Genomic DNA, 72,089 nt, shown 5'->3' on the forward strand with positions numbered 1-72,089 from the left:
TGGTAGTGGATTGAACTGTGTACCCCAGTGTGGACATGGTCTTGGCCTTGGTCCCCATTCTGGTGGATGTGGACTCTTACCGTAAATAGAATCTCTTGAAGATGCTTCTTCAGCTAAGAGGCGGCCCAAGGGAATCAGGTTGGGTTTTAATCCAGATTACTGGGGTCCTTTATAAGCGGAATGAAATTCAGACAGAAAGAGAGAAGACTTGAAAGGAGCTGGAAGTCATAGGAAACCAGAAGAGGAAGGAGAAGACACTGCCTTGTGCATTGCTATATGACAGAGAAGCCAACAACCAAGTTTCTCCGGCAGCCAGTTCCAGAATGCCACGGCATCGCTGCCTTGCTGATGGTTCAGTGTTGGACTTCTCCTAGCTTCAAAATCACGAGCCAATAAATTCCCACGCTTAAGCCAACCCCCTTGCATGGTATTTGTTTTATCAGTCAGGAAACTAGGACACTGATGCAAAACAACTTATTCTGGCCATCTCACACCTGTGGATATATTAACAAAGAGTGGAAATCAGGGAGCAGGATGGGATGGAGCACCAGGTTCTCCTTGAACTTGGAAGCCAGCACAGATACTTACCAGGTCCTTGGTGGTACTAGTCAGAAGGTTCTGGGTTAAAGAGTGGGTTTGGAAGGCTAGAAGCCAGTGTACACTCCATGGACGGAGGGGAAGCAAGTGTCAAGTCGGGGCTGGCATCCAACAAGCTCAGCTGCACTGGGCAAACCAGCACATCTGTCCAAGGAGGCTGCCATTGTCTTCTTCACACGAAGATGCCCCTTAAGCTTGCAGAGATTCAGGAGACTTTTGAAGAAATGGAGGACAACATTTACCAAAAACAAAGAGTCTTCAAGTAGCCTAAGGGAAAGGGGGGCATTTCTTGTGAGGATACCAGACTCATGGAACCCCAGGTTTGTAGGAAGCCTGAAGACTGGACTGGGAAAGTCATCTACTTGCTCTTTCTTCCTCCTCCCCTGGATCCCAGGAGCTGAGGGGGGTTTACCCCACAGCTCTTGAGCATCCTTGTCTGGAATGACTTCAGAGGAGAGCTAATCCCTGCCTCATTCCCACTTCTCTCACTCATGTGTCAGTCTCCACCCAATTCTCCCCTAGAGTGGAGTGTCAAAAGAATATGGAACCAGCAATACAACTATGTGTGTTTGGAAGCAGGGATTTCCAGGGAATGAGGTGCGGCGGCTTGCTCGGTCGGCAGAGGTGGGGTCTGGCTGCGGACGAGGGGTCGGTCCAGCTCTGGACGAGGGGTCGGTCCAGCTCTGGACGAGGGGTCGGTCCCGCTTGGGACGAGGGGTCGGTCCGGCAGCAGACGAGGGATCGGTCTCACAAGGGGTTGCGTGGTTCGGCTGACGGGGTCGCCCGGCGAAGCCGGCGACGAAGGGGTCGCCCGGCGAAGCCGGCGACGAAGGGGTCGCCTGGAGAAGCAGGCGACGAACTGGGGACAAGGGAGGCCAGGCCCTTGTCGGGGGCTCTCAGGACTGGAGGGCGCACGGCAGAAGAACTACCGCGGAGACAAGGTAAACACGCAAGTCCACTTTACTGAGGGAGAGGCAACAGTTTTATAGGGGCTGGGGAAGGCTGATTGGTCGAAGCCACGCCCTGTTCTGATTGGTTGCCGGTGAAAGGTCAGTGGGCGGTACTGGACGGGGGAGGGGTGGTGGTTAGGGATTGGCTGTCGCTGTTGCTGGGGGAAGGGGCAGGGTTTAGGGATTGGTGGCTGCTGTTGCTGGGGTGGAGGGCAGACTGGATTTTTCCGCCCACGCCTGGCTGTTGCTGCTGTCGGGGGAGGGGAAAAGGGCAGGCTGGATTTTTCCGCCCACACCTGGCTGTTGCTGCTGTCGGGGGAGGGGAAAAGGGCGGGCTGGAATTTTCCGCCCTGCGCCTGCGCAGGGAGAAGGAAGAAGAAGGGTGCCGCCCCACAAGGCATCGGGTGGCGCCATCTGGGAGGAGGGGCGGCCGTGGAAGCATGGCTGCCGAGAAGGGGAGACCCGAGGGCACTCTGCGCCCATGCCGAGCTTCCTTCAGGGGTGGCGGTGAGTCCGACCAGCCACCCTATTATGGGGGCAGTGGAATTAGGCCTACCGCGGCCGCTCCCCTGCCAGGCCAGCAAACCACATTTCAGCCCGAGGGGTGACCGCAATGAGGCTAATTAACCAGCCCTCTAGCTCCCTCTACAACCCCCCAAAACACTGGGGGAAATGCAAGTGAGCCATACAAAGTCCTCAGAGCAAAAGACAGAAAACAAAGAAAAGAGTAAAAATGAAACAAAAATGACATCTGAAAAAAGGAAAAAAAAAGGGTCAGAAGGGAAGCTAAGACTTCACAAAAAACGCTTGCAAATGGTTTAAATGCTCTAATTAAAAGTTAGATCATCTGGATGTGTTAAAACCCAGTTATATTTTAAGAGACATGCGGAAAACACATACAATGAAAGAATAAAAATAAATCTACAGGGAGGAGCCAATGTTTCCCACTAAAATTCAAACTAATGGAAAGCAGGAGAGTCTGAGGGAGGATTTAAAATAATGAAAACATTAAATGTTGGATGATTTTATGTTACTTAGAAAGTACAGTACAAATGAGTAGTTATAAAGCTTTGGTTTTTGAACAAATTGCTTGAGAATATAAAAAAATAAAAGAAAATGTTATCAGTGAAGGAAGAAATGGTCAGATATTTACTTGGTCTGTGAGACTTTACGGTTCTCAGTTTTTAACATATCAATCAGTAAAAAATAAATAAGGAGGGAAGCAGATGTGGCTCAACTGATAGAGCATCCACCTACCATTTGGGAGGTCCAGGGTTCAAACCCAGGGCTTCCTGATCTGTGTGGTGAGCCGGCCCATGTGCGGTGCTGATGTGCTCAAGGAGTGCCATGACACGCAGGGGCGTCCTCTATGTAAGGGAGCCCCACATGCAAGGAGTGCGCCCTGCAAGGAGAGCCACCCCCCACACATAAAAGAACAGACTGCCCAGGAGTGGTGCCACACACATGGAGAGCTGATGTAGCAAGATGATGCAACAAAAAAGAGACACAGATTCCTGGTGCTGCTGACAAGAATGCAAGTGGACGCAGAAGAACACACAGTGAATGGACACAGAGAGCAGAAAACTGGGCGGGGCAGGGTGGAAGGAGAGAGAAATAAATTTTAAAAATCTTAAAAAATAGATGAATAAATAAATAAGTAAATAAGGACAGGCTCAATTTAAATAATAGAACCAAGTAGGTTGATGTATATTTCAACCTTGGTTCTAATATATATTTGTGTGTGTATCTACCTACATACAATTTGTATCCAGCAAACATGTTGTATTCAACAAACAGTGTGTTGGATAGACCATAAGACATAGACAAAAATGATGAAAACACATACTCAAAAAATGCAGTAAGTTTTAAAATGTAGGAAATGTGTTTATCATGGTATTGCTCTACCATCTTTTGAGTCTTTGCTACACAAAGTGCTGGTCCATGGACCAGTAGCATCAAAATCCTGTTAGATATTCAGGACCTCAGGTCCCACTCACTCCAGAGCTGCAGAATGGAGCATGATCTCTAGATAGATTCCAGGTGACCTCCAGGCAGCAGGCAAAGTAAATTTTGAGAAGCATGGGTTGAATGCATTGTCTTCCATCATATAGCCAAAGTTGGGTTTTGCAGCATCTGGGGAGATGTGGGGAGATTGCAGAGAGCCAGATGGAGGCAGACCTGCCCCAGAATCTGCACAGTTAGGGCTTATAGTTCATTGGAAGGACAGAGTCCCATGGCTACACACAAAAGGAGGCTGTGAGATAGTCTAGACTTACGCCCAAGAAACAGAGCATCTCCAGAAATCTCCACCATGCCCTGTTCCTCTGGCCATCAGGTATCTGTGGATAGTCTTCCTCCACACATACAACACCCCGCCCACTCTAAGTGGCAAACTCCCCAAATCCATCCTGGGATCAATAGCCTAAGGTCCAAGGATCTTACTACCCAATATCCAGTGGAGAAGTGGAAACTGGCTGACTGCAGCAGAATCTCCCACAGAAGAGGTGAGAGTGGGAAACCCATAGCAGACAGTTTCCAGAACTAGAATTACTGAGTTTGGTGGTAGAGAAAATCCCTTGAGAAAACTCAGGTTCTGCTTCCTGGGAGGATTTCCTTTGTCCACAATTCTTCACTAAGACTGATTTTAAGGGGATATGAGATGGTCCAGTGCCATCCCGTGTACCTTCTAGGGCCTCAGAACCCATCCAGATTGTCCCAGTTTGAAAGAGGTTGAGAAGGTGCCACATTTATTTCAACTGAAGCAGGTAAGGGTTCTGGAGCAGCCTGTGCCCTCAAGGTAAAAGACTCAGGTGTGCACACCAGCTTTCCCTTCTAGAAGGTGCACATCCTGGAGGGAGAGTGGGTAAAGGGAACTGATGAGAGCCATCAGCACAGACATGATGGTCCCCAAGGGATTTGGCCATCCTTCATTTTAAAAGGGAGCTGTAGGTCTCAGAGAACAGCCAAGCAGGACTTGGCTATGGTGCCCCAGTTTACATCAGAAATGGGCTAACCCAACATAAGAAAGGAGAGGAGCAGTGTGGGCTGTGATTTGGGGGAGGGCACAACATGTGTCTTCTCTCTTTGCAAAGCATTCTGATGCTCTGATTGTCAATGCTGGCTGCTCACTCGAATCATCTATGTAATTTTTTTAAATTAATTTATTTATTTTATTGACTTTGTAATAATATTACATTAAAAATATATATGTGAGGTCCCATTCAACCCCACCCCTCCACCCCACCTCTCCCCCCCCCCCAACAACACTCGTTCCCATCATCATGACACATCCATTGGATTTGGCAAGTACATCTTTGGGCACCTCTGCACCTCATGGTCAATGGTCCACATCATGGCCCATACTCTCCTCCATTCCATCCAGTGGGCCCTGTGAGGATTTACAATGTCCGGTGATTGCCTCTATGTAATTTTAATTCCTGTTACATAGACTAACTTCTTGGCCTTTGCTATCTTGAATGGATTGGACAGTGGAGAGGAAAACTGAGGACAAATGGGTCCACAGGAGGAGATAAAGTCAGAAGGAAGGATTTCGAAGTGAAGAGGGAACTGAAAAGCTGGAAGTAAAGGGAAGGAAAAGATTAGGAACAGAGTGGAGCTGGGCTTCAGGATTAAACAAAAGGGAAGAGAAGAACCCAAGATCTGGGCATAAGAAGGAGGGTCTTGGGGAGAGAATGGGGTCCACTTGAGGGGCTGAGGAAGCTTTGTACTCTTAGGGGTGGCGCAGCCTCTCCCTCTGTGTCCTACGCACTCCTTCCATGCAGATGTCCTTCTTGGATGCTTTTGAGACTTGATAGGCTTTCTTTTGATTAGGACCACATACTGACATAAAGTTTAAAGCAGGTTAAGGGTTGACTTGTGTCCCACTGGTGAAGTCTTAACCCTCAGTAACTCAGAATGTGGCCTTATGTGGAAATAGGGTCATTGCAAATGGAATTAGTTACTAAGAGGTCATAATGAATTAGGGTGGGTCTTTAATCCAACATGACTGGTGCCCTTATATGAAAATGAGAGGAGACAGAAACACACAGGGAGAGGCCATGTGAAGATGGAGGCAGAGATTGGAGTGAAGCAGCTGAAAGCCAAGGAATGGCAAGTATTGTCAGCAAATGACCAAGAACTGGACGAGACAAGGAAAGATTCTCTCCTAGAGATCTCAGAGTGACCACAGCCCTGCTGACACCTTGATTTTAAACTTCTAGGCTCTAGATCTGTAAGACAATGATTTTCTGTTGCTTTAGTCCACTCAGTTTGGAGTACTCTATGATAGAAGCCCTAGGAAAATTAGTGACAAGGACACAAAGCTCACTAGAAATTACCCATGCCTTCAGATACTTGTTTCCACCAGAGAGTCATGATGACAAACTATTTACACTAGGACAAAATGAGCTCCATGCACAAATCATGCACAATGGAATGGTAGGGCTAAAGCCAGTCAGACAATTCTCCTCTGCAGGGCATCTCCACCTCTGATGTCCACATGGACTTCCTGTTGTGGAGGTTTGAAACTGTAGGTACCCCCAGAAAGACATGTTCTTAATCTTAATCCTTTCCTGTGGGGGTGGATCCATTGTAAGAAGGTCCTTTTGATGAGGTTACTTCTGTTAAGGAGAGAAACACTGCATTCAGGTTGGGCCTTAATCCTCTTACTGGAGTCCTTCATATATAGGGTGAATACAAAGAGAGAAAATAGAGAAGGAGAAAGAGAAAGAGATAAAGAGGAAGAGAACAGGAAAGTGAAAGAGGAAGAGAGTAGGAGTTGCAACTCTCCTGAGGCTCATGGCCCAGCTGGCACATTGACAGTCCAGAGATTCAAGTCTCCTGGGTATACACCAACCCCAGTACCAACCACAGGTTCAGTAGAGGTGACAGAATAGGCATGTGTAGAAAGGTCACATCTGAACCCAACTCCATCTTACTCAGGAACACAAATTCCAAAGTAGGGCCCACTGACAAGGCACTGAACTCCAGAGCCAACCGCCATGACCATAGAACATGTGTGTCTCCATAGCCCTCATGAATACCAGTACCTGATGTTGTATCTACTTTGGCTGTCTCTGGGATCTTGCTGAGGCATGCATAAGCACAACCCCTCTGATGACCTCCTGACTCTTTTTTGAAGACTTTTAGCCATATAAACTCATTTGTCCTTACCATTTCCCCCTTTTATTAAAGGTCTTTTTCTAGTTGCATCACCAGCTGGTGATTGGTAGTAATCCCTTGGCACCAGGAAGGCTCATCCCTGGGTGTCATGTCCCATACTGCGGGGAAGGTAATGTATTTACTTGCTGAGTTTGGCTTAGAGAGTGGCCACACTTGAGCAACACAGAGGCTCTCAGGAGGTAACTCTTAGGCACCCTGCAGCTGTAGGTCTAGTTCAGATTTCAAACACACAGGCTCATAAGCATAGTCACCACTATCAAGGGCTCATCCAGGGAGGTGAAGATGGTCAACCACCATACCAAAGAACCGAGAGTGTCTATAACTCCAAGCAGGAGAACTGCATCCATCAACCATGTGGGTCTAATCCCCTCTCAATATAGAGGTGGAGTGGACATCATCATCCCAGAATCCACAGGATGGAGGAATAAAATATGGATTAGAGTGGACTTACTTTTATTCTACTATAGAACTATTGTGACTAGTAATGGAAGAAGCTATATCATTGATCTGGTGAAAGTGGCACAGTAGTTGCTGAGGGGAGGGAGAGGGAAGAAGAGATGTGATGTGGGGGCATTTTGGGGACTTGGAGTTGTCCTAAGTGATATTGCAGGGACAGATGCTGGACATTCTATATCCTGCCATAACCCACTGAATGGACTGGGGAAGAGTGTAAAGTACAATGTAAACTATAATCCATGTGGTGCAGCAGTGCTCCAAAATGTATTCACCAAAGGCAATGAATGTGACACAATGATGAAAGAGGTTGTTGATGTAGGAGGAGAGGGGAGATGGGTTTGGGGTATATGGGAACCTCTTATATTACAATTGTATATATATTACTATTGTATCAATATACAATTATATTACAATTGCATATTACACCTCTATATATACAAGTGTATAATTGTATACTTGTCCTAATTTAGGAATTAATATTTGTACATTTGTATTTACTGAATTTGTATTTACTGAGATATTATTGCAATCGAATCATTTTCCACTAATATCATTTATAACTTTCTTATTAAAACAGTTGTAGTTTTGCCAAAATAATAAATAAATAAATAAAGTACAGAGGCTGGGGGGGGGGGAAAGAAAAAGAAAGAGGAAGAGAAAGAGGGAGAGAAAGAGAAAGAGAAATAGACAAAAAGAAGGAGAAAGAGAAAGAAAGATGAGAGAAAGAGCCACAGAAACAAAAAGCTTAAATCGACAAAACCCAGAAGAAAAGGGAGAGCACAGCAGACGCCACCATGTGCCTCACCATGGGGCAAAGAAGTCCAGGTTCTACAGCAGCTGGTCTTTAGGAAGAAAACATTGCCTGATGATGCCTCGATTTTTACAGCCTCACAACTGTCAACTTGGAGGCTAATAAATTCCCATTGTTAAAAACCAAACCACTTCATGGTATCTGCTTTAAGCAGATTAAAGTACTTGGGAGGGGTCCTAAGAATCTGCATCTCTAGCCACCCATCGGGGATGCCAATGATGATGCTAACCACACTTTGTTACCAGGACTCCTGAGAGCAAAACTGGACCTTCAGCCCTCAGTCCTGCCCACATGTAAGGCATCATCAGCCCACAAGTGGTATCTCCATGCCATCATCTCCCTTGGGGGTTAAACATTTTGTTCTTTGTACCATGAGGCCAAGTGCACTGGAAGCTGCAGTGCCTAAAGGGAGGGTTTGGGGAATGTTTGAACAGGAGGTTCTTCTTTGAAGCCCACCTTTTGGAGAAAGGGTGAAGCCTAAGGTAGAAACTCTCCAATCTCTTCTGACTTAAAAGATCCCAGATCCCAGTATTTTTACAGCTCTGCTTAGAATTCCTAGTGATGACTATGCATCACTTAAAATCTTCATACACCTCAACATTGAGCGTGAAGCGTCCTTTTATTGTCTTCCCACTATCTTGTGTCAGTGTCCTCATTGATACATGGTCTTAGCCTGTACAGTTCAGTAGGCTTTTTTCAGCACAAGCCCAGTCTAAAATCACATGGTTGCCCATGAGTGGGTGGTCAGAAGTGCCAAAAATTAGGTCCTTTTACCATAGATATGTCTCTGTGACCATTATTTGGTTTTTCATCTTTCTCTTTTATTTGCTTTTAAGATCCTGACCATTCATTTACCTTGCCAAACTTATTTGGCATCCTATGAAACAAATTTTGTCATCTCCTACCTCCCCAAATCTAATATCTGCTGTATCTCTCACCACAGCCAATGGTCTTAAATCTTTCACAAAGGGGTGGAGTAACATCAGTGCCCACTAAATTCAGCAACTTTGATAAAAATGATGGGTTAGGAATCATATCAAACTTGACTGAAGAGAGAATGGGAGTAATGCACAGAGGAGGAGTAGAAGAGATTCTCTCAGAAAGCATGTTTTTCTGAGGAAAGATGGATAAAAACTGTAATAACAAATGCATTCACGGGCTTGCCATGTGGTAAGCAGAGTTAAAAATCTGCATGCATTAAGCCCTATAATTTTCCCAAGGCACCACTAGGCAGGAAGTGGGATTCACCCTGCATTGCAAGTGCAGGTTCTTGTGCAAGGTATGGTGGCTGCTGATTCAGACCAAGCTTGAACCCACATGTCTGCCCAATCTTTAAAAAGGACACTAAGCCAGGTCTGGCCTTTTGACCTCCAAGCTGCCCTGTGCTTCTGAAGCCATGCACCTGAGTGGACACATCACCAACTCCATGGTCTAAGGTGGCCCCTCATCTGCCAGGACCTGCTTCCTTCACCTGTCTAGGTCTAGGCTGTGTTACCTGCTGGCATCCTTACCTATGTAGATACTATTCCACCTGAGACTTGGGCAGGTGTCAAGGATGCTTCAGGGTGAAAATGGATGCATCTGGGGTTGTGGGAAGTGAGAACATGAAGGGTAACCTGGAGGGGCATCTCCTAAGGACAGGAGGTGGGGAAGAGGGAAGTGGTTAGGGTGGGCAATTTACAGAAATCAGTGAGGGTTTGAAGATTTTTTGGTGCACAGAGTGGACCCCCCCATCTGTAAGCACGAGGAAGAGGTTCCAGAGAGCACCAGAATTCAGGGAAAGTTGAGACCTTTGGTCTTTTCCAAGGTTGATTGGATTTCCCCAAGAGTGATGCTCAGCTGGGCAGAGCTGGAGAGGTAGTTAAGAACAGGTGAGGGATGGGTTTTCCAACACTAAAGTTTCTAGGAAAGTATGAATATACCTGGGCATTAAAGCCGTGTCCATGCAGGCAACACTACAGTGTAGGCAAACCGGACGGAATAGAGAATCATCTATTTAATTTAAGAAAGGGCACTCTCTTTTTCATTGCACGTTTTCATCAATATACAGGTATGTCCCTAACTGTTTACTCTGAAGTTATAATGCACCAGTGTATTTGAGTGTTGATCAAATAAATGAACATGAAAATACCTACACTTCTTCCTCAGAGTGGAAAAGCATGCCTTACTTGAAAAAGTAAGGCATGTGGAAGCCTTGAGGTACAAACATTGAGCATTTTAGACAAAAGCAAAAATCACCAAGGGATCACTAGTGTTAGATAAGAGTGATGTTAAATATCAGCATAAAGAAAGCAGACTCAGCTTAACTGACTTTAATTTAAGAATCAACAGAAGCATAAGAAAAAGAGGGTCAATATTTTGGAAACACAAGAGAATTATTAACAGTATTTATTTAAAAGAGAAAAGATGGGAAAAAGAATCATGACTCAAAGGAGCTTAGCCGAACCCACTGCTTTCATAAAAATTGCAAAACCTGTACTTCTATATACAACTTGTGCTGACCAGCGCTGCAGTTCCAATGCCTGTTTTATGGGGCATGGAGAAAGGTCAAATTGTGGGTGATGTAAATTTTTAAAAAGTTAGTCTAGCACAGTTCAGGAATAGTAGCTGTTAGATAACAGCAATGGCGTTTTCATAGGAGTTGCTGTGTGTATTGAATAAAGTATATATATGCACACTTAAAAATCAAAATAGGATTGGCTTTCAACCCTAGGGAGCTGACAGGCTTGGAGGAGCAAAGGACTGGGCTAGTGTATCACAGATGTAAGATCAAAGATCAATACAACAGCTCCGCAGGAACTCGAGAAGACCCCAAGTTCCCCTGGAAAGCTTGTCTTTATTGCATTAATTATTAAGATACGTGCACTTCTGCTGATGGATGAGTGCAAGAAGCTCAGAGTTCATAAATTAAATGAGATCGCGCAGAGAGCGATTTGTGCATGTTGACACCACATGTCTTGCAACCTCTGCTCGCTGGTGCAGGTGGGTGATTGTGTGTACGTTGAGCTAGCAGCGAGGCTCATTATGAGTGTGCTTTCTCAACAACACGATCGGTGTATCCCCTGCTCTCCAAGGGAGGTGGGGAAGCCCCCTCTCCTGCAAGGTGTCGCCAAATTGTACATCTTCACAGAGGCAATCTTTGTAGTGCATTCCACTCTGAATTTTTAAAGAGCTTCGTATCTCAGAGGTCTTAGGTGAACCTCTAGCTGATGGAGGCAGTTGGCTTGATCAAACACCTGAATGAAGATGTGACGGGGGCAGTTTGAGGGGCAAATGAGGAAGGGTGAGCCTACATACTGGGGTTGCAAGAGTCTTACCTTACCTGGTGAGCCTGACATGCAGCCCAGCCTCTGCCATAGAAGATGCATTTCATGCTCAAGAGAATTGAATTAATCCAAACCAGGGTGATGGAAGCTGATGAACTGGGTGATGGCATCTGGTCTGCATTAAGGAAGCAGGTAAACCAGAGAAAGAGAAGAGATCAGCAGACCAGGCTGGACAGTGGTCAATGGCAATAAATAAACTCCTAAGGACCAGTGCGTGGCATTGAAGAGCAGTTTTGGACACTCAAGAAGCCCTGAAGGAGACTAATCTTCTGAGGCATAGCTACAAAACCCATAGAGGGAAATTTGCCATGATGGTGAGTGGAAGGGTCTGATGTGTTGAAAAATCACAACCCAGACAAAGGGGATGCCAGAATTCAGATGGGTTGAGGGAAGACAGCTAGTGCTTTTAGTACAAGAAGAAGTGGTTCATTAACTAAAAGTGTTTACTGAGCACTTAATGCCAGAAGCTGGACTGACAAAGACAAAAACAACTCTTGCTCTTACAGACCTCATAGTTTATTTCGGCAGTGGGAGATGGTTTGGTAAACAGACCATGTAATGTGTAATGAGCAGATTATGTTGTTGCATCCATCACTGATCAACTGTTCTGTCTGCATGGGTGGACCTCGACCCCAATTTGGTGGTAGGAAGCTCCATCAAAGCCTCACGATGCGTAAGGAGGTTCATCAACAGGACTTTCAATGAAGGAGTTATAAATAAAAGAACAAAGCCCTTACCCCCAATCCAAGAGGAATTCACACCAATGTCTGTAGGAATAAGAAGCCCGAGAAGTTGCCTGATTCTTTTAGTCCATCCCACCACAGTTTCCTAGCAGTTGCTGATTTCTGTGGCATCTTTAGAACTTCAAACCTGAACCCAAGAAACAAACGATTATGTTCTCCACACCTATCCACTCTCTTCAAACCTAGTTATTTTATTTTTTTCTCTTTTCATTTTTTTAAATGTTACATTAAAAAAATATGAGGTCCCCATAAACCCCCCACCCCCCTCACCCCACTCCTCCCACATCAATAACCTCTTTCATCATTGTGGCACATTCATTGCATTTGGTGAATACATGTTGGAGCACTGCTGCACCACATGGATAATGGTTTACATTATAGTTTACACTCTCACCCCAGTCCACCCAGTGGGCCATGGCAGGACATACGATGTCCAGCATCTGTCCCTACAGTACCACCCAGGACAACTCCAAGTCCTGAGAATGCCCCCACATCATATCTCTCCTTCCCTCTCCCTGCCCTCAGCAGCTACCATGGCCAATGTCTCCAGATCAATGCTACATTTTCTTCCATTACTAATCACAATAGTTCCATAGTAGAATATCAGTAAGTCCACTCTGATCCATTTTCGATTCCTCCATCCTGTGGAGACTGGGATGGTGATGTCCACTCCACCCTAGTTATTTTAAATTTCACTTTTAACCATTTTCATCTAAAGTGAAGCAGATTCTTTTTGCTACCCAAAGCTCCAAGTTCTAAGAATCAGGAAAATTAGTTCTGTGACCCAAACAAGGTCCAGGAAAAATGTAGTTGCTGAAAGGTGGCTGGGCAGGGGACTGTTTCCTTCTTGGATTCACCAGTGTTGTGATATGTTCAAAGTCCATAATAAGGCATAACTTCTGTTCTGAATTTGGCACATATCCTCTGTATGAGTTTCCTGTGGTTGCTGTAACAAAGAGTCACAAATTGAATGGCTTAAAATGGCAGAAAGTTATTGTCTCCCAGTTCTGGAGAAGTCTGACATCAAAGTGTTGCCAGGGTCCTGCTCCCTCCAAAGACTCCAGGGAAGATAAAATGAGAAGGTCATCCTAAAATGCAGGCAGAACTTGGAGTGACACTGCCACAAGCCAAGGCACACCTGGGGCCACCTGAAGCTGGGAAAGGCAGGGAGGAGACCCCACTAGAGCTTCGAGGGATCCCAGCCCTGCCCTCCTCCCCTTGAGTTTGGACTTCTGTACACCAGAATTCAGTGGTAATTAATTTATATGGTTTTAAGACTCCCAATTGGTGTTAATTTTTCACAACAGCTCTAGAAAACCAAGACACCAGGATTCAGGAGAAAGAAGGGCTAAGGTCAACTTGATAATCCATTCAAGACAGAGGAGAAAAAGTCTTCAGTGCTAGGAGCTAGAACCTTCTTCTCTAGATGGTGGCTCTGTTGCTAGAAAGTTCCAGCTCCATTTTGTCATATGGTATAGGATTTATCAGGCAACGCCAATAAGCTTGTGCATGAATATAAGACAATTGAATGCATCGGTCAACAGATTCGTGAGTGTTTGTCTTTGAGAGCCAAGATAAGGTCTGGATATTTTCTGTGATGGTGAAAGACCTTGTGTCAGAAAGCCCATCTTGAAACACATGAAGAGTGTTCCTTAGAGAAAGAGGAGCTAAACTTAGAATGATGGATATGCTCTTTTTCTGTGTTTCTTGTAGTGTTTCTGAAGTGGCTTGTTCCATTTATATTTCTTTTTGCCCAATAGGTTATGACGGGGAAAACCCTGATTGCCTCTTTTCAGGAAAGCATTTCTTCATTCTCATAAAATCAGAATATCTTCCTACCGTGGCCAGGAAAGACAATGTCTTTGGCCACTGTTCTCTGATACAGGCAAGGAACCTTAATATATGAGTTTGATCTTTAATGGATGATGGGTCAGCGCTGCCTGGGCTTCATAGGTCTTGGTTAACTCAGTTTTTTTCTCAGTAATATCTAACCCTTCAAGAAGAAGTGGTGTAAGTACTTGACCTTGAGCAAGTGGCCTTCTCCCTGCTTTCTGCTGTACTATATAGGGAAGGACATAGTACTTCTAGCAAGAGAGAAGCATTAGACCCCATGCACACAGGCTCCCACTGCCCATCTCCCCTTCACCTGGGATGGCTCTTCTAGATGAACTTTCTTGTAGGAAGAAAGACTTATCAAGGGGGGATTCCAGATGCCTCGTCACAGGCATTTCTTCTGATATCCCATACCCCATCTATGTCATTTCTTTCTGATTTACACCTCTCTTGAATTCAAGTCAAATCTTTTCTCTCTATCATGTTTTAGTGGCAATAAGAGACCCATGTCCCCAATTCTACATCAAGGATATTTTAATGGAGTTGGCATATATTTGGATCCATTATAATATCTAATACCCCTACATGTGCTAGGTCATTCTTTTAGGAACCATTTTCCAATCCTTTAATTACCTCTGTGAATTTACTTTCAGACTTCTCTGAATATTTCTCATTTTTCTTACATGATGAAACCAAAGGAAGGAAAAATAAATTAGATCTTAAGGTTTTGTACTAGTGTTTTCATGAAGCCCAGGATGTGCATCAAAGGAAGATCAAGAAACTCTTTAAAATTGGTAATAACTGAGGCTCATGCTGTGCCTTGAAACACAATACTGATTTCTTTGAGCATGCTATTTTTTGGAAGTGTTTTGAATAGGATACAAAATCCATCTCCAAAGTCTTCATGAATAAATTAGGTCTTTGCTAAAACCTAGAAAGGATGATATTCATAGAAAAAGGGCATTGTCCCATTCATCAAGGAGTTAATTTTGAGTTCCATGCATGAAGAGTAACCGGGGTGCACTGTTTGCAAAATGGTGGGCATAACTCCCTCCTCGCAGCCACGCCTTGCCACGCCTCCCACTCAATGAGCAGTCATTTGACTTGTTTTGGCCAATGGGACAAGAGCAAATGTGAGCCAAGCAGAGGCTGGAGAGACTTTGGGCACCAAGTTTTGTCATCATCTCCTGATGTTGGGAAGCCTCTACTGCCATGGGAGGCTGCCTCCTGGGGGACAAGAGACCAGGTCAGGAGGGTTTTGGTGGCCCCAGCTGTTCTGAACATTCCCACAGAGACCCAGCTATGGAGTGGGACCATTCTAGGGCATCCAGTCATAGCCAGGCCAGCCCACACCACTGACTCTGTAGAGATCATAAACTCATGCTCTTCTAAGCTGCTAAGCTTGAGGGCTGTTTGTTACCTAGCTGGAGCTAACTAATATTGTAAACTCCTTTTTCCCAGCCTCATACCTCTTATGTCTTGATTTCAACTCTCAGGTTGTTAAAATGGTGATTGAGATTGGGTTCTTGCTGTGAGATGAATATGCTAAGAATCAAGAATCGTACACACTTAAATTCAAGTTAGCTTCTATAGATGCGCTCTTTGGAAACTCATTCGTTTGGGTCGACCATGTGATGGTTGCTACTATTCTCATACAAATAGTTTCCTAAGAGGAGCATTGAGCCATGGTGAACCCATTCATTCAGTTACTGTTTGTGCATTCCATTTCAGCAATCACTCTTTTTTGAGAGGAATTATACCTTATCCTCTATTTGTTTTTAAATTTAGCTTCTAACTGCCGATATTCAAATATATAAATATTCAATTAGGGACTATAGATAAACAAGATTTGAATCCTAACATAAAGTGGTTTTTAAAAGTCTAGAGTTGATTAAAGACTGTATATACTGGAGTTTTATAAATCCCTCCAGTGAGTTATAAATTAATAATTTGCTGTATTTATTTGTGTGCTGTCTGTGTAATTCAGTCAATTATTAATGAATACATTTATTGTGTATAAATAATGAAATTTCCATCTCATAGTACAACTAATGCTCCATGTTAATATACTGAGAATAGCACATAAATAATAAAATAAAGGCAGAGTAAATAATGGCATGTGAGCTGCCAATGATTTGTTTTTTTATTTGAAGGCTTCTAAGTAAAGGCTGAAAGTGTAAGTTATGGACTCACAGTTAGGTGTGGAAGCATGCGCATGAATATATTTATCCTCCAAACAGAGGGACAACGATTGCTGATAGGACACAGACCTCCTACAGATGTTTCTGCCATTCGAAGGCTGTGATAACAAAGAAGAATTTATTAAGCAGCTACTCTGTACTAAACCCCATGGGAGAGGCTAGTTGGGTGCCCCATTTTAACATCATGGTCCCTGAGCAAAGAGGTGTCTTTAGCCTCAAAACCAGACCCATTTGTCTGATTTGTCCATGAGGTTCATGGTTGTTCTGTGTAGCTGCTGCACAGAGTACCGATTTATAAGTATAAGAGTGAGAGTTGCATTTTGACTGACAGGGTAGAATATACAGTAAAAGGAAAAGGGGACAAGCTTTGGACCCCTTTTCCTATAGGTGCCTGCAGGCATGGCAGGCTTTCTTTTTGCCTGTATGTTCTTATACTCTTGTAGAGACATTCAACAACCTTACTGATCATAATTCTATCAGTTTATAGACATGAGTTGAATTGAGTCCTTTCAAAAAAATATGTTGGACCCCCAACCTCCAGTATCTCAAAATGCGAACTTATTTGGAAATAAGGCAGTTGCAGATGGGCTTAGTTAATTAAGATGACTCCATCCTGGAGTGAAGTGACCCCTAAATCCAATACAACAGGTGTCCCTATAAAAAGAGGGAAATGTGGAATCAAACTCATAAGAAGAAGATCATGTGATGATGGAGGCGGAGATTGAAGTGGTGCAGCCACCAGCCAAGGACACCAGTGACCACTGGCCACCACCAGAAGCTAGAAAGAGCAAGGAAGTCTTCTCTCCTACAGGTTTCAGAGGGAGCTCATGGCTGGATTTCAGACTTCTGGTCTCCAGAACTGGAAGAGAATGAATCTCTGTTTTTCTAAGTCCCCCAGTTTGCAGCACTCAAATGTTCAGGATGAAAGGACCCACCATGTACCAAGCATCTTGATAAAGGATGGTTGACACCAAGACATATTTTAACAAAAATGAAACTTCAAAGAGGGACAAAAATGCATATGAGCATCCAGGCAGGAAAAGGCATGTGTGTGCAAGGAAGGGGATGACGTTGGCTTCCCATGTCTCCTGCCCAAGCCTCAGAGTGAGAAGACAACATAAGCAAACTCTGTGGCTATGAATATGACCCCAGGGTGGCTTAGGCGGGGAAGCTGCCCTTTCAGGACACAAGTGACAGGTAGATTTTCCCCGGGGTGCAGCAGGACAGAGCTGGGGAGGACAATACCTCATCTCCCCTCCAAGCACATATTTATGATCATGAAACTAAGTCCACCAGAAGCCGGACCAAGATGAAAATCTTAGCAATGAAGGAACAGTTACCAGACATTGTATGTCCTCCCATGGCCCACTGGGTGGACTGGGGGAGAGTGTGGGCTATGGTGTGGACCATTGACCATGGGGTGAAGCGGAGCTCAGAGATGTATTCACCAAGTGCAATGAATGTCTCATGATGATGGAGGAGGTTGTTGTTATGGGGGGAGGAGGGGGGGAGGGGGGTGGGGTGTATATGGGGACCTCATATTTTTTTAATGTAACATTAAAAAAATAAAGACAATAAATAAAAGAAGACATGGAAAAGGTGGTGGGTGCATTAATGAAGAAGACATGGGAAAGGTGGCGGAGACATCCCAATGTAGAACTTAGATTAAGCAACAACAAGAAGTCATCATAAATCAGATTATGAATGCTTTGGACTTTTATAATTGACTATGATATTATGATTAACAAATATATTAAGTATTGTGGAAAGCATCCCTTTTCTTTTTACTCATTTCATTTCTCTCTCAAATGAAAATAAAGCAAAATAAGGTTTTGAAAACCACTCACAAATAAGGTGATATAACGTCCAATAGAGTATAGTACATCCTCACACAATCTGTGGCAGACAGGAAAGAGGGAAGATGTTTACTGCGAGGGAAAAATGTCAAGGTGAAATTTTGATTGAAAAAGGAAAAAGCAAGGCCAAGAGAAATGTTTATAATATGCTACCAGTTGTTTTAGAAAGTTACTATTTCTGGCAGAATATATGACAAGGGGCAGCAATAGAGAGGGCAAATGAGGTGGAGGAAGACTGTCTAATAATTGCCATGTTGTACCTCTCATTAAGTCCTGGTTTCAGATCCTACTTGTAAAGAGCCTGGATGTTTTAACTGTGTCCTTACAACAAGAGATGGCTGGACAAACTGAAAAACAATGAATTTTCTGGCATCCAAAAGAGAACTGAGGTCACAGGGCAAATTACCTTCTTGAAATTTGGAAAGGCGGGTAAATCCAAAAAGTCAAAACAACCATGAGCTGCTTTCCTGGAGCAGAAGATGCTGGAATCTGTAAGTGGGAAGGAACACTCAACATGGTCCTTTTGAGGAAGTGCTGGAGGTTGACTGCAAACTACCCTGAGAGTTAGAAACTCCTGGGGGCTGCAGTGCTAGGGGCTCCCCTTACTTGGGCTTTTTCTCCAGGAACCCCACAGGGTTCTCACTGTGAGCTTCTGAGGAGGACCTCAGCTTGTCCAGGCAAAGAGAAGAGAATGGCATTACCTTGAAGTCCTCCCAAACTCCTCCCGCTAACCAATGTCTAGAGTCCAGGGCAGAGGAATTCACCAGAGGCCAATTCCAAAACCTTATCCCACTGGGGGAAGGGAATTCCACCCCTGCCCCAGGTTTCCTCTCTTGTCTAAGGAAAAATAAAAGTCAACAGGGACCTAGACTTCAAGGAAATACATGGGAAGCTTTGAGGATGCTGCAGCCAGGAATGGGAGTAGCAAAAGTGGGAAAATAAAAGCTCCATCCCTGAAGGAAGTGAGAAACACTTTGAAGACCACTCCCCCAACAGATAGCCCCACTAAAACACAGGTTTGATCAGAACGTTCTAGAATGCTCCCTTCTCCCACACTCCAATACGAAGCCATCTAGCCCCCCTCCTTTAACAAGAGTGGATTACAGTTGAAAACTCTGCAAGACTGGGCGATCTCTGTGGAGAAGACCCAAGAGAATCCACAAAGCCAAGAGGGAGTCAGAAAAGAAAGGGCAGGAGATGAAGTTGAAGCCTCTGGTACGTGACAAACATTCAAGCACAACCCACACCTAAGGAGGGTGAGATAAATCTTCACACTAAAAGCCTATTTACCTCAGTTCTTATTATGTGATACATGTAGGCTTTCAACAAAAATTACAAGGCAGACACAAAGGCATTCTGGAGAGACAAAGCAATCATCAGAACCACACTCAGATATGACACAGATGTTGGAATTATCAGACAGGAAATTTAAAACAACTATGACTAATAGGTTAAGAGCACAAAGGAAAAACTGGCAATATGCAAGAACAGATGGTAAATGTAAGCAGAGTGATGGAAACTCCAAGGGAGAATCAAAATGAAGTGCTGAAAATCAAAAACCCTGTAACAAAAAGAAGAATGTCTTTGATGGCCTCTCCAGTAGATTGGACACAGCTAAGGAGAAAATCAGTACGCTCAAAGAGTGGTCAATAGAAATTTCCCAAACTGAAATAGAAAGAATAAAAGAGAAAATATAGTGAAAAAAGGAAAAATAGAAAAATAGACCAGAAAACACCAAACTGTGGGACAATAAAAAAAGATGTAATGCACAAATACTTGGAGTACCACGAGAAGAAAGAGAAAATGGAGTAAAGAAATACATTTGAATAAATGTAATTTTTGGAAGGCTAGAGCTGTCTGAAGTAATGATGGAAACCACCCCATGGATCCAAGAAGCCCAGAGAACACCAAGAAATATTGATTAAACATACTCCAAGTCATATCATATTGAAGCTGCAGATAAACAAAGACAAAGAAACAATCTTGAAAGAAGTCCAATTAAAACAAAACAAAATGAAACAGTTTACCTATAGAGGAACAAGAATAAAAATTACATTGAACTTCTTTCAGAACCCATGCAAGGAAGAAGGGATTGAAATATTTAAAGTGCTGAAAGGAAAAAAAAAAACAACCTATGATTCTATATTCAGTGAAATAAAGACTTTCTCAAGAACAAAAACTGAGGGCATTCACTTCCAGCAGACCTGCCTTGAAAGAATGGAACATTCACAAATTTAAAATTCATTCTGAGCCATAAAACACTTTCTAAGAAATGTAAAAAAATAAAAATCACACCAAGTATGTTCTCAAACCACAATGGAATTAAACTAGAAACTAATGACAGAAAGATAACTGAAAAATTCCCGATTATTTGGAAAGTAAACATGCTCCTAAATAATTCATGGCATCAAAGAGGTCTCAAGAGAAATTAAAAACATATTTTGAACTAAATTAAAATGAAAACAGAACTTACCAATAGAAAATGTGTTGTATGCAGCTAAAGCAGTTCTTCTAAGGAAAGTCATAGCATTAAATACATATAATTGAAAAAAAGAGAGATCTTAACAAATACCTAAGACTTCACCTTAGGAAACTAAGGAAAGAAGATCAAATTGAACCTAAAGCAAGCAGAAGAAAGGAATTAATAAAAATTACAGCAGAAATCAATGGAATTCAAAACAGAGAAACAGTAGAGAAAATCAACAAAAGTAAAAGCTGATTCTTTGAAAAGAATGATAAAGCTGCTAAACCTCTAGCCAGGCTAACCAAGAAAAAAGGTGGTGAGACACAAATGATCAAAATCAAGGACCCTGATCTTGATCATTTTTGTCTCACCTGTCCATGTGACAGCCAGGCCCTGAGACTCAGCAGACTTGCAACTCCTACTCTCTGGTTTATTGGACTTACCTTGGCCAGCTAACAGGCAGGTGAAGAAGGTCAACCACCACACCAGGGAGCCAAGAGTGCCTACAACTGCAAGCAGGAGAATCCCATCCATCATCCATGTGGGATCTAAGCCCCCACTCGATATAGAGGTGGAGGGAATATCACCATCCCAGGGTCCACAGGATGGAGGAATAGAGTATGGATTAGAGTTAACTTACTAATATTCTACTATGGAACTATTGTGATTAGTAATGGAAGAAATTGTAGCATTGATGTGGAGAAAGTGGCCACAGTAGCTGCTGAGGGTAGGGAGAGAGAAGAAGAGATAGGATGTGGGGGCATTTTCAGGACTTGGAGTTGTCCTGGGTGGTGCTGCAGGGACAGATGCTGGACATTGTATGTCCTGCCATGGCCCACTGTGTGAACTGGGGAGAGTGTAAACTACAATGTAAACCACTGTCCATGTGGTGCAGCAATGCTCGAAAATGTATTCACCAAATGCAATGAATGTGCCACGATGATGAAAGAGATTGTTGATGTGGGAGGAGTGGGGTGAGGGGGGTGGGGGTATGTGGGGACCTCTTATATTTTTAATGTAACATTTTTAAGAAATAAAGAGAGAAAATTTTAAAATAAAAGGTTACTTTGAGAATTGCACAAAATAATGTTTACAATATATATAACACTGTGCCTACATGCAGCCCTCAATATATGTTAAGTATAAAGAAAAAATCAGGGACCAAAAAAGGGTCACCATTATTGATCCCATCAACAGTAAAAATTATAAGAAAGGAATCCCAAAGCAGCACTGTGGTAGATTGAATTGTACACTCAGTTTGGATGTGTGGTTGGACCCATCATAGGTAAAGATCTCTTCAGATTGTCACTTCATTTAAGGAGAGGTCCCAAATGAAATCAGCGTGGACTTTTTAATCTGGATTACTGGGTTATTTACAAGCAGGTTCAAGGTCAGCCAGAGAGGGAAGCCATGGAAGAAGCTAAAAGTCAGTGGAACTGGGAAGAGAAGGGAGAAGATGCTACCATGTGCATTGCCATGTGAAGGAAACCCAGGGATTGATGGTCAGCCAGAAGATAGTGACCATGTCTTCTAGCCTCAAAACCATGAGCTAATAAATTCCTGTTGCTAAACCAGCCCACTGGGTTTAGCTAAGAAACTATAACACTGCCGCAAATTGATAACATAAATGAAGTAGACAATTTCTTGAAGGGCACAAACTACCGAACACACTCATGAAGGAAGAGGGAATCTGAATTGCTCCATATCTGTAAAAAAAAATCGAATTCATAGTTTTAAAACCTTCCAGAAAAGAAGACTCCAGGTTCAGAAAGATTTTGTGGTGAATTTTATCAAATGTTTGAGGAAGAAACAATCCCAATTCTAGACAACCTCTTCCAGAAAATAAATGCAGAGGGAACTCTCTAACTCATTCTGAGACCTCCAATGCCCTAATACCAAAATCAGATAAAGAAATTGCACAAAAGGAAAGCCACAGAACAATATTGTTAATAAATTGTGAACCAACTCTTTTGAATAGCTATGTGTCAAAAAATAAGCAAATACAATTTAAATAAAAAGACACTGTCGGAGGGGAGATGGCATGATGTGAGACAAATTTTTCATGTCTCAGTGGTTGAGAGGTGAGTTGGTTTTCTCTAAGAGGTGACAGGTCCTTGGGCTACAGCAAGACAGAAACTCTTTGTTTCTGAAAGCTGCAGAGTTGGATTCATGGGAGGGAGCAGGCACGGGACATTTTATACCACCATTACCCAGCAGGAAGTAGACACTTCAGAAAGCCAATCCAGCAGAAAGGTCCAAGGGATTGTCCAGGTGGCTTTGGACAACGCAAGGACCAGGTAGGTCTGGGACTCAGAATGGTGGTGCTAGCAATGGGAACCCCTTCCCTGGACTAGAGGTTCAACAAAGGATTCTCCGTATTTCCCGAAGAGTTGTCCCAGGCATTGCCCTGCACAGACACTTGGAAAACCATATGTAGGACACACCTCGGAAATGATGTGGCACCTTCTCTGGTGGTCACTGATGTATCTTGTGTTGTTTGCATTAGGGAAGTGGGTGTATTGTCAACATTTTGTTAGACAGAGCTATGCGGTTTTGACCAGGCAGCTTTCAATTAAGAAATTACCTCTTTTAAACAGCTCTCATTTCAGAGCGTAAGGTCAAACATCACCATGTATATTACATCCTATCCTTAGTTTTCTGTTTCTGACAATTATATATACATACACACACATTTATATATGGGATTATATGTTTATGTATAGATACACAAAATATATCATTTATACAAACAAGTACATACATTTATGTACTATATACACACACTATGTATGTGTTGTATGCATATGAACAAAGGCAATATGTAAGTATGTATGTTTACCCACAAATATATGTTTGTGCATAAATATTTAGGTATAAACACAAATATATGTGTGTGCATGTATGGGCAAATATGTGTGTACATATATATACATGCAAACCTAATTGTATGTATATATGCACAAACATGTGCACACGTACATATGCAAATATATGTACATGTATATGTATGTATACATGCAAATATGTGTGTTTTATGCACAAATTTATATGTATGTATCCATGTTTACTCACAAATATGTACGTGTATATATGCACAAATATGTATGTATGTATAGATACAAGTATATATGTATGCACCTTCTCCCTGGTCTCCTGCATCTCTTCCATGGTCTTCTGCATCTCCTCCCTGGTCTCCTGCATCTTCTCCCATGGTCTCCTGCATCTCCTCCCCTTGTCTTCTGCACCTTTTCCTGTGGTCTCCTGCATCTCCTCCTGTGGTCTCCTCCACCACTTCCCGTGGTCCCTACACCTTCTCCCATGGTCTCCTGCATCTTTCTTGTTGTCTTCTGCACCTCCTCCCATGAGCTCCTGTACCTCCTTCCATGGTCTCCTGCATCTCCTCCCATGGTCTCCTGCATCTTTTTCGTGGTTTCCTGCATCCCTTCCATGGTCCCTGCCTCTCCTCCCTGGGAGGAGGTACGGGAGACCGTACCTTCTCCCGTGGTCTCTTGCACCTCTTCCGTGGTCTCCAACATCTCCTCCCTGGTCTCCTGTACCTTCTCCCGTGGTCTCCTGCACCTCCTCACATGGTTTCCTGCATCTCTTCCCATGGTCTCCTGTACCTCCTCCTGTGGTCCCTGCACCTCCAACATGTGGACTCCTGCCTCTCTTTCTTGATCACCTGCATCTCTGCCCATTGCCTGTTGTGTCTCAGTTCTAGTCCATGTGAGCATCTCCCCCTCTCCCCAGGAGAGGATCCGGCTCTTCTAGGGAGAGCCAGTCACCCAGAGCACCCACTCTACAGTGATGGAGAGATTTTGAGTCAGCGGTCCTGCCCTTGCTACCCACTGGATGTCCAGATTTGAGCTGGTGTTTCAGGGGCAACTGGCACAAAATCTGCTGGCTCATGTCGGCACCCAGGCAGCCCCCTGCTCTTTGCTGACACAGTGCACCCTCCTACCTCCGCACCAGCCAAGGTGCCCCCTCCATGGGGCTCGTTCACACCTAAGCCAGGTCTTGCTTTCCACCTCTTGCCCTGAGAGCTTCGTCCACCCAGTGGCATGGTGTGATGTGGTCACTACTCTGGATGTCCCACCCTAAGGATGTCCCACCAAGGTTTTCCAGGAAAGGGGTCAATCTTGGAGGCCAGATCTACGGGCTGTGGGCCATTGGGGGGGCCCTCAATTTCTGTCCCCCCGCTAGCTTCCCAGCATCTTGCTCCTCTGTGCACTGTCCCCAAGAGTGTAGGCTTCACACTCCTGATTCCAGAGTTGGGGTGCTGGTTTTCTTGGAGTTTGGGGAGTTGTGATCAAAGAAGAACCTAGCTTGTCCCAGAGGCCAGGTTCAGAAAAGGCTGCAGTGTGGGCTGGGAAGGAGGGTCCCTCCAAGGAGGGTGTCACCAGGATAGGAGGTTGGTCCTGTCCTGGAATTCCAGCTGAACACGTACACTCACATGTGTGTACACACATGTGCCCACAGATACATACATGCACACGCGTGTACACAGACTCACATGTGCACCGATAAATATCATGTTGCGCACGTGCGTGCACAGATACACACGCACACATATACACATGTATACAGCATGCCCATGCACACATACACTCAATGCACATGTGCACACACACCCACAAATTCACACATACACACCATGTGGCACACATACAATCACACAAACACACACAGCACACCTATGCACACACACATGTTCTACTTAGCTAACTTGCTCAAGCATGTATTAGGAAATGCATTGACTTTAACAATGGGGATTTTTTTCTCTTACAAAATTAGCTTTGAAGCTGAGAAAAGTGTCGAAATCAAGGTGATGCTTTTTCCCTGAGGAGCAACAGCAGACGATCCCGGGCTCCTCTGCCACACAGCAAGGCACACTGTGGCGTCTGCTGGGCTCTCCCTTCTCTTCTGGGTTTTGCTGCTTTCAGCTTCTTGCTTCTGTGGTTTTCTCTCTCTTTGTCTGAATTTCTTTCTCTTACAAAGGTTTCCAGTAAGGGGATTGAGACCCACCCTGGGTCATGCTTATCTGCAAAAGGTCCACACCCACAGGAATGGATTAGCTCTAAGGACATGATTTTCTGGAGTCCAAACCAAAACACATGTGCACACGCACATACATTCATGTACGTGCACACAGAGATAACAAACACACATCATACATATGCATTCACACACCCACATGCATAAACACGTGCACACACATGGCAGGCACATGTAAACACACATAAACACCTGAGTGTAGGAGCTGCAAGTCTGCTGAGGCTCAGGGCCTGGCTATCACATGGTCAGTCCAGAGATTCAGGTCCTCTGGGTATACATTAAACCCCAGCACCAACTACAGAAACTACAGTTCCGGTAAAAGTAACAAGAGAGACTTATGGACAAAGATCACATCTGAGTCCAATTCCATCACACCAAAACACAAACTCCAAAGTAGGGCCAACTGACATGGCCCTGAACTCCATCTGCCATGACCATAGAACCTGTGGGTCTCTGTAACCCTCACAAGAGCCAATCCCTGCTGGGGGTAGGGAGTGGGAGGAAGAGATGAGATGTGGGGGCATTTTCAGGGATTGGAGTTGTCCTGGGTGGTGCTGCAGGGACAGATGCTGGACATTGTGTGTCCTCCCATGGCCCACTGGGTGGACTGTGGGAGAGTGTAGGCTATGGTGTGGACCATTGACCATGGAGTAAAGTGGTGCTCAGAGATGTATTCACCAAGTGCAATGAATGTCTCATGATGATGGAGGAGGTTGTTGTTTTGGGGGGAGGAGTGGGGTGAGAGGGTGAGGGGTATATGGGGACCTCATAATTTTTGAATGTAACATTAAAAAATAAATAAAGACAAAAAACACACATAAACACACATCATGCATATACTCACACATACACCTATCCACCCTTACATGTACATGCACACATACACATAGTCCCATTCACTCACACCTGCACATACATACACACACACACGTACACAATGACAAGTCAGGGATGCCCAGGGCTAAGTGAAAGAAGCCAGCACTGTAAGAATTTCAGCCATGCCAAAGCCTGGTTCCCATCTTCCACCTTGAACCCAAGAAACGCCTCTCTTTGCTCATCCGCATCGCTGGCCGCCGGCTCTCCTCAAACATCCTCTAAAGCTTGACATCCTCTCCAACCACGAACCTGTGCTGGGAACATTCTTTATTTCCCTATTTATTTTAGAGGCCGTTGCAGGGTGGGGTTGTGTGGTGCTACCACAACCCAGGGGTTCCTGGTAATGGACACATCTGCATAAAGACGGAATAATTTACTTCCATAAATTATATATCAGGACACTGGCAGGATTCCATTGCATCCAGTGATATTGTTGTTTTGTAGCTTTTAATATGGAGGCATCTGTATTATTTATCACAAGCTGCTTGTCACGGAGAAGCCACAGGTTCCGTGACCTCCCGAGCTCGAGAGGGGAGAGGATTCCGTGGTTATCTGTGGTTGTGCCCACCTGTTGAATGGCTTTTCGTTGGAGGACAAATACTAAAACGCGAGAGTCACGGTGAAATGATGCAACCCTTCCCCTCTCTTTCTTCGGAGGAAGATTCTTCTCACTTTCTGAGCTTTGGAGGGTTTGGGGTTGAGAAACAGCCAGCTCAGGCACTGCTCTGTAGGCTGCAAGATGGGGGAGAAAACTGCCCAACATCTCCCAACCTCAAACTCTGTTTATCCTTTAGCAATGTTGGCAGGTTGCTACGGAATGACCTCGGGGAGATGGAGCCTGTGGAACAAATCCCAGGATCTTCAACCAAATTAGGGTTATTGGTGATGTGAAAAGCCCTTTTAGTCAATGCAGTTTGCAAATTGCTGAGGGTTGAATTGTGTTCCCCCCAAAAACATTCTTAAGTCCTACCTCCCATTACCTGTGAATGGGACCTTCTTTGGAAATAAGATTATTGCAGATGGGATTGGTTAAAATAGGACCAAACTCCCACTGGGTGGACTGGGGGAGAGTGTGGGCTATGGTGTGGACCATTGACCATGAGGTGCAGCGGTGCTCAGAGATGTATTCACCAAGTGCAATGAATGTCTCATGATGATGGAGGAGATTGTTATAATGGGGCAAGGAGTGGGGGGAGGGGGGTGGGGGGTACATGGAGACCTCATATTTTTTTAATGTAACATAAATAAAGACCAAAAAAAAATAGGACCAAACTGTACCTGAGGGGTTCCTAATGTCTAAATGACTAGTGTGCTTGTAAGAAGAAGGAAAATTGGACCCCCATGTAGACACACAGAGAAAGACATTAAAGAGCTGCATCTACACCCAAAGAATGCCAAACACGGCTGGCAAATATTGGAAGGAAGAAGAGGCAAGATCCATCCTCCCCTAGAGCCTTCTGTATTAGTCAGCCAAAGGGGTGCTGATGCAAACACCAGAAATCTGTTGGCTTTTATAAAGGGTATTTATTTGGGGTAGGAGCTTACAGATAACCAGGCCATAAGCATAAATTACTTCCCTCTACCAAAGTCTATTTCCATGGCTGGAGCAAGATGGCGGCCGATGTCTGCGAGGGCTCAGGCTTCCTGGGTTCCTCTGGGCTCAGCGCCTCTGTTTCCTCCACAAGATCAACTGTAGATTACGAGGCTCTCTAGGCTTTGCCTCTCTCCACAAGGTCAGCTGTAGACTATCAGGCAAAAGGCTCTGTCTCTCTTCCTAGGGTTTCTGCCCTATCTAAGGAGCTTTCTCTATTCCTCTGTGTTCTTCTTCTGGCTCAGGTCCTCTCTTCTGGGGCTCGCTTCTCTTTCCTCTGTGAGCGTCCTTCCAGGGATTCCAGCTATGGCTTCAGCATCACACTCTAACATCAAAAGTCCAACATCAGAAAACTTCAACTCTGTTCTTTGCCATACTTTTTATCTGCGAGTCCCCAATCACCAAGGGGTGGGGACTCAACGCCCTGATGACGTGGCCCAATCAACACCCTAATCATAATTCAATCACACCCAGGTACAGACCGGATGACAAACAGAATCCAGCATCTATTCTTGGAGTTCATAACCAGAGCAAGCTGCTACACCTTCCAAGAGAGGATGGCCCTATTGACATTTTGAATTTAGATTTCTGGTCTCAGAACGGGGAGAGAATGAATATCTGTTGTTTGGATGCTACCCACTAGGAAGCACACACACACACACACACACACACACACACACACACACTTTTCAAGAGTTCATTCATAAGCCATGTCATTTTCTCCAGGACTTCCAGTCAGAGTCCATGAGATGTCGATCTCTATCCTCGCTGTATCCCCAGAATTCTCCTCTTCGGTGCTGTCTTCCTCCGAAGGTCTTTTCACCCTTAAAGACTGAGCTCCAACACCCCTTCTTTTGAGGAAGCCTGTTCTGATTCTCTAGGCTGAGGATGGCGTATAGATCTCCTGTTTCATGCAAAGACAGCCAGGTGCAAATGGCTGCCCAGGGCACTGTGTTAAGAAGGATTCTGAGGCTGCCTGAGGCTGGGAAGGAAGAAGGTTTGGTCTGACACAGTGAGGAATTGGAAATGGCAGCGTGGATCTCTGCTCTCTGTCCCACATGGTCCTGTGGATGAATGAGAGTGCCTGTCTCCATCATGTCACAAAGCTGCATTTGTGTGCTGGTTTCAAATATTCCAGTCTGGAGACTCCTAGGAAAGAGAACAAGATTTTTTTCTGATTTGGAAATCTCTTCCATGTCTGCAATTCAGTCCACAAGTTATCATTTTCTTGGTGACTGATTCCTCAAGCCAACCGTTTATATAATCTCATTTTTTCCTGGAAAACGATGCCCCTTTAAAATAGATGATCATCCAGCATCCATGTGGAATCTAAGCTCCCTCTTGATATAGATGTGGAGTGGACACAACCATTCTAAGGTCCACAGGAGGGAGAAATAGAGTATGGATGAGAGTGGACTTACTGATATTCTATTCATGAACTATTGTGATTAGTCATCGAAGAAAATGTGGCATTGCTGTGGAGAAAGTGGCCATGGTGGCTGCTGGGGGTAGGGAGTGGGGGGAAGAGATGTGATGTGGGGGTATTTTCAGGACTTGAAATTGTCCTGGATGGTGCTGCAGGGACAGTTACCAGACATTGTATGTCCTCCCATGGCCCACTGGGTGGACTGGGGGAGAGTGTGGGCTGTGGTGTGGACCATTGACCATGAGGTGCAGCGGTGCTCAGAGATGTATTCACCAAGTGCAATGAATGTCTCATGATGATGGAGGAGGTTGTTATGGGGGAGGAGTGGGATGAGGGGGGTAGGGGTATATGGGGACCTCATAATTTTTGAATGGAATATTTAAAAAATAAAGACAAAAAAATAAAATAAAATTCATCTAGGCTGTTAAAAAAATAAATTAAATTAAATAGATGATCATTACGCCTTGAAAAATCTGTGGTGTTTCTCTTACCCCAATAATGTAAAATGCAAATATGGGGACACGTTCAATATTCCTCCAGCGTTCAGAGGACATTTCATTAACGCATTTTTCCATCAGTGATTTCAGATTTCACCTAGGTAAGGAAGCTCATATTTTTAAATGAATGAATCAAGATAGGGCGAATATATTAAATTTGTGGGCTTTCATCTAATTCTGCTTAAGTAACTGGAATTTTCTTTTATTTCTACTGTGTTTGTCATGCAATTTGGAGGCCGATTTTGAGTCCATAGAAAACTTTTCCAGAAGATGGAAGGAGCAAGGAAGGCTTTGTGCTGTGTGTGCAAAGCACAACCCTGTAGAGTCCTCTATTAGCAAATCCTAAACTGGGCTCCATTTCATTTCCTTTTTCTTATTTAAAGATTTATTTTATTTATTTATCTCCCCTTACCCCCATTGTCTGCTTTCTGTGTCCATTCGCTGTGTGTTCTTCTGCGTCCACTTGCATTATCTGGCAGCATTGGGAAACTGCATCTCTTTTTCATTGTGTCATCTTGCTGCGTCAGCTCTCTGTGTGTGCGGTGCCACTCCTGGGCGGGCTGCACTTTTTTCACACAGGGTGGCTCTCCTTGCAGGGTGCACTCCTTGCATGTGGGGCACCCTTATGCAGGGGCGCCCCTGTGTGGCACAGCACTCCTTGTGCGTGGCAGCACTGTGCGTGGGCCAGGAGGCCCTGGGGATCGAACCCTGGACCCTCCATATGGTAGGTGGGTGCTCTATCAGTTGGGCCATGTTCGCTTCCCTCCTTTCTTTTTATTTTCTTTCTTTCTTTTGTTGCATTTTACGAGACTTGGTTCTGTTGCTGATTTGTTGTGCATCTTTGGGCAAAAGGAAACATAATAAAGAGCTGAGTTTATCAATTTGACTTTAATGTCAGCTGAAAATTGACACAGTATAAGGGAGAAAAAGATTAATAAATACACTAAGGACCTTGTCAACAAAAAAGTCAATAAGTTCGTAAGAGCCATTTTTTAAAAAATGGAACCAAATAATAAAAAAAAAAGATCCTTTTCAAGCCCTAAGTTATCAAATGAGTTGCAAAGAAATGTATCAAGCTTGACTCAATGTTTCCATCCACTCTTTATAATTTGCGGATTCTTTGTGATGAGATAAATTAAAGAAACCTAAAAACAGGAGAAACTTGAGAATTCTATTTCAATGACAGCAAATTTTGCTGTGTTCAACATTTTTAAAAAATATTTTTTTATTTTTTTAATTTTTTATTTTTGGTCTTTATTTCTTTTTTAATGTTACATTAAAAAAATATGAGGTCTCCATACACCCCCCCCTCACCTCACTCCTCCCCCCATAACAACAACCTCCTCCATCATCATGAGACATTCATTACATTTGGTGTTCAACATTGATAGCCTTTCCTTTATCTGAAAAGAGTCATACGTGAACCTTGCAAATATCTTAGAGACATAAGGCTGGCAACGTGACTCCAGATTTTTTGATGCCTATACTTTAAAGTACTTCATACTATGGAACAAACTTTTGGTGACCCCTAGATCTACCTTTGAGTGATTCAGGAACAGAATAAAACATTTACTTTATCTGTTGTGGCTTTAGCATCCTGGAGAGTAAGGAAATGAGCTTGCATCCATATAAGAATAATGAAGATTATTTAGAGTGAAACCATTTTTAATTACAAGGGCCTAAAAATAATATGCATAATTGTGAAATCCTTTGGGCCCTGCATTTAAGTTGGCATGCTTAAGCTGACTGCAATTTTATCCAGGGAAGGGGGTCTGGAGCTCATGGGGTCAACTTGTCACCTGGCATTGCTGACTGGGTCACTCCAGCCATTTTATGGATGAGAAAACAGAGGCTTGAAACTTCTGGGCTCACTCTGGGGCTATCCCAGGTGTATTTCTTGCTAAAGCGTGTAAGACCACCCGGCTTTAGGTCCCCTTCCCCAATCCATTTGTTTCATATCATAAACCCCTAAATTCAGGAACTGTAACAATTTAATTGCACTTCAGGACCCCTGGCAATTTTTTGAGGCAGGGCCAATTTACCTTTCAGTATTTAGAGGCAGGTTTTCCTGGCGTGCTAATTCTCCAAAGCCCTTGGGGCGAAGAATGCCAAGACCTGCAGGTGACACGTGAGGTCGGCAGGGCGGGCGATCGGAGCTCCAGCTGGCTCCTTTTCCTGCTGCAAACTAGCTGCAGTTACCTTTTTTAGGTTAACTCAGAGGGCTGGAAGAGGACAGCCTGGAAGTGACACCATCAATAAAATCATTCTGAGCTGGAGCTTGGAGCTATGCTACAAACCAGGGTCAGCAAATCCTTTCTGCAGTGGGCCAGATGGTAAATATTTTCAGTCTTGCAGGCTAGATATTGCTCTGTGCTGCCTTTGCAACTCAAATGTTTCCCTAGATGACGTGCCAATGAATGGACACGCCTGTGTGCCAATAAAACTTTATTTACAAAAATAGGTGATGGGTCAGATTTGGCCTGGGAGCTGCCGTTTGCAAACGCCTTCAATAGACCACTCTGTCTTAAGTAAAACCCTTTCAAAAAATTGTTGAGGTGAAGCTTGCATAACATAAAATTCACATTTGAAAGTGTATATGTCAATGGCGGTTGGTACATTCATGATAGAGCTCAATCAGCACCTTTATCTAATTTCAAATCAGTTTCATATGGAAACCCCACACCCATTAAGGTTTTTTTTTTGTTTTTTTTAATTATTTATTTTTAAAAATTACATTCAAAAAATATGAGGTCCCAATCAACCCCACCGCCCCCACCCCCCACTACCCCCACAGCAACACTCTCCCCCATCATCATGACACATCCATTGCATTTGGTGAGTACATCTCTGAGCATCACTGCACCCCATAGTCAATGGTCCACATCATAGCCCACACTCTCCCACGTTCCATCCAGTGGGCCCTGGGGGGATCTACAATGTCCTGTAATTGTCCGTGAAGCACCACCCAGGACAACTCCACGTCCCGAAAACGCTTCCCCATCTCATCTCTTCCTCCCATTCCCCAAACCCAGCAGCCACCATAGCTACCCTTCCCACACCCATTCCACATTTTCTCTGTGGACATTGGATTGTCTGTGTCCATTGCACATCTATGTCAAGTGGGGGCTCAGATTCCACATGGATACTGGACGCACTCCTCCCGCCCTCATTTGTAGACACTATAGGCTCCATGGTGTGGTGGTTGACATTCTTCAACTCCATGTTAGCTGAGTGGGGTCAGTCCAATAAATCAGAGTGTAGGAGCTGAAGTCTGTTGAGGCTCTGGGCCTGGGTGTCATATTATCAGTCCAGAGATTCAAATCCCCTAAATATATCTCAAACCCCAGCACCAACTACAATTCCAATAAAGTAGCATGCAAGTCTTGTGAAAAGAGATCCCCTCTGAGTCCAATTCCATCACACAGAAACACTAGCTCCAAAGAAGGGCCATCTGCCATGGCAGTGAACCCCATCAAGTTTTTTTTATTTTATTCATTTTTTAAAAATATTACATTAAAAAAATATGAGGTTCCATTCACCCCCACCGCCCCCACCCCCCACCCCCCCACAGCAACACTCTCTCCCATCATCGTGACACATCCATTGCACCTGGTAAGTTCATCTCTGAACATCACTGCACCCCATAGTCAATGGTCCACATCATAGCCCACACTCTCCCACGTTCCATCCAGTGGGCCCTGGGGGGATCTACAATGTCCCATAATTGTCCGTGAAGCACCACCCAGGACAGCTCCACGTCCCGAAAATGCCTCCACATCTCATCTCTTCCTCCCATTCCCCAAAACCCAGCAGCCACCATGGCTACCCTTCCCACATCCATTCCACATTTTCTCTGTGGACATTGGATTGGTTGTGTCCATTGCACATCTTTGTCAAGTGGGGGCTTAGATTCCACATGGATACTGGATGTAATCCTTCTGCTTTCAGTTGTAGGCACTCTAGGCTCCATGGTGTGGTGGTTGACCTTCTTCAACTCCATGTTAGCTGAGTGGGATAAGTCCAACAAATCAAAGTGTAGGAGTTGAAATCTGTTGAGGCTCTGGGCCTGGGTGTCATATTATCAGTCCAGGGATTCAAATCCCCTAAATATATCTCAAACCCCAGCACCAACTACAATTCCAATAAAGTAGCATGCAAGTCTTGTGAAAAGAGATCCCCTCTGAGTCCAATTCCATCACGCAGAAACACTAGCTCCAAAGAAGGGCCATCTGCCATGGCAGTGAACCCCATCAAGTTTTTTTTATTTTATTCATTTTTTAAAAATATTACATTAAAAAAATATGAGGTTCCATTCACCCCCACCGCCCCCACCCCCCACCCCCCCACAGCAACACTCTCCCCCATCATCATGACACATCCATTGCATTTGGTAAGTACATCTCTGGGCATTGCTGCACCTCATGGTCAATGGTCCACATCATAGCCCATACTCTCCATTAAGTTTTATTTCCCATTTTCTTCATCGAGCCCTAGGAATCCACTAATCTGCTTCCCAACTCTGGATTTGCTCATTTGGGGCATTTCCTATCTGTGGAATCATACAATATAGGGCCTTTTTTTTTTTTGGCTTCTTTCACTTAGCATAACATTTTTGAGCATGGTTGAGCACTTGTCTGTGTTTTAGGGGTGAGTCGTAGTCCATTGAATGGAAAGAACACCTTTTGTTCATCCCTGCATCCATCAATGGAAGCAAATCCTTTTTTTAAAAGAGGTACTGGGGATTGAACCCAAGACCTTGTACATGGGAAGCAGGTGCTCAACTACTGAGCTGCATCTACTCCCCAATGAGAGTTGGTTTTTTCGCTGGTTTTTAGTAGGTACCGGGGATTGAACTTGGGACCTCATACATGGGAAGCAGGTGCTCAACTACTGAGCTGCATCTGCACCCCAATGAGAGTTGTTTTTTTCACTTGTTCTTAGGAGGTACCGGGGATTGACCCCAGGACTTTGTCCATGGGAAGCAGGTGCTCAACTCCTGAGCTATGTCCACTCCCAGCAAATGTTTTTGACAACGAAACTTTTTCCATGGAGTCCTGTGAGACGTGGGTTCTGAAAGTCTTGTCATCGGCACAATTAATTTCGTGATAACAGACGTGAGAGCTGACACGCGGCTGGAACGTTTTCCCAGGGAAGGTCGTTCGGTTGTTCTCTTGTCCACAGAAGTTTCCTTGGCCTTTAAGGGATTGCAAAGAAAGAGCTGCCTGAGGCACTGACCGGCACTGGTCGAGCCACGGAGGCCAGAGGTCCTTTAGGGTCGGCATTTATTAGCTTCACTGTCTTACCATCTGCATGTCTCAAAACCCCTTTAAGACAAAGGACTTACACGCTTTTCATTCAAGGACCCTGGACCAGTTTAATCTTCCAACTCTCCTTGAAGATGAGGGGACGTTTTTGAATTGTCCACGGGCAGTGACTGCATGTAAGAAAGCTGTTGCTTTCCCAGTCGATCCCCGCAGCTCTCCGATGACAGCTTTCCTGCCAGCATTTGCAGCTTCTCCCACGATCCCCTTTGCCTCGTGCGCCGAATGCATTCCTTTTCCCCCAAAGGGGAGTCGCCGCCTCAAAGGGATCACACACAGAGAGCTTTTACGATCCGAAACAGATGTCCAAGCCAACGCGACTTAGAGCAAAGCTTTCTGCGCTTATCGGTGTCGACAGAAACTTGTCTCTGCCAAAGCCCAGATCTGCTTGCTTCCAGGGTATGTTCATCGATGTGCTATGCAGATTAAAATGCCTGCCTTTGCCCAGAGACATTTTTTCAGTATCCCACGGCAGCGTGGGGTGTGTGAGATGGTGGGAGAGGGCTGAGGCACGGTTTGTACATGGCGCAGCTCAGACAGACCGGGGGCTCTCGCCCAGGGCTCTTCCGTCCCTGGACACAGGACCACGTCTGCAGACACTTTGGGTTGTCACGACTTGGGGAGGGGGTGCTCCTGGAATTGAGCGGGTGGGGGCAGGGGTGCTGCTGAGCACCCTACAGTGCCCAGGAAGGGGTCTCCAGCCACAGACGTCAGCAGGACGGCGGTGGAGAAACTCTTCATTAGCATGAGAAGGCATAAATGTCATCTCTCTAATCTGTCATCTATGTAGCGATCATCTATGTGTCTACCTTTCTATCTTCTATTTATATCTGTCATCTATCATCTATCCGTTATCTATCTAGATCTACTATCTATCTACCTCTATCTTTTATCTATTATCATCTATGGATCTATCATCTATGGATCTACTATTTATCCTCTATCTACCTATCGCCTATCTAAATGTCATCTCCATCTATTTGTTGTATTTTAGTTCCTTCCTTCCTTCCTTCCTTCCTTCCTTCCTTCCTTCCTTCCTTCCTTCCTTCTTTCCTCCTTCCCTTCCTTCCTTCTTTCTCTTTCTTTCATTCATCTATCTGTGTCTACCTATTGCCCATCTGTATCTATCTGTCATCTTATTATCTATCTCTATTATGTATCTCTTATCTATATGCATCTATTTATCTATTATTTATTATGTATCTATCATCTATTATCTATATCTCTATTTATTATCTATTATCTACCTATGTCCATCTATTATCTATTATGCATCTATCATCTATTATGTATCTATTATCTATGTTATCTATCTATATCTATCTATCTACCTGCATCTATCATCTATTATGTATCTATATCTATCATGTATCTAATATCTATTTATTATCTATCTATCTACCTATATCTATCATTTGCCTATCATCTATTATGTATTATTATCTATCTTGTATCTATTTACTATCTATCTATATCTATTTATCTATTGTCTATTATGTATCTATCATCTATCTATACCTATTATCTATCATTTATTATCTCTATATCTTATCTATTTATGTATCCATTATGTATCTATCATCTATCTATTATATATCTATTATATATCTTTCTATTACCTATTTAACTACTATGTATCCATCATCTCTATTTTCTATCTACTATTTATCCATCATCTATCTCTATCTATCAATCATCAACCTATCATCTCTCTATCATCTATATCTATCTATATCATCTATCAATCATCTATCATCTATCATCTGTATCTATCATCTATCTATTATTTATCCATCATCTATCTCTATCAATCATCTATCATCTATAGCTATGTCTATCTAATTATCATCTATCAGTCATCTATCATCTATCATCTCCATCTATCTATCTATCTATCTATCTATCATCTATCATTTATATCTATTATCTCTATCTATCATCTACCTATCATCTATCATCTATATCTATCTATATCTATTTTCTATCTACTATTTATCCATCATCTATCTCTATCTATCTATCAATCATCTATCATCTATCACTCATCTATCATCTATCTATCATCTCTATCATCTATCTATCTATCTATCTATCTATCTATCTATCTATCTATCATCTATCCGTTTATCAAGTCCATCTACCCCTGGCAGAGGTTTTCACCCTGGGTCAACTCCCCCTCTGGCAGGGTCTCTTGGTGGTGTGTGGAGACACTGTTCACTGTCACAGTTGGGGAGCGCCTGCCCCTGGTGTCGAGTGGGTGGAGCCCAGGCTGCTGCCCCTCGGCCTCCCAAGCCCAGGACGGCCCCACCCCGGAGAATCGTCCAACACCCAATGTCAACAGCACCCAGGACGGGAAACTCCCGAAACAGACATTTTCCCCCCCGATCTCGATGTGCCAACTCTGCTACGTGTCTCTTTCCCACCCGATGATCTGCTTTCCGACCACCCAAATGAAAAATGCCGACGAACAACAGAAAGATGTGTTCAGAGCTCGAGGCTCGTGGCCCGTAGCTGAAGGGAAACAATCACCGAGAAATCATCCCGTGGATCATGTGTTTGGGAGCCAACCAAGCGTGCCATGGGAAGTCACTGCCTATTCCCCCGGGGGGAGCACGCTCATTGTGAGAAAGACAAAAACCTAGGGGTGCCTGTAGAGACCAGCTGGGCAGGGGGTCGGGTCTTTGTGCTGGGGTCTTTGCTATTCAAATCTGCCTTTTTCCCTGGATGCCAGCCCCTCCCGGCATGCTCCCCTTGCTGTGCTGTTGGAGGGTGGCTGAGCCCCTGAAGCTCAGAACACAGACCTACTGTGCACTCTCAGAGCCAGTTGTATTGACTTTCTGGGTGGAGGACTTAGGAACGTCCTAGAAGCTACCCCAAGGAACTCTGCGACCTCCCAACCTCTCTCTCTCCACAGTACCGTCCTGTGCATGGGTGGGAGGGGCCCTCTTATGCCCACGGTAGGATTTAAGCACACACCATCTGCATTGCTTGCTGCGCGTCAGCAGCAGCATTTTGGCAAGTAGCTTTGAGGGCCAGGACCAAGGCTTAGCCAGCCCCTCTCAACACGGTTCCTGCGTGTGCCGATGGGGGAATCTACGAGCAGAAAGTGGGTGGGGGATGCGGAGGCTGCAGAAAATTGTCCAGGTTGAGTTCTTTCACTGCTTTGCAGACCCCGTGAATGCCATTGGGCAAAGCGCCGGCTCCAAAATAAATTAGGCTGAGCCAGAAGCCTTTGAGAGTCCTTTTGTCTGCATGTTGTCTTTTTTTTCTCTCTCTCCAGACCACAGCTGATGCTATTTGAATGGGCCTTCCAAGAATTCCAATTACCTTGGTGCGTTTATTTCATCATCTCCAAACACGCCGCATAAAGGATGTCTCGGCTCCGTGGCAGATGCCATTCCGTAAAACGCACGGAGCCAGATTCTAATATTCGTTCTTTTGAAAGTCTGCCTGTTAATGGGGAAAATGTTAAATACGCTGCAATCCTTAGCTGTGTTTGTCGTATCTCGAAAATCAAAACTCGGGCTTACTCCCCGATAGAGTTCTGATATACGGGCATCATAACAGTGGGAAGAGAATCGTAATTCTAAGCTTATTTGAATCCCTGATGTTGTGTCAAGGGCCCCGGGCCAAATGGCTTATAAAAATGACAGGGTTTATGGTGTCTACTTGGGTGAAATATATAAAAGAAGACCAGAATATCATCAAGCGCGTGCTGGATGGTGAAGATATGAGACATGGCAGGGAAAGAAGTGCAGAGTTGGTTAATTCCATGTGGATCCATTGAGCGTCTGCTACGCAACAGGCATCGAGGTATCGAGGCGGTAAAATAAAGGGACACTCAAATCTCATTATTCACTGCACTTTTGTCCTATAAAGTCTTTAAGAATTGGGGAAGTTCCCCAGAATTAGGGAATCCTGGACTATCGTTCCCAGGGGAGACACAGAGCTAGGTTCCTGACAGGCTGAAGCATCTTCATCAACTAAGTAAGACATAACCTTGTTGCATGTGTGTGACTGCTTAAAGACACCTTATCTACTAGATATTGTTGAGTTATTAATGTCGAATGCGCAGCCAACAGTGCTGTAACTCATTCCTGAAGGAAGCTGATCTAAAACATGTGTTTTTTTTCCATAAGGCGCATCTCAGCCTTCTTGCTCTTAGGAATACAAGACAGCACTTCAGCACTACCCTTGGAGGCCATTTTAAACAGCAGGAACACCAACAAAAAACACACAGAAATCCAGAAAGCATAGCACTAAAAAAGGGAGCATTTATTTGCCATAGGCGAACTGAAACAAGTCAAACTTGCTCAAACTGAGGTGGGAATGTGTGTCGGGTGACTCAAAATGTTCACTGCTATGCACATGTCTGCTAATGACTGCAAAAGGTTGTGAGAGGGAGCAGATGTAGCTCAAGTGGTTGAGCGCCTGTTTCCCATGTACAAGGTCCCAGGTTTGATCCCCAGTTCTTCCTAAAAACAGACGAGGGGGAAGCAGACTTGTCCCAGTGGTTAGGGCGTCCATCTACCACATGGGAGGTCCGCGGTTCAAACCCCGGGCCTCCTTGACCCGTGTGGAGCTGGCCCATGTGCAGTGCTGATGCGCGCAAGGAGTGCCGTGCTATGCAGGGGTGTGCCGTGCTATGCAGGGGTGTCCCCTGCATAGGGGAGCCCCACGCTCAAGGAGTGCACCCCGTAAGGAGAGCCGCTCAGCGTGAAAGAAAGTGCAGCCTGCCCAGGAATGGTGCTGCACACACAGAGAGCTGACACAACAAGATGACGCAACCAAAAGAAACACAGATTCCCATGCCGCTGACCACAACAGAAGCGGACAAAGAAGACCCAGCAAACAGACACAGAGAACAGACAACTGGGGTGGGGGGGAAGGGGAGAGAAATAAATAAATAAATAAATTTTTTAAAAAAACCCAGCTCTCATTGGGGAGCTAGTGTAGCTTAGTGGTTGAGCACCTGCTTCCCATGTACAAGATTCTGGGTTCAATCCCTGGTACCTCCTAAAAAAAAAAAGAGGTCATGAGAATTGATTTTGGGGTTACAAATACATTTTAGCAAATAGTCAAATTTGCAAATATGGAATCTGAATAATGAAGATCGATGGTACAAACACAAGGCATCTCCTCAGATCCACTGGTCCTCAACCTGTGCTACACAGGGCTCCCTTGAAACTTCAACAAGCACCAATGCTTGGCCCCAATGATAGATTCTGATTTAATTGGGCTGGGGTGCTACCTGAGCATCCATAGTTTTCACAGCTTTCCAAATGATTCTATTGTTGAATCAATGTTGAGGTCCTCTGATCCCAATAAATTAGGAGGATCATGGGAGGCGATGACAAAATAGCTTTTTCTCTCTGTGCCTCAGTTTCCTTGTCTTAAAATGTGTCCCTAAAGGCTAGTGTATTTGTTCTCTAGGTCTGTTGTAACAAAATACCACGACTCAGGTAGGAACCTTGAGATGACTGAAATCTATTCTTTCCAAGTTCTGGAGATGAGGAGTTTGACATCAAGGTGTGTTTAGGGCTGTCGTCCCCCAGAAAACATCCTCATCTCTTCCAGCTGCTGATGGTGACTGGAAACCTTGGCATCCTAAGGCTTACAGAGGCACCTCTCCAGCCTCTGCTCAGTTGTCACATGGCCTTCTCCCCACCTGTCGCTTCTCCTTTTCTTATAAGGACATTCATCATTGGATTTAGAGCCCACCTTACTCCACGATGACCTCATCTTAATTAATTCCATCTTCAAAGAATCTATTTCAAAATAAGGTCATGGGGTGTGGTATTGGGGGTTAGTACTTGAACATATCTTTTTGTAGGGCACAATTCAACTCCTTAAAGGTTGTGTTAGGAAAATAGCAAAATGATGATCAGATGGCGCTCTTGATTATTGCCACCATTATCAGAAAAGATAGTCTGGAACTGGGAAGTGTTGCCATATGCAGATATGTCAATTTGACAGGGGTGGAGACTAGCACAGCATCAATCTGAGTGGAGGGCCAGGTATGGAGGCAAGACATAGTATTGAGGTGGGAAGGCACAGGTGCCTTCTGCGAATGGCCAACCATGTTGGGTGGTGATGAATGGGAAAGTACAGGTGCCTTCTGGGAGGGGTCAACCATGTTGGGTGGTGATGAATGGGAAAGCACAGGTGCCTTCTGGGAGGGGTCAACCATGTTGGATGGTGATGAATGGGAAAGCACAGGTGCCTTCTGGGAGGGGTCAACCATGTTGGGTGGTGATGAATGGGAAAGCACAGGTGCCTTCTGGGAGGGGTCAACCATGTTGGGTGGTGATGAATGGGAAAGCACAGGTGCCTTCTGGGAGGGGTCAACCATGTTGGATGGTGATGAATGGGAAAGTACAGGTGCTTTCTGGGAGGGGTCAACCATGTTCGGTGGTGATGAATGGGAAAGCACAGGTGCCTTCTCGGAGGGGTCAACCATGTTGGGTGGTGATGAATGGGAAAGTACAGGTGCCTTCTGGGAGGGTTCAACCATGTCGAGTGGTGATGAATGGGAAAGCACAGGTGCCTTCTGGGAGGGGTCAACCATGTTGGGTGGTGATGAATGGGAAAGCACAGGTGCCTTCTGGGAGGGGTCAACCATGTTGGATGGTGATGAATGGGAAAGTACAGGTGCCTTCTGGGAGGGGTCAACCATGTTGGGTGGTGATGAATGGGAAAGCACAGGTGCCTTCTGCGAGTGGCCAACCATGTTGGGTGGTGATGAATGGGAAAGTACAGGTGCCTTCTGGGAGGGGTCAACCATGTCGAGTGGTGATGAATGGAAAAGTACAGGTGCCTTCTGGGAGGGGTCAACCATGTTGGGTGGTGATGAATGGGAAAGCACAGGTGCCTTCTGGGAGGGGTCAACCATGTTGGATGGTGATGTGGGAAAGCATGCTTACCTTCCGGGAGTGGTGCACCATTTTGGTGCCATCTTGAATGGTGAGGGTGGGCAAGCACAGGGTGCCTTCAGGAGTTGTGCACCATCTTGCATGGTGGTGATGGGACAGTGTAGGGTGCCTTCTGGGAGTGGTGCACCATCTTGGATTGGGACCATGTGGGCTGCTCCATGTGGGGTAAGTTGGAAAGCCAGAGTGGAGCCACAGAGTTTCAAGATGGATAAGGGTTTGTAGTCTGTTTGGATACAGGGGTAATTGCCTCACATCAGCAGTGGTAGGAGAGATTAATGCAGTGGAGGGACATGAGAAGCCCCTGAGACAAAGGAGTATTTGGGTGAGGGCATAAGGAAGGGGCTCTTTGTTCTGAAGCAGACTAAGAAAGGGCCACATCCTCAAAATTATAGTTAAATGGGGAAAACATAAATTACCACAACATCCTTAAAGTTAGAAGAATATTCTTTGCTATAAGGCATTAAGGAAAGATGTCCACACTCTGTTGTTTAGCAATTCCCAGGTAATACAACGAAGCAAAGGGTACACATGATGTTTACTTTTTGGAGAATAGACAATATTAGGATTGTTGTCAGTGAAATCACTTTAGAAATACTTTAGAGATACTTTATTTTTTTTCCAGATATATTTTTTTATTCATTTTTTTAAAAATATTACATTCAAAAAATATGAAGTCCCGTTCAACCCCACCGCCCCCACAGCAACACTCTCCCCCATCATCATGACACATCCATTGTATTTGGTGAGTACATCTCTGGGCATCGCTGCACCTCATGGTCAACGGTCCACATCATGGCCCACGCTCTCCCACGTTCCATCCAGTGGGCCCTAGGGAGTAGAAATGCTTTAGAAAGCAATAAATGAAAAATAAATAAATAAATAAATTTTAAAAATGAAAAATAATTATGAGATCTAAGACAAGAATTCATTGCAGAGGGATGTAACTAAATAGTTCATTGCAAACCAACAACAGGCCAAATCATTTTGAAGCTATAATGGAAATATGTAGAAAATGGAAACATAAAATATAAAACATTTGAAAACATAATATCATCATTGCAACAAAATAAAAAATGCCTAGGAATAAACTTCATAAGAAACATACTAGAGTGATTTGGAAGGAAAAGCGCAAAAGTTTTATTGACGCACATAAAAGAATACTTAAAAAGAGAAGACTGTTGCCTTCTTAGATGTAAAGATTTACTGTAATAAATATGTCAGTTCTTTCCAAATTAAAGTTTAGGCTTAATCCCTCCAGGAATTAAAAAAAAAAAAATTTTGGCAACAGTATAGCCATTCTGTAAGTATTCTATTAGGATAAGTTGGTGAAAATGCCCAAGCCATTTTTCAAATGGAAGAGTGACGCATTAGCAGACAATAAAGTGCTTTATAAAGACACAATAAACGAATGCAGGAGGGTATTGGCTTATGACTAAACAGATCAATGACAATGAGGTAGCTCACTGATAGTTTAAGATGTGGAAAAGGTGCTTTTTCTAGTTCTTTCCATTAAAAAGTCAAGACTTGTGTGTGTCACAAAATATATGCAAAATTAAAAGGATCATGGGGGAACATATGGAAAATACGTTATACACCAAAAACATCATTAATACAGAAAAGACTGTTTTAAATCAACGATAAAGTTCCCCCATAAAAACGCCAAAGGGCACTAGACAAATGGCCAATAATCAAAAGAAAATGTTTGACTTCAGCAAATATTACAAAAATACTTTCCTCAAAACAAGAACTCTCATTTGAGTCTCAGAAGATTGTGCTTTTTTTTTTTCACCCCCATGAAACAATGTTGCATGCATCGTTTGCTGAGGGCATCATAAAATTAGGACAGATTTTGAGGACAGTATCTGGCTTTCTAATTGGAAGCCTTAAAAATGTCCCTCCCCTCTGATCCAGGAATTGCATTTCTACAAAGTAATGGGAAGAGCAATAACAGTGGGAAAACAACAAAATGGAATGAAATCCAAGATACAGAGCATCCATCTTTGAGGTCAGAAGATTGAATAATTTTGAAGAATCTTTACATTTTTTTTCCTGTACTTTTTACATTCTCTGCTAGGAACACTTATGTTTTGGGTTGAGTTGTCTCCCCTGAAGAGATGTGTTTAAGTCTTACCCCCTGGTCTTAGGAATATAACGTATTAAAATAGGTTCTTTGAAAATGTGCTTAGTAAAGAGGAGGCTGTATTGGAATAAGATGTGTCTAAGACAAATACGGCTGGTTAACAAGAGGAGAGGAAACCCGAAAAGAAAATGGAGACAAGAAAGAAAGCCACGTGAAGATGGGGCAGAGATTGGAGTGCTTTCAGCTGCAAGCCAAGAAATGCCAAGAATGGTTGGAAGCACCCAAAGCTAGAAGCCAGGGCAACTCCTCTCCTACAGGTTCCTGAGGGAGCACATCCCTGCCAAAGTCTTATTTCAGACTTCCAGGCTCCAAAACTGTGAGAGAACACGCTTCTGCCTTTTTCAAGCCACCCGGCGTGCAACCCTTTGTTAAGCCAATCCAAGGAAACTAGAGCAGAGAATATGTAAATTGTATTTTTTTTTGAAGATACATACATCACAAAAAAAGGAGTGGGGTGTGGGTTATATGGGAACCTCTGAAATAAAAATAATAAATAAATAAATAAACAAAAAGAATTTGGTGATGTGAGAGGAGTGGGGAGGTGAGGAGTGGGGATATATGGGATCCTCTTCTATTTTTAATGTAATGTTTTGTATGATCTATGTGTCTTTAAAAAATTTAAAAATCTGTTAAAAATAAAAAACAACAACAGAGAGTATATAGCAAACCCGAATTTAAAAAGGAGTTGTGGCAGAGAAGCATATGTGGCTCAGCGGTTAAACACCAGCTTCCTTCCCGCACATGAGGTCCTGGGTTCAATTCCCAACCCCGGTACCTCAGAAAAAAAAAAAGAAATAGCTTAACAAAGGTTTAAAAAACTAAAAGGAGTTGTAAATTCCCAACAGTGTCACAGGGATAAAAGGCAGACGTACCCAACTGCGGTGGGATCGTGGACTGAACAGGACTCCTGATTGAATATGGGTCAATGGGAGGATGTCTCCAGGTTTGAGAAGATGAGGAGAATAGTAGAGTAGAAAGAGGGAAACCTGGGGGAGATGAAGCTGTTTCAGGGTGTCACCATGTTGAGAGAGGTTTTTGAGGAGACCCCAGGGTGGGCAGTCCACGGGGTGGTTGCACACGGAAGATTGGACTCAACATGTGTGCAAAGTGACACCAAGAGGTGGCAACGCCATCTGCCTGGAGATGTGGATCTAGCCCCGGGTGCTGGAAGATGGGATCAGGCTCCAATGCAGAGGACAGAAGGCTCTCAGATGCCCAGGCGGGGTGGAGGACCTGGTCTTGCCCAGCAATGGAACGAAGAGCACCTGTGGTCACAGTCCATGCTCCCACGGATGGAAATGTTTGTTTGCCAAGCGTTGATGGGGTGGCAGGAAAGAGTTCTCCAAGCACCACAATTAGTAAAATGTAGAATGTGATGTGCGGCTGTCCTCTGAAGGACCGAACTTGTCGTGAGTGGAGGGACACAGAAGCAACTGGAGAAACACCGGGAAATCAAAGGAGGGCAACGGAAGCAGGGACTTAGAGCCCAGACATGCTGGAAGCAAAGAGTTTACCCATCGCTCATGCAGCCAACGTTGCTCTTTCAAAAGGATGTGTAGAGTCAACAGTTAAGGATGCCGCCCTCGAGAACTTGAGCAAGACATTTAGAAAAGGCTAGAGGGGCAATGAAGGATGAAGGGACTCTGGCTCTCACGGGCCGGCCGTCCCACCTCCCCATGCTCTGGGCCCGACAGCACGCCCCAAGAGATTCACGTTTGTGGGGCTAATACTGAGGGGCTTGGGAAAACGGCTAGATTCTCAATGTGTTATGTCAAACATCTGTTCTGGTTTTCTCATTGGCCCTGCAGTACCAGAGGGAAGGAAATGCAATTAAAATAAAAACAGCGCACGAATGTCTTTCTGAAGGCAGTTTTTCTTTTTTTTTTTTTTTTTTGGAATTTAAATGGTGACCTCATTGTGGACCATAAATATAAAATTCATATGTGCTCAGCTTCCTGCATATAATTACCTACCAAAAGGTTCAGCGTTTAAATGCAATTCTTTATGAAGCAAGACACGGCATAATAGCAGAATCTGGCTCGCTGCCTCGCGACACGCATCGGACAGGGGTTCGTTTGCACAAATCCAAGGGGGATGGGTCGCATTTGCGGTTTTAGTGCTATTTTAAGGTGTTTGTTTTCGTTCATTTTCTCCATTTCCTCCTCCTCCCCTCAAGGAACGATCCCACAGCCACCCAAGAAAAGAAAATCAAGCACTTGCCCCTTCAGAAAGCCTCCATGTCTCACCTCTTTCCTTCGTGGTCCAAGAAGCTGTGTCCACCAGTTCCAGCCCCACCGGAGGGACGTCCTGTATAATCATTAATTATCAGCACGGCTTTGAAACGTACCTTTCCACCTCAGAAAGGAAAGTTCAGTGGGGGATAAAGGATTCTCTGCTCCCCCTTCCACGTCCTCCATTCTTCCCGGAAACCTTTAATTACGAGGGGCCATTGCCAAGAACGTCCGTCTCGATTCGAGCGACCGGGAAAGCTGATCGTTTCTGCGTGATGTGATTCCCACTCGGTGGACGGGCTCGTGTTCTCAGATTTCTTTCCACGTTCCGGAGCCTTTGGGTTGTGTGCGTTCCTAAGAAGCTCGACGGGGAGCGCTGAGTGCTTTGGACGGCTACGTATTTGTGCGTTTTCAGGGCCGAAGAGCTGCAGAACAAACACCCAGCACCAAGAGGGCCATCACTATTGTTTTCCAAGGACCGCCAATAGTCTGGAAGTCCACAGGACTCGAAGAGAAGTCTATAAATAAGGTTGCGCTTTGTGTTCCCGATATTTTCCCCTTCCCTCTGCATGTAATTTTTCAACTCTACCGTTTTTCAATCGGTTGGGTTGTTGAAACAGAGCTAAATCAAACTAATTCTAGAGGAACCCAACTTCTGGGTCCATCTGCAGCCGTGCCGATTAAGATAAAGAACGCGGGGCATCTGGTGTTTATTTGTGGGAGACTCTTTAGAGGCGGGCAGTCCCCTGGCTTGCTCTGCTGCCGTAGACGGTTGTACGGGGAGCCTCTGTAAAGAGGGGCGTGAGACTCTGGGGTCTCAACTCTGCCCCCAAAGGGCACGAAGCAGTGGCTGGAGGCACGGTCAGGGGCTAGTTGGGAAACGCTCTCTTAGTGGGTGTTTTCTGGAGAGACGGTCTCCCTCAAGCTCAAACCGTGCTTCTCTGCAAACGGGAAATGTGCAAAGCACACGCCTCCCGGGAAATCCGCAAGATCCCAAAGACAAAACCAGAAGGGCTTCAGAAGAAAAACCCAAGGCCAGATGGGCCGTCCGAGTGCCCCTTCAAACACGTAGATGGGAAGTTCCTCCCGCGTTGTTTCTTCTCTCCACCTGCACACGCAGTCCTGAACCCAACACGTTTTCCAGTCCTTGGGCCGGTCCCAATGTCATTGCAGGAGGGTTCCGGGGCACCCTTTCAGGAGACTGCTTCACCTTATCCCGAACGTTCACCTTGAAAATGGAGTCGGTGTCCCCGGGAGCGGGACGACGAGCTCCTGAGCCGGACAGGCTCCTTGTCGGGTGACCGGTGCCTGCGGGGTTTGGAACTCAGGGCTGTCGTTCCCAAGGGCGCTGGGCTTTGCGCTCAGCCTCCGTCTGTCTCTACGGGCTTTGAGGTCAAGCAGGTGCGTCGAGGAGGTGTCCGAAAGCCCTCAGCCGTGGCCGCCTGCCAGGCTCGTTCCCTGACAGCCAGGCTCTGGGATGGCGCTTCCGAGTCCAGCGTGAGTCAGAGTCCTTGGAGCCGGGCTCGTCGGCGAGCACGAGGCGCCGCGTCTCCTGCTTTCGGGGATAGCGTCGGGTGGACGGCTGGCAGGCGAGGAACAGGCTCAGCCCGTTCCTTCAGCTCCTGGGATCTGACTGGGGTCGGCTGTTCAGTGTCAGACGCTGACGGCTCATCCTAGCGGCAGCTGCAAGGACGGGTCCTGGGACCCTCCGGCCACACCTGGGACTCCTTCAGCACATGCAGATGTCCCCAGGAACACCACCGGCATGCACGGACGGCCCCAGGAACACCACCGGCATGCACGGACGTCCACAGTAACACTCCCGCATGCACGGACATCCACAGGAACACCACCGGCAAATACAGACGTCCCCAGTAACACCACTGGCCTGCATGGACGTCCACAGTAACACCACCAGCACGCACGGATGTCCACAGTAACACCACCCGCACATATGGATGTCCTCAGTAACACCACTGGCACACACAGACATCTGACATCCCTAGTAACACCACCTCAGGAACTCCACCGGCAATTTGGAGACATCTTCAGTAACACCACCGGCACGCACGGACGTCCCCAGCAATACCACCGGCATGCACGGACATCCCCAGGAACAACACTGCATGCCTAGAAGTCCCCAGTAACACCACCGGCACACATGGATGTCCCCAGTAACACCACCGGCATACATGGGCATCCAGGTAACACCACCGGCCTGCAGGGACGTCCCAAGTAACAGCACCACATGGATGGATTTGCTCAGTAACACCACCGGTACACATAGATGTACATAGTAATACCACCGGCACATACCTCAGTAACACCACTGGCACACACAGACATCCCTGGTAACACCACCAGTACACACGGACGTCCAGGGAACACCAGCACCCTGCATGCACGACCCCAGGAACTCCACCGGCAACTTGGACGTCCACAGTAGCACCAACGGCACTCGCGGATATCTTCAGTAACTCCACCGGCATGCACGGACGTCCCCAGTAACACCACCAGCACACACAGTTGTCCAGGTAACACCACCAGCATGCACGGACGTCCCCAGTAACACCACCGGCCTGCATGGACAGCCCCAGGAACACCACCACATGCACAGATTCCTCAGTAACACCACCACATACAAAGACGTCCCCAGTAACACCACTGGCATTCTGGGACATCCTGGTAACAACACTGGCACCCCGGGCATCTTCAGTAGCACCACTGCACGCACGCACGTCTACAGTAACACCACTGCATGCACTCACTTCGGCAGTAGCTCCACCGGCACACATGGACGTCCCCAGTCACAGCACCGCTTGCTGGACGTCCACAGTAACACCACCGGCACCCCCGGGCATCTTCAGCAACACCACCGGCACACACGGACGTCTCCAGTTACACCACTGCACGCACGCACGTCCACGGTAAACTACCGGCAAATACAGACATCCACGGTAACACCACTGGCCTGCATGGACGTCCCCAGGAATACCACCACGTGCCCAGAATTCCTCAGTAACACCACCGGCACACATGGATGTCCCCAGTAACACCACCGGCACATATGCACATCCTCAGTAGCATCACCGGCCAGCACAGATGTCCCCAGTAACACCACCACATGCACGCATGCCCACAGTAACACCACTGGCACACACAGATGTCCAGGTAACACCACCGACCTACATGGACTTCCCCAGTAACACCACTGGCAAATACAGAATCCACAGTAACACCACCGGCACACATGGATGTCCAGGTAACACCACCAGCCTGCGTGGACGTCCCCAGTAACACCACCAAATGCACGGATTCCTCAGTAACACCACCGGCACACAAAGACGTACGCAGTAACACCACTGGCACACATGGACGTCCAGGTAACACCACCAGCCTGCATGGATCTCCCCAGTAACACCACCGGCACATACGGATGTTCCCAGTAACACCACCGGCACACATAGACATCCAGGTAACACCACCGGCCTGCATGGATGTCCCCAGTAACACCATCACATGCGCGGATTCCTCAGTAACACTACCGCACACAAAGACATACACAGTAACACCACCGGTACACAAAGACGTACACAGTAACACCACTGGCACACACGGACATCCAGGTAACACCACCAGCCTGTATGGACGTCCCCAGTAACACCACCGGCCTGCATGGACATCCCCAGGAACACCACCGGCACACACAAACGTCCAGATACCACCACCGGCCCGCATGGGCGTCCACCCTGAAGGCCAGGCCGGCTCTCCGCTCACCTCCCGCCAGCAGACGTCGGCTTTCTTCGCTTACGGCGCTGGAAACCCGCCTGGTTCGAACACTTTTCTGGGGGTGCCAGGAATCTCAGTCCTCGAGGCAAACTGTGCTACAGTGCAACATTTTCACTAACCATGAGAAACGTGGAAAAGGCCACAATGAACAGAATATCGAAAGTTTTGGTGGAGGCGGTGTAGCCTGATGGTAGACCACCACTCTGCACGTATGAGGTCCTGGGTTCAAGTCCCGACACCTCCTAAAAACTTTTTTTATGAAAAAGATCAGTACCTACACCATTTTGAAGCTTGATGCAAAAGGGCAAATACGGATCCTGTTTTTCCTTAAAGAAAAGCCTGTCTTAGCCCAGCCCTGGTCGCCCGTGTCCCTCATAGATGAGACTTTCACACCTCCCAGGACCTCAAGGAAATGACACACGCCTCCAAAGCACATTCTCTGGGTTTCTTTTTTTAATAATATCTTTTTTTGAAGAAATTGTAGCATTGGTGTGGAGAAAGTGGCCAAGGTGGCTGCTGAGGGCAGGAGAGGGAAGAAGAGATGTGATGTGGGGGCATTTTCAGGACTTGGAGTTGTCCTGGGTGGTGCTGCAGGGACAGATGCTGGACATTGTGTATCCTGCCAAGGCCCCCTGGGTGGACTGGGGGAGAGGGTAAACTGCAATATAAACCATTATCCATGGGGTGCAGCCGTGCTCCAAAATGTATTCACCAAATGCAATGAATGTGCCACGATGATGAAGGAGGTTGTTGACATGGGAGGAGCGGGGTGAGGGGAGTGGGGGTATACGGGGACCTCATATTTTTTGAATGTAACATTTAACAAAAATAAAGAAAATGAAAAGGACCATAAGGAAATGACACGTGCCTCCAAAGCCCATCTTCTGGGTTTCTTTTTAAAATTATTTTTCCTAAAATTATGTCTAAAGAAGCTTTAGAGTCCTTCAATGTCACATAAGAATTATGAGGGGTCCCACATGCCCGCACCCTCCCCTCCCACACGTCCCCTTTAACAACACGCCTCATTATGGGGTACGTTGGTTACGGCTGATGACCCCTCTTTGAAGCCCTGACACCAGCCCTGGGCTGCAGCTTACATTACGGTCCACCCTCCGTCCCGCGCAATCTTGTAGGTGACGACAAAATCTTCCACGTGTCCGTACGCATTTCACCGCAGCGTGACGCGGGACAACTCCAGCGTCCCGCACAGGACCCGGCCTCGGGCTCTCCCACATGCTCTCGGCAAGTCTGAGGGTTTGGCTCCACCTGGGAACTGTCCCGACCAGCCCGGTAACAATCCTTGGAGCTGGAAGGCGAGCCGGCGACCCTTCACCCGGCACCGGCCAGGAGGCATCCTCACGCAAGCGGGGGCTCGTGTCCATCAGACACCACCGCTTCGTCTCTCTGTTTTCTAACAGGCCTGGGCACAATCCCATTTTCCAAGGTTGTGCCAGATGGAAGCGTGATGCGCGCTGAAGCGTCGCCAAGCCCTGCCTGTGCCCTGGCCCGTGTCTCGGGTGGGACATCTTCCCATCCGCGGGCACGTCTAGCCGCTCTCGTCCGTGTTTCATTATTTCACCAGGTCCCCCGTCCTGACAACTCTGACGGCTGGCCTGGTCATACGAAGCAAAGCCGGGTCGGGCCACGGGGATCCTGGGTGCCGCTCATTCTCTCTTCCCACGCCGGGAGCACAGGACCTCAGAATCCCCCGGTGCATGGGATGTGATCCTTCCTGGCCCCTGTTTCATATCTGGACGGGAGGGCAGGCGATGGGTGCCCCCCGCTGACACCTATGTTCTGGCTTCTAGAATGGCGAGAGAACAGGTGTCCGTGGCTCAAAGCCACTCGGGGTATTGTATTTTGCTGCAGCAGCCGCGGAACCACTAAGGCACGTAGCACTGTGCTTGGCATACAGTAGGCGCCCGATGAATACTACCCAAATGGGTGAAAGGAGGGGGCATGCCTGGGGTGCATGGAGAGTCTCTTTCCACCACACGACCGCTGGTCAGTGCAGGCAAGACGGGACGTGAGTTGCTTTCCTGAGTCGGGAGAAGATTGTGGGGGTTGGAATGGAGAAGTTAAGGTCTTCTACAAAGGGTGCAACAGAGGGCGCTGAGAGAAGGTCTTTGCCTGGCACTGAGGACAGGGCTTTACTGGTCAGGGGTTGAGGTGTGAAGAGGGGGCCACTGAGATCTGGTATTTCTGGATACTGGATTCAGTTTTGGAGAGATTTTCGATGCTTCCTATATATGAGGGGGGTCCAGGGTCATGGAGAAAGAATGCATGACTTGAATTTGCTCGTTGATTCATTTCAGAAATTCTGGCAGGTGAGGGTAAGTCCCCACAACCAGGAGGTAGCCCCATCTCTGCAGCAGCCGGCTTTGGGGAGCGCTTCTGTTGCTCCAGGTTTGACCCAAAGCCCTTTGTGGGAATCTTATCGTTCAGCTCTGTTTGGGGGGCATCGGTGAGGTTGTAACTCCTTTCTTTCGTCTCCCACCCCTTCTGTGAACCTTCTCTCCTTCCTCCTTGCTCTGCTGGAAACCTGCTGGTCCTCGACCGGAATTCTTAGCTCCGTCTTCCTGCCTGGGCTTTGGATGGGCAGGGGTCCCCTTGATTCGTGCTTTCCCTTTCAGCACCACATCCGATTCCTTTCACCCCTTCTGTTCTTGCACATAAACGTGTCCCAGGAGACATTTAATCTAGTGAGAATTTTTTCAAACAATGAGCTACAAGGGCTTTGGAAATACTGGATTTGAACTCCGTTTACCAAATACAGTCTTTTTTTTTATTGTTTTTTTTTTTTAAAAAAAGATACGTAGATCAGAAAAATGTTACCTTAAAAAATAAAAGAGCTTCCCATATACCCCCCTCCATTCCCCCTCACTCTTCCCACATCAACAACCTCTTTCCTCATTGTGGCACATTCATTTGATTTGGTGAATGCATTTTGGAGCACTGCTACACAGCATGGATTATAGTTTACATTATACTCTACACTCTCCCCCAGTCCACTCAGTGGGTTCTGGCGGGATATATAATGTCCAGCATCTGTCCATGCAATATCATTTAGGACAACTCCAAGTCCCCAAAATGCCCCACATCACATTTCTTCTTCCCTCTCCCTGCCCTCAGCAGCTACCGTGGCCACTTTCTCCAGATGAATGATACAGTTTCTTCCATTACTAGTCACAATAGTTCCATAGTAGAATACCAGTAAGTCCACTCTAATCCATATTTTATTCCTGCATCCTGTGGACCCTGGGATGGTATTGTCCACTCCACCTCTACATCAAGAGGGGGCTTAGATTCCACATGGTTGATGGATGCAATTCTCCTGCCTGCTGTTGTGGGCACTCTAGGTTCCCTGGTGTGGTGGTTGATCTTCTTCACCTCCCTGTTAGCTGGCCTGGGTAAGTCCAATGAACCAGAGGGTAGGACTTGCAAGTCTGCTGAGGCTCAGGGCCTGGCTGTCACATGGACAATCCAGAGATTTAAGTCTCCTGAGTATACACCAACCCCAGCGCCAAGCACAGGTTCAGTAAAAGTAACAGAAGAGGCATGAGTAGAGAGGTCACCTCTGAGTCCAACTCCATCACACTCGGGAGCACACATTTCCAAAGGAGGGTCCTCTGACATGGAACTCCAGAGCCAACTGCCAAGGCCATATATCGTCTTTGCCATTTAAGAACTGCCACTGAACTAACATGTTACCCACATTACACCCCAGATGTTAGAATCCACCCTGCCAACAATGCATGCTACCAAGTCAACTCACCATGGGGCAAACGTCAGGCTAAAATTTCCTCCTCCATGCATCCTGTGCAAATGTGTGAGTGTTGTGCAGTTGCTTGGAAAGATTTACCTGTGCCCAGGTCTTGTAGAAAATACCCTGTTTGCACCCTCCCATGAAATAACCGCGTGTGCTCCTTGCCCGGTCCTGTGTGTATCATGCATCAGAAATGCCAAGGAACTGGAGCTCAGTGGCTTAGCATGTGCTTTGCACATACCAGGTTCGATCCCCGTTACCTCCTAAAAAAAGGCAGGGAAGACCTCAGCCCACCTCAGCCCCTATAAGAACAGGGGTCCTTTTGCTTGACTCTCCAGTTGTGCAGGGGTTTTGGCACCGGTGGCCTGGGGTCTGCAGAGTTTGGGGCTTACCTGGTTTCCCACCCTGGTTAGCTGGGAAACTTGGACAAGCTACTCCCCTCTCCCCGTTTCAGTCTTCCCATCCAGAAAACAGGCATTGCCTCACCTGTTGGGGGTGTGGTACCAAATATCACAGACCGGTCAGCTTAAATGACAGGAATTTGGAGCCCCAAATTCCAAAGCCCAGGTGTCGGCAAGTCATGTTTCCTCTGAAGTCTGCAGCCATCTGGGAATGGCTTGTTGGCATCTGTGGCTCAACCTCCATCTTCCCCGACACATGGCCGTCCATCTCGGTTCTCTCCTAACCATGTCTCAATTTACTCTGCTAATAGGTAGGCCCTTCCTGACTGAGTTTTGGGCTCAGCTTAACCAGCAACATCTTCAACGACGTTATTTTCAAACGAGTTCCTATCCTCAGGATGGTGTGTTTTTCATGGGGGCGTTACTGAACCCAGAGCAGATAGGACTGGGTTTACCTATCCCCAGGACTCTCTCTGTGTCAGGGCATGTAACATGCACCCAATACATTGTATCCTTATCATCATGACTAGGTTATGGTGTTCTACGTTTGCACTCAGAGACGCTCCATTTTCTGCCTCCGTGAACTGGTTATCTCTCCTACTAGAAATGGATCACACATTTAGACATGAGAATCTGTTGTGATGTAATGTCCTGTGTGAAGACATTGAAGAGGCTCAGGGTGAAATGACGAGCCGAACTTAGGCTCAAATTGAAAATTGCATCACAAACCATCTTGTAAAAGTTTGAGGACAAGGAAGTGTGATGACAAGTACTTCTGTTAGGGAGGAAATTGCCAGAAATGTAAATTTAGGTTATGTGATAATATATTACAAAACGGTTGTAGGGTCCTTGGTAAGTTTCAAGTTTAAAAAAATAGCAAGTGCAAAATTTAAATAGCTCACTTCCTTCAGGGAGCATTGAAGAAATTAATGTTATCGATTAAAGTCTGTGATAACAGAATTTAAATTTGATAATCAAAATTCACAAAGCATGAATCACTACTTCACCCATGGGGGAAAAGCAACACAGTTTTAGGACAATCTCTATGCAATTGATGAAAATGAGCAAACTACTGAAAAAAAAATGGATATCATTGTCGGATAACACAGTCCAGAGAAAAATATGAGATGGTTGCCTCCAACAGCTAATGACTTAATTGCAAGCTGTAACTAGGGATACAAATTATTCCACTCTGTGTATTTGTGTACCATATGTTCTTGTAGGCAAATATGGAGTCAATTCACTCTCTGTGAAACACTCGATGCATTCAAAATAGTACAAAGGCTGTAAATGTTTAAATTTGTTTTTAACACACTAATAAATATCTTGATGCACAGACAAAATAAGAGCTGAGAACAAGTTGGAATGCAATGATCTGTATTTAACTCAGTTGTCCAAAGTCGCTCTTAATGGAGCTGGATTTAGATGTGATCTTTGTCCACAAGTCTCTCCTGTTACTTTTACTGGAACTGGAGTTGTTGCTGGGGTTTAATGTATACCCAGGGGACCTGAATCTCTGGACTGACCATGTGATAGCCAGGCCCTGAGCCTCAACAGACTTCAGCTCCTACACTCTGGTTTATTGGACTTACCCCAGCCAGCTAACAGGGAGGTGAAGAAGGTCAACCACCACACCAGGGAGCCAAGAGTGCCTACATCTGCAAGCAGGAGAATTGCATCCAGCATCCATGTGGAATCTAAACCCCCTCTTGATATAAATGTGGAGTGGACACAACCATTCTAAGGTCCACAGGATGGAGGAATAGAGTAAGGATTAGGGTGGACTTACTGGTATTCTATTCATGAACTATCGTGATTAGTAATCGAAGAAAATGTGGCATTGGTGTGGAGAAAGTGGCCATGGTGGCTGCTGGGGGTAGGGAGTGGGAGGAAGAGATGAGATGTGGGGGCATTTTTGGGACTTGGAGTTGTCCTGGGTGGTGCTGCAGGGAGAGTTACCGGACATTGTTTGTCCTCCCATGGCCTGTTGGGTGGACTGTGGGAGAGTGTGGACTCTGGTGTGGACCATTGACCATGAGGTGCAGCGGTGCTCAGAGATGTATTCACCAAATGCAATGAATGTCTCATGATGATGGAGGAGGTTGTTGTTATGGGGGGAGGAGTGGGGTGAGGGGGGTGGGGGGTATATGGGGACCTCATATTTTTTTAATGTAACATTAAAAAAATAAGTAAAGACAAAAAAAAAGACAAAAACAAAAAAACAAAACTTAACAAAAAAAAGAACAAAGTCACTCTTAAGGTCTGGGACATAGTGTGAGCCCAGCTTAATTGTTAAGATGGAAGAGCTGGCCCTGCAACTGTGAAGACTTTCAGGGCACTTTAAGTTTCAAAGTGCTCTGCATTTTTCAGTGGTACGGACACAAGATGCTGGTTTAAATATTTCAGATGAGAGCAGGTATTACGAGGTTTTTTTTTTTTTTTTTCTGACAAAGAAATTCTAAGAGCAAACTATCCCTCAACTCTAACAAGGCTGGACCAGTTTGTCCGTCTCGCTGATATGTTAAATTAGATGAATTAGCCCATTTGACACTGCAGAATTGCAGTGATCCTTTCCCGCAGCAATGAGTGACCCTGAGGAAATTAACTCTGACGTCTATACTCAAAGCTGCCTGGTGGATTTTGTTGTGCGGTTTTGCCTTATTTGGTCAGAGGTGGGAGTTGAGGAAGCTTAGATTTGTTTTTTCTAGGAGTTACCGGGGATTGAACCCCGGACCTCATACATGGGAAGCAGGTGCTCAACCACTTGAGCTACATCCACTCCCCAATGAGAGTTGGATTTTTCTTTTGTTTGTTTGCTTTTTAGGAGGTACCAGGGATTGTGCCTGGAACCTGATACATGGGAAACAGATACGCAATCACTTGAGCTACATCCGCTCCCCTAGCGTTTTTTTTTTTTTCTAAAAGCATATTGCGTATCTTATAAATGTTACAAAATACACATGGAAAGTATTTTCTGCAAAAGGATGGCCTGAGATGGATAAGGATCCTTTCTTCAGCCCTTTCCAAATGGAACCCTAATGAGCAGTTGACGGTCACTGCTAGCGACTGAACTTTGGCACTCTCTCCTCTCCTCAATTCGGGGGGATTTGAAGGGTGTCAGATGGGGGTACACTTCGAACATAGGTAACCGTTTGCCCCACCCTCTCCAACGATTTACCAGCATCGGTGTGATTTCTTTGCAGTCTGCATCCTAAGCAAAGCCCTCAAATACAGCAGACGCTGCTGCTCTATAAGAAGGGACATTTGAAAGTCCTCGATCCCAGACAACTTGGGACAAGGGGGAAAGTTGGCCAACTGTTTGCTCTTGCTGGCTTCCCATAATCCAGGCTGTCTAATTTGGGTTCTGCGCATGCAAACGGAACCGCTGCCTTTTCCTGACATCTCCTCTAAGTCTTCACCTCCGCTTATCGCGAGCTCACTCTCTATTTACGTTATCTTGCATCACCTCGCTTTCCAGGCAGGGAGCTAAGAGTTTGGGCAGCTTTCCACGAAACACAGCTCATGTTGGCTTAGAGGGGACAGTTGCGCCGGCTCCTGGGGCTTGGATTTTACGGGGGCCACCCCGCCCTGTCCCCGCCGCAGGCTGGAGGGACTTTTCTTCTAGACTCAAGCATGCAAGTTCTTTTCCTGGGAAAGAGGCTTCTTCAGCTGCCGGTTGACTCACTTTGTGGAGTCACAACTTCTCCCCCTGTGTGGTTTGGGTAGGAGCCTGATTCTAAGTTGACACAAAATGGTATCGTTAGCAACAGCTTCCCTCAACGACATTGGAGAATGTAGCATTCACGATAACCCAGACACCCAAACTTGCCAACTGATTAATCTTTTTTTTTTAAAGATTTATTTATTTATTTAATTTCCCCCTTCCCCTGGTTGTCTGTTCTCTGTGTCTATTTGCTGTGTCTTGTTTCTTTGTCCACTTCTGTTGTCGTCAGCTGCACAGGAAGTATGTGCAGCGCCATTCCCGGGCAGGCTGCACTTTCTTTTCACGCTGGGCGGCTTTCCTCACAGGCGCACTCCTTGCGCGTGGGGCTCCCCCACGTGGGGGACACCCTTGCGTGGCACGGCACTCCTTGCGCGCATCAGCACTGCGCATGGCCAGCTCCACACAGGTCAAGGAGGCCCGGAGTTTGAACTGCGGACCTCCCATATGGTAGACGGACGCCCTAACCACTGGGCCAAAGTCCGTTTCCCCTGATTAATCTTTATTCACAGAAGAAAATCGTCTCTTTTTTGAGATGTCCGTAGACATTGACGCTCAAGGCTGAGGCCCATTAAAATAGTTACAGGTTAACTTAGATACCAGTTTAGATACAGTTAGATACAGATTATATAGATGAGATAGGATTTAGACGTAGACTGGACATGGATCAGATTAAAGATGGGATGGAGATATAGATGGATGGGATAGAGATGTAGGTTAAGTGTAGATGCATGTTAGGTGTAGATTAGATGTGGCAGGTACGTGACCAAAACTATAATGTTGAGAAAACTCTTTAGAAAATATAATAAGGAAGGATTACCTGTTTAAGGTGGTTAAGGGGGGCATCTGGCAAACAGGGGCAGGCTGCTAGGGAGTGTGTGGGTGCTCATCTTGTCATAGTGTGGTATATCATTGGGTGGAGACCCATGCAATGAGCGAAGGTGTACCCACATCCTGGGGAGGATTCAAACAGAGGAAATTGTTTCTCTCGAGAAAATTGGTGGCTTCCCAATGGGTTAGGGCAGTCGAGTATGTCAAACTCTCAGCATTGTTGCAAGTATCTGTGAATCTGGTCCTTCAAGAAATGAAGATTGATTGTCACTGTGGGCCCTGAGGGGAGGGGGAGAGACGTATAGAATAGATGGAATCAGGGTAACTGGGGGGCAATGGAAGTGTTCCACAAGATCATGCAATAATGGATATAGGATGTGTTAAATTACACCAACAATGTATAAATGTCTATAGGCTAAAATTAAACCATAATGTAAAACATAAGGTAATTAAAAGTTTAGAAAATTGTACAGTCTAAAATGTAAACCAAAAAAAAGAAAGAAAGAAAGAAAGAGATACAGATATAAACACAGATAAGATATGGATAACTACAGATCTAGATTGAAAATAGCCCTGGATGTAGACGGGATGCAGATATGGATGAGCATAGCTATAGATGGAAATGTAAGCTCAGGCAGAGATTCACACATGCCTGTAAATGTCTGATTGCACAGCCATGTGTGTACTCCACACCACATTTGCTACATTCTCAGAATAGACAAAAAGACACTTCTACCAATAAGTGCTCGCGAAGAGGAGTTGAATGTTTGCATGTGTTCTCCACATTTACCAGCCATCCTTTTCATGGTTGTGTGAGTGTTTTAAGAGGAGGTGGATTTAAATAAGTTTTGTTTAGTCTTAGCTCTGCAAGTAAACACTTGCTCAGTGCTGGCACCGGTCCTTCGGGGGCTGTTTCACATCATTTGGGGATACTGGGAGCTCGTTCTCCACAAAATCCTCCCAGAAGGGCTTCTGCATACAGGGCTCCTGCATTCCTATATGCTGTGGTCCATTAGTAATACTCCTTTATCTTGGGGGTCAGTTTTGCTGGACAAAAAATTGCTTGACTCCCATGATGTCTCCTTGAGCATCGTGAATGTATTTTTCTGATATCTTTTGGGAAAAAAATAGTACTACTCTAAAAAAATCTGACAGAATCTCATTTTCATTTCTTTATGACTGATTTTCTCTTTCTACCCAGAAACTCAAAGGATGTTTTCCTTTTTCCATAAAGCCCAGTAATTTCACTAGACTTGGTTTTGATGCTAACCATTCCAGGTTGATTCTGTGTGGCCTTTCAGTATTTAGTTTGAAATATTGATTTCTGGATAATACTTTTATTAATTGTCTTTTTCTCTTGCTTTGTTTTTTTTGTTTGTTTGCTTTTTTACTTTGGGGGCTCCTACTATATTTATGTTATCATTTTTTTTCCTGTAATCTTTTCCATCTCATTCCTCATTTCTTTTTTATGTCTATTATTTTCCCTTTCCATCCTCTATTTCTCTTAAGGCATCTTCTCTTATCTATTTCCAATTATTTCCTGAGTTCTGTGACCTCATTCCTGAGTCAACTAAATTTTTAATTGCACATATATTCTTTTGTGTCTCATTTCCTTAATGTGCTTTAGCTCATTTTCATCATTCTTTTTTTTTTAGGAGGTACCAGGAATTGAATCTGGGGTGTTATATGTGGGAGGCAGGGGCTCAATCACTGACCTACTTCTGCTCCCCATCATTCTTCATATTTCTCTTATTAAAACATTGCAGGAAGCAGACTTGGCCCAGTGGATAGGGCATCCATCTACCACATGGGAGGTCCGAGGTTCAAACCCCGGGCCTCCTTGACCCATGTGGAGCTGGCCCACGCGCAGTGCTGATACGCGCAAGGAGTGCCCTGCCATGCAGGGGAATCCCTGCGTAGGGGAGCCCCACGCTCAAGGAGTGCGCCCCGTAAGGAGAGCTGCCCAGCGCGAAAGAAAGTGCAGCCTGCCCAGGAATGGCACCGCACACACGGAGAGCTGACGCAGGAAGATGATGTAACTAAAAGAAACACAGATTCCAGTGCTACTGACAGAAGCGGACAAAGAAAAACACGCAGCAAATAGACACAGAGAACAGACAACTGGGGGCGGGGGGGAGAGGAGAGAAATAAAATAAAATAAATCTTATTTAAAAAAAAAAACATTGCATGGGATTTGGCCTCAAACATTTTAATGTGGTTAGTTTTCCTGAATTTCCATGAGGAAGATGTGTTTCAGAGAAGATTTTCTAACTTACCGCTAGATCGCTCTCCTAAGCTCTTTTTATAAAAAGTGTTATAGGAGTGAAGGGGTTCTCTTTTTAAGTCTCCCACCTCTATTCCCCTCTCCCACTTCTATTTATTGTGGTAAAATACACCGAACTTAATATAGTCCGTGTTAACCATGGTAAAGTGGTCAATTCAGGGGCATTCGGTGAACTCACTTTTTTGTGGCCACCTGCTTCTAGCTAGCTTCAGAACATCTGCATCACCCCAATGCCAACCCCCTACCCATTAGCACCTTTCCCATCTCCCCTTCTTTCAATCCTGGCAAACCCTTATCTGCCTACAAACTGCATCGTGGGTAAACCTTGAAGACATCAGTGAAACAAGTCAGACACAAAAGTTCATGTACTGCCGGAGTCTCTTGATAAGAAATACCGTCCCCTGTTTTACCTGGACCTTCTCTTCTTCTCTCGTTCTCTCTGTTATTCCCTTCCTCCTCAATCTGGATTCAGTTTCAAGGAATCCATTTCTATGTGGCTTTTGCCTGGCAGGGAATTCCAAGAAGTTTGGGGTCCCCGGCAGTCCACTCCCCTCCCAAATCCCAGCAGACCCTTTTTCTTCAAACATCTTCTGATCGTTCAACCCCCTCGAAGTCTCACTTCTGCTCTCTCAAATTAGCTCCCAGAATTTTCCCATGAGTGGGTTGGTCATTTGGCCTCCTTGGTCAGTTCCTCCTTTGCCAGTCACACCAGCAGGCAGGTTTTTTGTGTTTTTTTTTTTTTTTGTAAAAAATTATCATTTTATGTTTGAGAGAATACAATGGAAAAGGATAAAACCTGCAGATCCAAAATACAAAGCATGACCCATCCAGACCAAGGTTGCACAAGTTGAGAGACAACAGCTGGAGAGATATTTAGACCTTCCCAATAGCATCCCATTAGGCAATTTCATCTTATTTCTTCAAATTCTGAGCCATCATTTCCCTGTGAGATACCGGGGTGGACAGAAAGAAAATTTTGCTTCTAATTATCTGTTCCCAAGTGACCATGTCGTGATCCAAATAAATCCTGTTTTTTTTTTATTCCTCCATGACACTTTCTTCCCATACAGCTAATCTCTTAGGACCTTATTCCAATTTTTTAATTTTATTTTTTAATTATCTTTTTTAAAAAAATTAATAGATTGCACAAAACATTACATTACAAGCAGGCAGGTTTTGAACGGCTTGGGGCTTTGTGCCCACCCCCTCATATTTTAGTATTTTTTGAGGTCGCCACTCAGATTTGTGGCAGACACTGTCATGAATGGCTTAGCTTCACCATCCTATTTCTTCTGTCTTTTTGGGAAAATTGGGGAGATTAAAACTATGCTACCAGAGTCCAAGAAAGAGTCATTTACAAGGAATTATGACACAATTACGTGCAAAGTCACTAACGACATCCACAGGGCAAATCCTGAGATACCAAAGAGATATTCACTCTAGAAATAAGGGCAGGACAATTTACTTCTTAAACTTTCCTGTGCTTGCCAATGTTTCTGTAATGAGCAGAACCAGGGGATCAAGTAGCTTCTTAATCACAAGGTATCTGACACTTAGTTCAATAGTAAATAGGAAACATAGTACCTAATATTTTTTCTATCAGAACCTGCAACATTAGCAATTTATTATTCTCTTTCCCTCCAGTGTATGAGTATTCTTATCTGGGCAGGATATTTCACCCTTAGGAAGTAGAGCTTGTAGCTTAAACTCTATGAAAACTTTAAAAATGTGCTTGAAAGGCTAAGCTGCGAGTTTTTCCATTGGAGGATGCTGAGGCAATCCAAGCAGCCCCTTCTTCATCCCTACATGATTTTTTATTTTCATAAAATTTTTTAGAATTTCTTTATTTCTCTCCCCTTCCCCCCCAACACCCCTGTTGTCTGTTTTCTGTGTCTATTTGCTGTGTATTCTTCTTTGTCCACTTCTGTTGTTGTCAGCGGCACGGGAATCTGTGTTTCTTTTTGTTGCGTCATCTTGTTGCATCAGTTCTCCGTGTGTGCGGCGCCATTCCTGGGCAGGCTGCGCTTTCTTTCACGCTGGTCGGCTGTCCTTTCAGGGCCCGCTCCTTGCGCGTGGGGCTCCCTTATGCGGGGGACACCCCTGCGTGGCAGGGCACTCCTTGCGCGCATCAGCACTGCGCATGGGCCAGCTCCACACGGGTCAAGGAGGCCCGGGGTTTGAACCGCGGACGTCCCATGCCCCCCATGATTTTTCAAAAGGGTTCTTCTGTCCACGAGCTTTTCACACAGGCTCTATGCGGTATCTGCCTTCCTCGGTTCATTCTGCTTTGGGCTCTACTCGAGGTGCCGCATACCTGTGAGCCACGTCCGCTCGGATAATCTCTTCTGGAGGATGTTTCTGCAGCCCTTTGATCTTCTCCAGTGAAGGCGGGGAGAGCCCACGGCAGAAGCCTGGACCACCGCTTCCCAGAACAGCTGATGTTTACACTTCAGGCAGAGGAGCTTGCCCATTTACGCACAGGAAGAGCTTCACTCTTGGGTGGAGCTCAAAATCACAGCCACCTGCGTGCTCTCGGAGGCTGTGTCCACGAGGATCTTGCTAAGCTAAGAACCACTTTGGGATGTCTCGCACCTGGGCTGGGGCTGCCAGGCGGGGGATTTGCGGTGCTGATCCAAAACAGTCTCCCGTGGGAAATGCGGAAATTCATTTTTCCAAAGAAATGGGTTTTGATTCCAACATTTTTAAAAAATTCTTTTGAAAATACAAAGTGTTAAGAGAAAAAAAGATGATATTTTACTAAGTAGAGATACATCCCTTTCAAGTGAGAAAATAAATGTTTTAATACAAGAAGAAAGTCTATAATGGGCTGGTAGAGAAAGTTTTTCCTCTACGAGAGAAAAAACAAACTAACGTGTTTAAAATTTTCCAGGCCTACTGCGTGAAGGAAATCAAAAGGGACCAGATGGGCGGGTCTAGCCTGTGTAACCAGAGATCCTCCTTGCCTTTTCTGCTTTGCAAAGTTGCCTCAGCAAGAGGTGGGGTCCCTTCCTTTTCTTTCAATGCATTTGCCCTGGAGCCTCAATGCACCTGCTTTTGGAACCTACAGCGTTCTTATTTTGAATTTTGAAAATTCAGTTGTTTTTGTAAATACCTTACTGCTGTGAAATGTGTGTTTTTAAAAAAGTAAACTTTTCAAAAAATGTGTAACTCAGGAACACAGACTTTTTAAAAAAATTTCTCTCCTCTTCCCCCCCAACTCCCCCCCCCCCCATTGTCTGCTCTCTGCGTCCATTTGCTGTGTGTTCTTCTCTGAACGCTTCTATCCTTATCCGTGGCATGGGAATCTGTTTCTTTTTGTTGTGTCATCTTGCTGTGTCAGTTCTCTGTGTGTGAGGTGCCATTCCTGGGCAGGCTGCACTTTCTTTCGCGCTGGGTGGCTCTCCTTACGGGGCACACTCCTTGCGTGTGGGGCTCCCCTATATGGGGACACCCCTGCGTGGCATGGCACTCCTTGCGCGCATCAGCACTGCGTATGGGCCAGCTCCACAGGAATCAAGGAGGCCCTGGGTTTGAACCGCCAACCTCCCATGTGGTAGACGGACGCCCTATCCATTGGGCCAAGTCTGCTTCCCCGCATAGACATTTTAAGAAGAGACAATATGCACCTTCTCATTTATCCGACCTAAGTGTCCTCTCCAGAACAGTGTCCTGTTCCAAGGGGGCCCCCGCTCACCCTCTGTGTGTACTGCGTTCCCGTACTTCTTTTCCGCTTTTTTATTTGCGTTTTATCACAGCTTCAGCCTGAAACAGGTTTGATCGTCCTTCTGTACGTTTGTTTTAAATCAGAGGACCCCTTAATCTTTCAGGAACTTTAGGCAGGTTATAAACCTGCTGCTTAAGATGGCATCTGCCGGGCAAGGAGGACAGTTCTCCGTCCTCTAGAACTGACCATTTGTACGATGAGTTGGGTTTAGAGGTCCAAGAAATGAGAATGAGCAGAGTTTCTCCAGAAAAGCCAGGAGCGACTGGGAGTGGGTTTCTCGGGACGCCATGAGGCGTATCCCTGGAATCTCGTGTAGGACACAGCTCTTGGGCAGGAATGAGGAGACCCAACCACACAGGTTGGACACGCAATATGTACGGAACGCAGCCCCGGCTGGCTTTGGCGAACACGCTGTCCTGTCCGCTGGAAGGACCCGACGTTGTACGGGTTTCGGTCAATCCCCAGAGAAGAGGGGGGGATGATTTAATGCGACGGATGCCGCACGGGTACTTCCCAAGCATAAATTCATTTCTCCACCCAGCCCGCCTGGGAGGTAGGTAGAGCCGCGGGTGGTCAGGCAACGCCGCCAATTTTCATTCGGACCGCGGAGACATAAAGTACCTTCGTCAAGGCCACACAGCGAGTCTCTGCTGGAACGGCATAAAACACAGGAATTCGCCAATCCCAGTTCCATACTTGGACAACAAAATTTTATTAAAATGACTAAGCGCCTGGTTAGTGTGAATGGGAAATGTGTTGACTTAATGGCTTAATTATGCCGCCCGGGGCTCACAGCACAGAGCAAACTGTGTGCTGGGGCGTTTGGAGCAATCTGTCCTGTCTCGATTTCTGTAGTCAATGGGCCAATTGATATTAAGATGAAGACAAACAATGGATTAATTTTTTTGGGGGGGGGTTACATTATGATTTATATTTTAGATGGCACACTTTGTTAAGTTTGTTGTTTCACGATGGTTTGCATTTTAGATGATACGCTTTTATAATTTTTGGATGGAATTTAACATGTTCTACATCCATCATGGCACGATCTTTTGAAGCACTTTCATTGCATCCCCAGTTATCCCCTCTTCTATCTATTCTGTTCCTCTCTCCCCCCTTTCCTCAGGGCCCACAGTGACAATCAATCTTCTTTGCTTGAAGGTGCAGCTTCACAGATACTTGCAGCAATGCTGAGGACTTCACACAGTAGACTGTCCACCCCTATTGGGAGCCTCCAATGCTCTCAAGAGACACAATTCCCTCTGTGTGAGAATATCAGGCCTCCCCAGGATGTAGGTACACCTTCACTCTCATTGTATGCGTTTCCACCCCATGATAACAAGATGAGCCCTCACACACTCCCTAGAAGCCTGCCCCCAGGCCAGATGCCCACCAATGTTCATAGCAGAGTTATTCACTATTGTCAAAAGTTGGAATCAACCCAAATGCCCATCAACAGATGATTGGATAAACAAAATGTGATATATCCATACAATGGAATACTACTCAACTGTGAGAAGAAATATACCTCCATGAGTCAAGAGCGTCTACAACTGAAAGCAGGAGGATTGCATCCAGCATCCATGTGGAATCTAAGTCCCCTCTTGACATAGATGTGGAGGGGACTCAACCATTCCAAGGTCTACAGGATGGAGGAATAGAGTAGGGATTAGAGTGGACTTACTGATATTCTATTCATGAACGATTGTGATTAGTAATTGAAGAAAACATGGCCTTGGTGTGGAGAAAGTGGCCATGGTGGCTGCTGGGGCTAGGGAGTGGGAAGAAGAGATGAGATGTGGGGGCGTTTTCGGGGGTTGGAGTTGTCTTGGGTGGTGCTGCAGGAAGAGTTACTGGACATTGTATGTCCTCCCATGGCCCACTGGGTGGACTGGGGGAGAGTGTGGGCTATGGTGTAGACCATTGACCATGAGGTGCAGCGGTGCTCAGAGATGTGTTCACCAAATGCAATGAATGTCTCAAGATGATGGAGGAGGTTGTTGTTATGGGGGGAGGAGTGGGGTGAGGGGGTGGGGGGTATATGGGGACCTCATTTTTTTAATGTAACATTAAAAAAATAAAGACAAAAAAAAAAGAAGGAATACAGTGCAAACAAAGAATTGTAAAGAGAGCAACGTCTATCCTTGAGGCGCCAAGAAGAAGACTGGAAACGAAGTGCCCTCTAAAAATGAGGTGAAACCTTGAACGCAACACCTGCTCCAGGGTTGGCTGACAGAGTTTATTAAGTGACTGTTTTGCCAACAAGATGGCAAGGCACCCCCGTCCTAGTTTTTTTCCTGGGTGTCCAAAAATCAAGGCAGGTGACGGAGTAAGTAAGTTATATGACCTGCCTGGAAACACAAACATTCCACAGGTTTCTGCCGTCAAAGCCTGACTTCCGAAGCCCAACAGATCCTCTAAATCATTAAAATGAAAATAGAAAAGCTTGAGAGCGGTCCACTCCAACCCACAGTACCGTAAATATGCTATTGCCATTTATAGGCTAAATGGTTCCATGAGGGAGAAGGGGAAGGTGTACAGACATGTGTGATTTTTTTTTGCATTTTTTTTAATGCTCTAAATCACAGTGGAATGCAAGACTTTGATGCTGTTAGATCCGTGTTTTATGAGATGGAATTTTTAATATCGAGAGCTGGAGAACGCTGAAGGAACTTCTGAGTCCCAGTCGGTTGAGTAGAAGTTGAAGGAATGAGATCGTAAAATCGCTCGATTTTTCTCACACACAAATTGCTACCAGTGACCCCCTTCACTCAAAGGAACTCTGAAATAGGAACCAACTTGGAGTTTAGTTAGATGCCCCCTTCCCAAAGTTCCCAGGGCCCCAAATTTGGTTGTAGACATGGAAACTCCATCAGCATTTCTCAAGACTTTACTCACACCAGGAACGTACCAACTGGTTTAATAGAGACTTGAAACACCACAGACCCAATGGGATTTGGAGAAGATATTGACTCCAACCTCCACATTTCACAGAGGAAGTTCAGAGAGGGTTATGTGGCTTGCCCGAGGCCACACAGCTAATGGGTCAGTGTTTGGGTTTTCCTGTCGATGACACTGCATTTTCAAAGTCCGTCTGAATTCTTCAGCCCTTTGTGTAGAAGAGAAATCCCTCACTGACATTGGGGGTGCACACACACAGAGCAGAAGTGAGAAGTTCCTCAAAGCCGCTTGCTTGGTTTGAGCACAACTCCCTTGTGGCTACAACGTGGACACGTTCTAGAAAAGGGGCAGACACTTGGATGGCCAGGGTCAAGTTTTCACTGAGTTTTCCTTCTGGGATTTGCTTCCTGCGGATGTCCGAGAAGCACACGTTGCACACGGGACCCACCAGTCGCTCATCATTCCGTGTCTCCATGTGGGCTGTCATCCCCACTGGACTGAAAAGATCCAACTGGCCACAGAGGAGTTGATGTGTGGGAGAAGATCCAGTGCGTAGTAGTGAGCAAAGAGGGTAGTTTGTCTAACTCCTTTGAAATCTACTTCCTTAGAAATCTGCCCACTGTAGAAGTTGGATCTTCTAAGATTTTTCCACCATGAGTGTAGTGGCAGGGAGAATTCTCATCCTGGAAACAAAGGACAGAAGGTCTGGTGAAGAAGGCTCAAGCTTCTGCCCACAGCTTATCCCCAATGCAGCAGAGGCAGCTCTGATTGCTATACCTCTCTCTGGTCAAAGCGTCGCCCCTGAGAATCCCGGCTCATGACACGTGCATGAGTTGCAGAGGCTGTGATGAAATTCCTTCTGGGGATGTTTCTATCCCGATGGAATAGGCACCTTCACTTATTAAGGTCACGGATGGATGGGACAAAAAAGCCTTCTCTATGAATGTGGATTTGAGGTAGCTCACGTAAGTAGAATTGTGCGATGCCGTCTTTTGTGACAGGTTTCTTTTACGCAGCGTAATGTTTTCCAGCTTCATCCATGCATGTATCGAAACTTCACTCCAGGATGGAGGAATGGAGGATGGACTAGAGTGGACTTACTGACATTCTACCGTGGAACTATTGTGACTAGTAATGGAAGAAACTGTAGCATTGATGTGGAGACAGTGGCCACTTTAGTTGCTGAGCGTAGGGAGAGGGAAGAAGAGATGAGATGTGGGGGCATTTTCAAGACTTGGAGTTGTCCTGGGTGGTGCTGCAGGGACAGATGCTGGACATTGTATGTCCTCCCATGGCCCACTGGATGGACTGGGGCAGAGTGTAAACTGTAATGTAAACCACGATCCATGTGGTGCAGCAGTGCTCCAAAATGTATTCACCAGGTGCAATGAATGTGCCACGATGATGAAAGAGGTTGTTGATGTGGGAGGAGGGGGGTAAGGAGGGTGGGGGTATATGGGGACCTCATATTTTTTAATGCTACATTTTTTTAAAAAAGAGGAAAAAAACCCAGAGGACTACAAATAAAAAAATAAATACAAATTAATTAATTAACAACAAAAAAAGTCGTTCCTTTTTACGGCTGTGTAATATTTGACAGTATGATTGGACCACATTTTCTTTACCCACAGAGTAGATTAGAGGAATTGGGAGGCATTGCTTTGTGGGAACAGTTTCCATGCAGAGCGATGAAAAAGTTTTGGAGATGGATGGTCAGAACGGTTGCACGAGGCTGTGACTCTACTTAGCGACACGGAATGGTTCGCTTAAAAATGAACATGACACATTTTATGTTACACGGTAAGACGAGTTGGTAGTAATATTTTGACAATGCTCTTGCATAGTTTGTAACAAATGTTTCACACCAATGCCAAGAGTTGGTGGAGGGGTGACGTATGAGACCCCTGCGTGATGTTATGTATGTTTATTTTGTAAGTTTGCAATCTTTACTATACACCTATTGTTTATGTGTGTTCATGTATGAATGACATACCTCAATAATAAAAAAAAAAAAAAAGAGAAGAAGCCACTCCAAAATGCTTTCCTTGGTTGGCACTTGGTAAACCCCTTCTAGTAATTTGGGGGTGTTGACTCCTGCCCCTTTCCCATCCCACTCCTGGGGGCCACTGGACCCACCATCTCTGGGACCCATGTTCTGTGCGTTCGCTGTTGGAGGGAGGTAGCCTGTCACTTGGACCTCTGGTGTGCTCTGCTTTTACCGAAAATATACATTCATCCCTGCCACATCATACAGCCTCCGACTCTCTGCTTTGCACACAAAAATCAGGTTCTAACCAGCAGATCGGCGATGCACGGCTCCCCCAGGATCTGGGGGACTGGCTCAATTAGCAGAGTGCTGTGATCACGAAACGCCTGGGCTCCTCGGCCACAGCCGGCGTGATCAAACGGTGCTTCGGCCGGCCCTGACAGGTGAGGCGTGGGGATGCCCGCTCCGCTCCCCGGGGCCTTTGCATCAGCAGCCGGCAGGGCGGAGCCCAGCTGGGGTCCCTGCCTCCTTGCCTCCCCCAGCTTGTTGCCAGGGAAACCGGGAGAGGTTTTTTCAGACCCGGTGGGCATGCCAGCCCCTATTAATCAGGGGATGCGGCTGCTGGCCGCTTGTCCGGAGCAGTGGACGCAGACCTGCCGTCTGAGGAGGCTGGAGATGACTTGTCCCGGCTGGTCATCTGCAGTTTCGCAGTAGGATCTAAACTCTCAAGGGAAGGAACTGAGTTTTGTTTGGACGTGCTTCTCTGTGCCTTTGGAGAACACGGTGTTTCTCATTTACGGTTCAAGGCAGGCCTCCATCCTGCAAGCCGTCCTCCCAACGCACCTCTTGGTTACTTTGGACCAAATATCCTGACCCCGTCTTCGATGTGGGACCCCTCACAGTGTCCTGGAGATCATCTCTCTGCTCAGACATGCCCGCCTGTTGTCATTCTTGCACCTGTCTCCTGGGCTAGATTAGGCAAAGTATAAAGACTTGGAGCCAGGGTTCTCTCGCGCAGCCACGAGCGGCTGGAGTCGGAACGGCCACCCGTCCCGTAACGGGCAGCTGTGGCATGCCGGGAGCTGATGCTTTTTAAACCTGGAGCACGTGCCCTCCAAGGCACGTTCACGCCCCGTTCGGTGCAGTGAGCCTTCCGGAAGGTAAACCTTCTACAATGTGGTTCTGGGGTTTGGAGTCAGTTACGGAGGCTCGATTTCTGTGCCCGTCGGTGAGCTCAGGCACTTTGGGCTGTGGCTCAGCAGGGCTCCCTCTTGCATTTGGTCACTTTGCAGCACCAGGAGTTTGGAAACAGCACAGCTCATGGCAGATACTTTGTCCCGAGTGCTCAGACCCAAGACATTTTAGTTTATTTTTTTTTTAAGATTTATTTGTTTGTTTCTCTCTCCTTCCCCCCCGCCCCCAACCTGGTTGTCTGTTCTGTGTCTATTTGCTGCGTCTTCTTTGTCCGCTTCTGTTGTTGTCAGCAGCACGGGAATCTGTATTTCTTTTTGTTGCGTCATCTTGTTGTGTCAGCTCTCTGTGTGTGCGGCACCATTCCTGGGCAGGCTGCACTTTCTTTCGCGCTGGGCGGCTCTCCTTATGGGGTGCACTCCTTGCGCGTGGGGCTCCCCTATGCGGAGGACACCCCTGCGTGGCACAGCACTCCCCGTGCACATCACCACTGCACATGAGCCAGCTGCACATGGGTCAAGAAGGCCCGGGGTTTGAACCACGGACCTACCATGTGGCAGATGGACACCCCAACCACTGGGCCAAGTCCACTGCCTACCCAAGACATTTTAGAAAGGAAGTTAGGTGACAGCGAAGCCGGCTCTAGAACCCAATTCTGTTAACTCCCAGCCTGGGCTCTTTCTCACCACTGAACCATGTGGAACACAGGAGACCGGGATCTTCAAGATCCGCTCTCATTACCTAGAGCCGCTACTCCCAAAACTTCTGGGAAATGGGATCAGGGATAATCAGGAATGGATAGGGCATCTGCCTACCATATGGAGTGTCCAGGGTTCAAACCCAGGGCCTCCTGACCCGTGTGGAGCTGGCCCATGCGCAGTGCTGATGCACGCAAGGAGTGCCCTGCCACGCGGGGGTGTACCCCATGTAGGGGAGCCCCATGCGCAAGGAGTGCACCTGTAAGGAGAGCTGCCCAGGGTGAAACAAAGTGCAGCCTGCCCAGGAAT

The sequence above is a fragment of the Dasypus novemcinctus genome, chromosome X, assembly GCF_030445035.2.
Source record: "Dasypus novemcinctus isolate mDasNov1 chromosome X, mDasNov1.1.hap2, whole genome shotgun sequence".
NCBI classification, from domain to species: domain Eukaryota; kingdom Metazoa; phylum Chordata; class Mammalia; order Cingulata; family Dasypodidae; genus Dasypus; species Dasypus novemcinctus.